Source organism: Passer montanus, unplaced genomic scaffold (genome assembly GCF_014805655.1).
Source record: "Passer montanus isolate IOZ18808 unplaced genomic scaffold, ASM1480565v1 scaffold78, whole genome shotgun sequence".
Classification (NCBI taxonomy): domain Eukaryota; kingdom Metazoa; phylum Chordata; class Aves; order Passeriformes; family Passeridae; genus Passer; species Passer montanus.
The window spans coordinates 3,294,905-3,366,993 of record NW_024373034.1 but is presented as its reverse complement, the minus strand read 5'-3'; positions in this window follow the sequence as shown (position 1 = coordinate 3,366,993).

Here is a 72,089-nt window from a genome sequence, read left to right as displayed (position 1 = left end):
CCTCTGAAGAGCCCTCCTACCCTCCAACACATTGACATTCCCACTCAACTTGGTGCAAACTGTGAACTTGCTGAACGTGCCCTTAGTCACCTCATCGGGATAAAGAAAGATATTCATCAGGACTTGACCTAATAATGAGCCCTGAGCCCCAGTAGTGATTGCTAGCTGGATTTAACTCCTTTCACCACCTCTCTTTGTCCCATCTATCAAGTAATTTGTTGAATCGACATCAATTTGAATCAAGACAGATTCTCCAGAAGCATGCTGTGGGAAAGTATGTCAAAGACTTTACTAAACTCCACTTAGATACATCCACAACCTTTGCCTCATCCACTTAAGCCGATCACCTTGTAAAAGGAAGAGATCTAGTTTGGTCAGGCAGGACCTGCCTTTCATGTACCCATTCTGGCTGATACCCTGATTGTCCTGTGTGTGCTGCAAGATCACACTGGGGATGATCTGCTCCATGATCTTCCCTGACACCAAGGCCTGTCTGACAGGCCTGGAGATCTCCAGAGCCTCCTTCCAGCCAAGGCACACTGTGACACACAAACCTGTGTGTTGTAGGGACACCTGTGGGACCAAGAATTAAGTACTTGAGACTATGTCTATGCCAGCAAATTGCACAGAGTCAGGAACTGTCCTTTGTCCCTGAACTCAGTTGCATACCTTGTTAGATTGTTGGCATTTTTCCTGGTGTTCTTTTAGCCAACAAACACTGTCCCAAATTGTTCCTTATCACAGCTCAATAATTAGCACAGGCAAGAAATCATTCCTAATAAGCAGTTTCTATGCAGCTACACTTTACAGGAGGGTAAGAGAGTGAGGTGGTTTAGATGTGTTAGAGTAGTCCTTTCCATGCCAAGGTGTCCCAGTGACAGAGAACCATCCTAAACAAGCATAATTTCTTAGTATAAATTAAGTTTATGCATCCTGATTCCTACATGTTTACCCAAAGCAAAATATAATCTCAATGTTTCGTTCCAAACTTTGCTGCTGCTATCCAAAAATATCTCAGGAAGACTAGATCTTAGATAAGAAGGAGTTAAGTGATGAGATGAACCTTGGTTTGAAAGCAGGAGCTTTGTCTGCAAAAACAGAGTGCAAACTCATGACTGGTAAGAACATGCTGATGACTTACTGACTGTTCTTTCATCAATGCAGCTTTATTTTCTTTTCTTTTAAATTACTGTTTTTTCCATTGTTTCAAAAGGAAGGTGCTGGTCATGTTAGAGCTCTGTCCTGGTATTAACAAGTGGCTACCATCAGTTCATTAAACTGCACCACTTCAAAATGTCAGTCAAGTATCAATGGATGGAGCCTCTGTAGCTGGGGTGATGTGATTCTGCCATGGAGCAGCTGTAAACTTTGTACCAGCAGTTGTGCCACCAGCCTGTGCTGGTGGTTTGTACTGGGCAGCCATGCCAAGGATTGTAATGTGGGAAAACCAGCAGAATAATGGAACCACAGATGTGTCATTCTTATGTGGTTGTTGTTCATTCTGCTCTGGTGCACTGGCTCAGAGCTCAAAATTAATCTCTCACTCTTGATGTGAGTTCATGGTATTAGTTTGCTGTGTAGATATGCAGCATGTATGGAAGAATGAGGAAAATTAACCGTTAATCTTATCTTGGTCTAGGTATCAATGGGATCCTTTGAAAACCCTTATACTTTGAGGGCATTTTTGCTAGATGATACCTCCAAGTGTGTTTCCAGTACAGAATTATTTTCTTCAGTTTTTCACAAACCCTGAAGCACTGAAAGACATCAAGTCTCTCTGATCCTTCCAAGTCTTCTCCAGAATTATGTATTTCCTCTGCAGAGCTTATGTGTTGTCCCAGCAGTTTTATTTCCTACTGAGTTTTTTTTAGATGTCTGATATCCATAGAAGTATTTGAAATCATTAAACTCAGAGACTGAATTACTTGTATGAGTGGAGTATTCAGAAACTGCAGATGTCCCTTCTGAATTAACTTAGCCGGGACAAATTTTACTGTTTCCTTTCTCCACCTGCTCTTTCTAAGTGCAGTAAGTCCACACTAACAGACTTGCTTGGAACATGTTCTGCTTGAATGTCACAGGCAATAATAAATCAAAATGAAAATTTTATATAAATAAGCCAGAATAAAGCTGGCTTTGCATGCTGCCATCCTACCTGAGGGAGGTCTGGTTGTCCCTAACAATAACATTAATTTTAACTTATAATAATTTAACAAGATTACATATTAAGAAGAGAGATATACAAGTATGCTAACATCAAAAGAGTTTAGAAAAAGCTTGAGGTTAGAAAAAGCTTGATGATAACTTTTTCTGTCAGAACACACTGTGACTTGAAATGCTTTGCAGATCGGGTTTTTCAGCTTCTTTCTCAGGAATTCTCTTCTAGAAGAAAACCCAGGAGAAAATTTCTGACATTTTGACTTTTTTTCAGAATCAAATATTTAAATTTTTCTATCAATGCATTATTTTGATGTGTATTCTCAGCAGAGTGGGAGCTGTGGTGTTAACCTTCATCATAGCATTAATCTCTTGTCATTGCATCTTCTGACCATAAAGTCTCATTGAAGGACAGTCTGAGAAACAAACTCGGTGCTTCTCCAGAGAGTGAAGAAGTGTTTCACAGAAGTGAAAGTAAGTTACAGGCCTCTGTGATGATTACCAAAGTTCAGTGTGCAGGATCATTCCTTTCATCAATGTAGAGATCTGGCAGCAGGTGGCTTATCCAGCCATAAAACCACAGCAAGGTCAGCTGAGTGCCTTGACAGTTCTCCACATTTCCTGCACCTGGTCAAAGACACAGCTCCATTACCTCTATTACTTCCCATTTTTGGTGGATCAATAGATGGTAGACATACCTTCATCTCTGATGATGGACTAAGGGCCCTTGATGTTCCCAGTGGAGCATTAAGGGGAACTCAAATAATGCCCCAGGAAGGTTAGGCTGGAAACCTGCTAGTTAGATGATTCATCTGACCTTACATTAGGTGTCTGCCACTTGCCTGGGTTTTTATTGTAGTCAGTGGTGGCCTGACCAGTATAGTCCATGGAGATTAGTGCATGATTCATCCTAACAAATGCAGCTATCTCACTGAGAGTAAGATGAATCATGCTGCAAACTATAGTAATTCTACTAATTCTTTGCTGGCTGCAAAGGCATCCCAGACTGGCTTGCTTAGAAATAAAAGCCCAACTCTATATTCTCATTTAGCTAAACAAATTCTACTTCATATATCTTAAGGGCTCTCAACACTTCTGAAATAACTTTGACACCTGCACTTGAACACCTGAATTAGAAACATCCATGCTTGAGTAACCATACTTGAGAATCCTGCTAAAACCATGGTGTCCCTGCTGATGCTAAATTACGTTGATAGGACAGTAAATCATAACTCTTCCTGATGCCCTGCACTGAGGTGTATTGTAATACTTTCCAAGGGATGCGAGAGGTTTTTGTCTTAAGAAAACATCAAAGGTATTATGGAAATTATTTAAATTATTTAGCTTGAATACACACATCAGATAAGCAAGTCTAGGTGATTCACTTCCCCTCTGGTGTGTTCTAAGCACCTGGAGTGACAAACTTACTTGGTTGAGATATTTTTCATGGAGGAGAACAAAGGAGTTCAGGCAACATCATCTTGTCTCCTGCTGCACTGTTCTGTGGGATTGACACTATCTTTCTGACAAACTCAGAGGTAGTTGACTTCAGTAAAGCCCAGATTTTATCCCAGAAGGCTAAAGCTGAAAAACTTACAGAGCTTTGAGCTGTAATTACAAAATCCATAATATTAGCACTTGGAGTTTTCAGTTGGGGTCTAACTTTTGGGATCAAAATTAAACTACATCAAATTAAACTACGTATAATACAGATTCTTCTAAAAACAAATGGAGAATAATCTGTCCAGATGAATAATAATACTTCCCATATATTTCCTTTTTTAAACTGCAGTAAGGAGAGTCAATACAGTTTCCCACAGAGTTAATCATGCCTTGGACATCATATTATCCAAGACTGTGGATTGAATAAATTTTACTAAAGTTATATACTTATTTAAAGCATAACAGTACCAGTAGAACTTATCGGGGCATTGTCAATAAAAGAATAACTAGAGTTTGAAAGCAAAATAAATTAAAATAAATTAAAATTCTTTATTGAAAAAGAAAGACTCTGGAAAATAATGGAATCAGAATGATTTGGGTTAGAAGGAACCTTCAAGATAATCTAGTTCTAAGCCTCTGCCATGGGCAGAGATACTTTCACTAGACTCAGAGCCCCATTCAATCTGGCCTTGACACCTCAAGGGCTGGAGAGTTTTTAATAATGCCTGAAATCATTAACAATGTCTCAGAGTAAGGAAAGACATATCCCTTGTTTGTGTTCTGGATGTGGCCTCTAGATATTACATAAAGCAGAACACTATGAAATTTTAAGAAGATCCTTATGTCAGGGCCTGAAAGAGTACCCTGGAGACACTATTGCGTCATAGTTCTCCTTTCTGATATGTCTAAAAGAAACATTTGCAATGCCCCATGGCATTGCAGATTTAATGCCGACACAGAACAATTTAATCATGTGCTGTAGCAGGTGTTTAGCAGACTACTCAGGACATTAGCAGAGAATAGGACCAGAGCTGTTGTCCGGGGGAATGAACAATGTGATGAGAGAGGCTGTTCCATTGTTCCCAGCAATGGTATCAATTCCTTGGAACCCTCCACACATGCACATAGTGCTGCAAGAGTATAATGAGGCATTCTGTGCTGGAAGGACACATCTGGGAGTCCCTGAAGAAATCTAAGTGTTTCTTTTGCCTTTGTAATGTCCTGTCCTCTCACAGTGACCTAGAAAAAGTCTTCTAGGACACGTGAGTCTCCACTATCATTGTTGCCTTATATTTCCTTATTTTCCTTTTTGGAAAGTAACCTATTACCTTGCACATAAAAATGTTACAGAAAGGTTTTATGAGAAATTAACCCTAATTATACTTTTCATTCTCTTTCAGGGAATAACCCAGAAGCTTGAAAGCCATTTCATTATATAGTTGTAAATGAGACACTCTAGGCTCTAAAGAGGTCATGCATATATTATATTTACATATCTATCTATCCATCTATCTATCTATCTATCTATCTATCTATCTATCTATCTATCTATCCATCTATCTTTCTATCTACCTAACTACCTATACTTGAATTGCTTTTGTTTATTAAATATTCCTAATGTAATGAAATGAAGTGTATAATTTATTTTTTTTATTCATAGTGTGCATTTTCTAGAGAAAGGAGAATGCTACCAGAATATGGTACAATATATATATACTAGAATACATCAATTTTAGAAATCAGTACTAGCAAAGAGTAATCCAAAAAGGAAGTAATTGCATGTTTATAACTGAAAGAGACTGAGCATTTTTTAACCCCTTCCTTTTATTAATTATCATCTATGAAAACAAGGATAGAGATTTTGTTTCCTGTATTTTACAGTCTATATTTCATCTAGATGAAGCCATTTATGGAGCTATTAACTGCACATGGAGACAGCCAAACTCTTTATTCCTGTTTAGACCTTCCCTAATGGATGCATTTTCTGCTACAGATGCCTGGATGAGTCAATGAGATAATTACAATTAGGTGAACTGAGCCTTATTCACAGTTCTTTGCTGGTGAACATCTAATTTCTACGCATAGGATGGGACATTTCTGTAACACATCAGAAATGAAGTTGCTCCACTGAGAGGAGCAAAGAAGTTTTTCTGATTAGCATAAAGTAATCTTATTAGAGATGGAAAGATGGGTTCAGATCATTGGTCTAAACTTGTCAGAGCATGATTTTGCATTTGGGCTTAGTTTAATAGACCTATTTTGTGGGGAAAAATATTTTCTGAAATAGAAATAAATCTGGATATCTCAGGAACGTTTCCTATTAAACCACCTCTCAAGAAAATCATGCAAGGAATGGAGGGCTGGCTTAAAATGTGAGCAAAACTGCTCTCTGAACATACACCCAACATAGAGGAATCTGAGAGGAATTTTCACATAATGCTTACTGTCCTAAAAGATAAGGGACTGTTGTGCATGTTGTGCAGCATTGGAATGTTTCATTTCAGGAAAGCTTTTCCCTATTCCTTTAGACCCCATTCCTTTAGTCCCTAATTCTTTAAGACTCATTATGATTTTATTGAACTTGGACCTTGCAAGATATGCTTTCTCCCTTAACAAATAGCAAAGCAATTTTTTTTTTTGTTCATCCAGAGGTTTTGAAGAAATCCTTCTCACATTCTCACAATGGAGAATACACATTTTAAATTAAAAGATTTGTGATTTCTCTCAGTTCTACCTCGGAATTGTTATTAAGGTGCATTGGCAATGCTGTGAAGGAGGAGCATAAGCAGCTCCTGCCCAGCCTTTGTTTGACAGGTAACTGCAGCTGCTCGGTGATTTATAGACTTAGTAAGGATGATCTTAGCAGGCTCAGAATTAGCATGAGACAGATTGCTGCATCTGAAAATATAATGTATGATGTTGCATTAAAGCTGTTACCAACAGAATCTTAAACTTGGTATAATTTCTATAGACATGTGTAGCTGCTTACTGAAGGCAAGTAAGTCATTAACATGCAAAAACATTTCTTTAGAGAATATTTGCTTCTGAACACAATATGGAACACAGAATCTTTGGATGAGCTCCAAGTTGTCAGCAGTAGAGTTGAGTGAATGTTTCAGATCAAGCGATGTGACTGATGAGTTTTTCTTTCTGCTTAAAAAGTGTCTTCAGACAGATCAGTATATCTTGAGACTGATTTGTCTCTAATCAACTTGTGGAAGAGGAAAAAAAAACCCATGGAACAAAAAAGAACCCTTAAGTCTATAGCTTGATCTAGAGAAATGTCTTTGAGAATACACAGAGACTCCACTCCCAGAAACCAGTGTAAAAGAAGAATTTTTTTACTTGAAGAAAACAAAAACTAGATGTTTAATCTAAACAGGAAGCTGCTCTGGGGAGAATTGGTGGTGTTTATAAGGGTGTATTGAAGAAAATACTCTGTTGAGTCTGTCTTTACTTGTTAAGAGATGTCAGGTTAACATCTGTATGGGAAGGTGATGTGAGCACTCCTGATGAAAAATTGCATTTCTAGATTTCTTTTGGAGGTATTTTTTTTCTGCCTGCAGTGATGGGGCAGTTAGCACTCTGAAGGAGATCTTTGAGACTGGTGAAACAGCAAGGTTCTGTGGACATGCACACCGAGGGACCTCTAAGTATTTGGATCCTTTGATCCTTGGTCATTGGCACTTTTTAGTGTGACCACGGCGATGCTGGGCTAACGGTTGAACCCTATGGCCTTAGAGATCTTTTCCAACCTAAACAATTCTATGGATCTAGCCATAAAATACCAGATCAGGAAGACAAAATGAAAGAGTTTTGCAAAGGATACTCTGAGATGTTTGAGTTTGGGTACAACTCATCTGGAAAACCACAGATATTCAGATGAATACCTCAAGTTTCTTATCATATTTCCTGATATGATCTACTTAGGTCTGGGAGGTTTCTCACCATTCCTTACTAGCTGTGGTGAGGACAGAACTAGTCCCCAAACTAGAGAGATAACCCCTCTGCACTCAGGACATTCCTGTAAAGGGATTGCTGGAAAAAGGCATAATAAATGACCTTGGTGATGAGTGGTAATGCAGTCAGTGAGATTTACCAGCATGCCCCCTGAAGATTTGCTGTCTCTTTATGTTTTTTCTGATCTACTTTTTCCTTTCTCCTCTCACTCCTTGTCAGTTCACAGTACAAAGGAAAAAGGCATAATAAATGACCTTGGTGATGAGTGGTAATGCAGTCAGTGGGATTTACCAGCAAGACCCCTGAAGATTTGCTGTTTCTTTATGCTTTTCTGATCTACTTTTCACTTTCTCCTCTTACTCCTTGTCCGTTCACAGTACAAACTGGCTGAAGGAGGGCTTAGCTCTGTGCATGCAAGATTCCTCCTGAAACAAATATTCTGGCTTCCAACAAGGCCTCCAAGTGTCTGCACCCCAGCAGTAATACAGGCAAAAAGTCAGCTGAGCTATCTCCATACTACTGTCCACGGATTTCTGCCAGAAGATTTGTGGCTCATTATTCAATGCCTTATATACTGGCTCAAAAATAGAAGGAATGTTTTGGGTTATAGGAATGATCTATAGCGGTTTGGGAAATCCCTTTTCCTTAAGAACCCAAGGAAAAAACAACTGTGGAAACACAAAATGAATTTTTTTTTTTAATGGTAGAAGCACTGCTGTCCGTATGCTGAAGGAAGAACTAATCTCTTACTAAGCTGTTTTTTTACCTTCATCAGTTCATGTTTAGTTAACAGTGTTTAAACTGCATCATTATAATCCTTTCCTCTAATAAATGTTTCAGCCTTTCAACTAAAGCAAGGTGGTTTATGTGTGTGTACACTGCAGAGCCAATCTGCAGTGCCTCGTGGCAGTGTTTGCTGAGGATGTAGTAGGAGTTTAGTGCCATCTCTGGGGAGTTGGACCGCTATTATTTACAGTCACATGAGTGCAAGTCCTTGCATATCATTTCTGAAATGTCATCCTGATGCAGTACATATCAAAGTGTGAAATTCTGTGCATGTTTGTGCCACCAGATTTTGGCATGAATGTGGAATTTGAAGAGCAGAAACTGGTCCCACTAAATAATATGAAACTTGTGGAATCATGCCAGCTGCTTCCTGCTAATGTGACCTTTTCTTCCATGTTTCTCTTTCCCTGTCTGGCTGATGGATAGGATGATTTTAAGAGACTTTAGTACATGATAGGGCTGCCACGTTTGGATCCACATCCAATTATTTCCAAAGGTCAGAGGCACTTGCACTGGGCATCCTTGTTTGCTTTCCTTCTCTAAATTTCTAGGAATACTGGTGACAAAAATAAGGCAGAGCATAATTCTACTGAATAGATGAACCCTTGGCTAGATATCACTGCTATCTTTCTTATTATAACATATATTTTAAAAGAAACCAATTTATTCCTTACCTGCCTGCTCATACGTCTTTTTGTACCTTCATATTCCAGCATTGAGCTTCCCTGGAGACAGAACTGAATAAGAGAGATTGCTGGATGGATTCAGTCTGGCAGCTCCTGTGTTAATATTGGTTTTAACTTCAGGAGTTGTCAAACAATAAATAAATGAATGAAAAACCAAAACATGCTGGGTTTTTTAGTTTTTGACATGGCAGAAGAACGAAAAACAGGACTGAGACATCTTAGGCCTCTTACTTTGTTCTATCTGTCCTGAGATAGAAAGAAACCCATTTAAACTTTTTGAGATCAATATCCATGAAAAACTTATGACAAAATAAATCAAAATGAGGAAACATTGACTAAAGTAATATTCTGGCTATCTAGACATTAAAATGTGAGTTTACATTTTGTCAGCCACTATTTTTTTGATCTCCATATACTTCAAATTTAAAGATTCTGTAGCTTCTCTGAATTATTTTTACATTTATCTTTCTGTGGATTGAGATCTTTGCTTTTTGTTAGAAGGAACAAATTCCTGAGGACTAAAATCTTTTCGATTCTGTGCAAGCTGTAAAGTTCCCCTGAAACCACTTTCATTAATTTTGCAGAAGTTGCAGCCTTAAGGCTTTAAAATGTGCTAAGCAATCAGCAGTCACTCATTTGGGAGCCTAATTATGGAGTTAGGAAACAAATATGTCTTGGTCTATCACTTGCCTTGCGTAAAATGTGTTCTGGGACTTAACCCCACACCTGCTCATACAGATGTGTAAATACTTGAGACTGCTGGGTACCAACACAAAGATCTCTTTCCAAGAATGCCACTGAGTGACATGGGAAAGCATCTGCATCTTCACCCCATCAAGAGGAGTCTCCTGGTGCCTGAAATTGGTATTTTATGATTTCAGATGTCATCTGATATATTTGAAGTGTCTCTGAGTTGAAGAATAATGACCTCTTTGATATGACTTGATATACATTCTCGCATATATTGTGCAGGAAAAGTGCAGACATTGTCCTTTCAGACGTGGAATAAACAGAATTAAGCAAAGATGTGCTATTTTCTGAACTGTTTCTTGTAGGAGCATTTCTAACCTCTATGTCAAATCAACTCATCTCAATTTTACCAATAATTCAATTTTTTTCCTCCCATGTGTTATTGACAATAGCAATAGACATTGTCTTTTGAAGGTAAAGCAGAATCACTTGGAATGGACTGGCACAGTTTGTCTGACAGAGGGTTTGGAAGAGGAGCTGAGCTCACTTAGGTGGACCAGGCAAGCCATGACCTTGGACTCATTTGATCCTCCTTCCATTTGTCATCCCTAAGCTGAATCCCTGCCCCCTTAAGTCTTCTTTTCCTTGTTTTCATAGCCTGAGGTGAGGCTTGCTGCATAGTTTGAGATTTTGAGACTTTTGGAGGAATGTAAATCAACCTTTTTCTTTTATGTATGAGATGACACTGGTGGGTAAGCACTGGCCAAGGGCCAAGCCTCCATCCAGCTGCTGTCTCCCTCCCCCTCCTCAAGAGATCAGGTGGAAGTAATAGGATGGAAAGTCTTTCAGTTTAAGACAAATACAGGAAAATCACTTTCCGGTTGCCACCATGGGCAAAACAGATTTCACTTGGGAAAGGTAGCTCAATCTATTATCAGTTCTAATAGATTCAGGTAATCAGAAAAAAAGACAAAAACTAAACACCTCCTTCCACACCCATTCCCCCTTCCTTCCCATTTCCTCTCCCCTGAGACTGCAGGGATGGGGCTGTGGTTGGTCCCTCACAGCCCCAGCGTGGGCTGGCCTGTGTCCCCTTCAGGGACAGCTGTTCCCAGTGGGGGTCTTCTCACTGTCTCCATATTCTGTGGCTCCAAGGGTTTGCTGCCTCCAGCCTCCTCCTTTCACACTGGAGTGTAACTGCTCCTCTCCAGGACATTCATCAAGGTACATGAAGGAGCTCTACTTCCATATTCCTTTTAGATACTGAGTTCCTCTTTGCATTCATGCCCCATAATTCCTTCCAGTGTGAAAAACCTCACAAATGCCTCCTGCCAGTCTCTCTTCCTATACATACCCATTCCAAACCCTTTCCTCTCCATGGGACTTAAGAGTCAGCTGTGAATGCTGAATTTCCCAAAAATGATGCAATGCTTTCTGAATGACTCAAGCAGAGGCTATGTCTGAGGTTGCTGGAAACTTGTGAATTGGAATTCTTGCTAAGATTTGTAAAGGACAAAGATTGAGGATTTGAGTTTAGGTAAACTCCTTTAGAGTTGTGGAGCAAGTGGAATTGGTCCCCAGTCTATATGGTCAGAAACTGGGAATAAAGGCACTGCAATAAAATCTCCAAGAGGGGTTAAAAGGTTAGGAATCATGAATGCCAGAGTGGACAGGCCAATAATAGAAGGAAGTTGATGGAACAGAGACATGGGAAGAGAAACAAATTATATGGAGGAAAATGTGAAATCTGATCTGGGTGTATTGAGGGAAAACACATTCCAAATATCCACATCATAACAGAAAGGAAAAGCATTAGAAAAATCTAAGCTGAACCTAAAAAATCTACAAAACACTCTACAAGTAAAGAGACTTTCCTGGTACTCCCAACCTTGCTAATGTGGAAATTTGAGGGGATGTGTTTGTCTGGAAGGTGATGAGGAAGAATGTGGTAATGGAGAATGCCTCTGACTCCAGCATCTGCAAGTGCTGTGTGCACACACTCATCTTCCACTCAGTGCAATTTCATTTAGATTGCTGTCCCACCTCCCCACGACACAGGAGTTGTGTTTCCCCCGGAGAGACTCTCCCAGGTGACTCCTTACTAAATTTTCTATATTGTAAGGGTCAAGCAGTAATTATAAAGACATATCAGGAGAAGCACTGACTTAGAGAAACAACAAGGAAAAGATGCGATTCTTCTGGCAATGATATTGTGAAAAAGAGCTCAAAGAGGAAGATGAAAAAATAGATACCAAAACAGGAAATGTAAGCTTTGAAAAAGAAGTCAGAATTGCTGTTTTTAGAAGAAAACAGTCTATAGAACAGATTGTTCTCTGAACACAACTGATATTTGCAATTCAAGTTGGTCAGAAGATAAGGCAGCTTAGCTTTTTGAAAAACAAAAGTCTTGCAAAGAATTGATCTGAAATGTTATTCAGGGTCAGATCCATCATTCTCCTTCCCTGCTGCTTTATATCTGGGACTTCCAGGCCTCCAGGCACCAAGGAAGACAGCTTCACCTCAGCCAGAATCACATCACATAGTTGGTTTTTCTCCTGATATCTGATATGAAATAACATCCTCACTAGAAATTGCCAGTTTAAATCATCAATTACTAATGATTAAATTAGCCTAGGCCTAGTTAGCTATCTAAACATCCAATCCCTTTTGGAATTATATTTATGATCTGTCTGATTAGGAAAGCATAGGAAAATGCCCTGCATCAATTTGTGATGATGAGAAAAACTAAATGTTTGTGAAAAATTAAAAGATTTTCACTTTGTAGAAATGAAACAAAAGTCCATGTCAATGACAGGTTGCTTTTATTTTTGTTTGAGAGAGCATGATGGAATAAAGCCCAAACAAATCAAAACATCAACAGGGCTAAAAAATTTGGTGGGGGGAAGTGGGGGGAATGAAAGGCTTTATTTTTACTGACAAGCAATGTGAATGAAATGTTCATACTGTTCAAACTCTTCAAAACCAGTTCTATTTATAACTGGGGGAGGCAAAGAAGATGCACTTAAATGTGGATGCAGGAAGTGTTCTCATTTCTGCAGTTTGTGAAGGCTCTGCCTGATTTCTCCAAAATGAAACATTAGGCAAGCAGGTAGAGTCTAATTCTTTACTACCATAACCATTTTAAGAACACTGAAGTTACTGTACCTATGACAATTTATGCCAGTGGAGATTTGCTTCACGATACTCCAACACTCCTAACCTTTGGTGAGGAAGGAAGTTCAGCCTTTAGCAAGTTCATTGCAAACAGCCCAGCTGCTGTGTTGGGCAGTCCTTTTGTAATATCCATTTGTTAGCACTCTTGGGTGTATGTAAGTCAATTATTACATCCCCTCTCCTTACTTGCAGCTCAGTTCCATTCATCCTTCATCCAGAAATGCAGTTTATTTTATTCTTTGCTCTCAGGATATACAGTCATTTTAATGTCAAAGAAAATTATAGACACCTATTTGTGTGTTTGGCTGGATTAAGTATTTTTCTGGCATTAAATACAAGATGGTAAGTTACAGGATTTGAGCCTGCTGTGGTTTATACTGTTTTTCCTTGAGAGTAACTTCACATCTCCATATATGTAACAGGGAGTAGATGCAGACAAACAGTATTTGACTACAGAAAAATGTGAAATTGAGCTTTCAACTGAATTGTTATTTTAAATTAGATTAGTGACACCTTCTACAGAATACTGCAGGTACTTCACATTGTTTTGGATTTCAAACTTCAAAATTCAATCCATTCCCTAACAGATGATACTGTACCCACAGTGTGCAAGACGGTATCAAAATTGTGTTAAGACATCCCACCAAAGATACAGTAGCACAGTTCGTGTGGCTTTATTTTGTGGTGTGACATCATCTGATAATTCTGATCTCCTCTGTTAACAAGAGCTATGACAGGTGCTAAGGTCCTGTATTTCATTTCTAATCAATCATTCATTCCACAGAACAGCTTTTATTGACAAATAATTAATTTCTTTATCAGATTAGTCACTAATCTGTCTGACAACATTTGGACCAGAATCATATCTTGAAGTAACTAAGCACAGCTAAAACTGCTTCCAACTTGTTTTTGACTTAACCTTTCCCCTAGTCTAGTCTGCCTTCTCCAGCTATATGATTTTTGAAACACCCACAGCTGCAACTGAAGTGAGTAGATGAAATTCTGGCTTCCAGCTGCCAAGCTCTTACTGACCTCAGTCACAAAAGACCTACTGGCAGTCGTTCAGCACCTTTGAAAATCAGTGATTTAACAACTGGGCAAAGGTCAGACCAGAAATCAATGCCAAAAAAAGAACTAGACCTCTGTAGGGTCTAACTCCCAGTGTGGCCCTGGAAGCACAAGGTGCTTTCTTGCCATGTACCATGTCACAGATTTTTCTGTCATTTCTAAGCCTTTTTCTTCTAGTGCATGTTGGACTGGGGAAGAAACCTGACAATATCCTGATTAAGTTGCAAACATGCATCGGCTCCTTTACCCTGCAGTACAAGGGAATTTAAACATTCTGAGAAGAAAAATGTCTCCAGGCATGAGGCAGAAAAAAAAAGGAGTAAGTTTTCAGAAAATCCAGCTGTAAAAGAAAAGTGAAAAACACAAGCTTTTCAGAGTATGAAAGGTTCAAGAGGGTAGGAGAACCAATGCCTTGAGATTTAAAGAAGGGCTGTGTTGGCTTAATAGAAACTTACCCCAGCTTTTTTCCTACTTTGAAAGTGGGGAGCATTACCTACAAAAGGAAAGAAAGGAGAAGTCTGGCTGCTTTGAAGGCTGTTAAGTGTGCTTCCCTACTGGGGAAAGAGGGAAAATGGAGAGCCAGTTCTTGAGAGCTGGCAGTGCATCGAAAAGTGAACTGCTGTTGGCTCTGGGAGGCCAGCAGGATTTTCTTGATCTAGTTTAACAAGTAATTTTGCTTATTCAAAGGTTATATCTGTGGTGGTTTTTTGACAAATATGAGGCTGCAGAGACTGTTCCTTTGGCTTTATGGGGAAGGTTGTTGATGTGACAGCATAGAGAACAGATCTTGGTTTAGAAGGATGAAAAAGATGGAAAGCTGTAGAGAAAGCACACCTGATACAGATCTTATTCCTATCAGCATAAACACTGATTTAGATCAGAATAACAAGAATAACACTGGCATGAACAGCTTCACTCAATATTTTTCACTACCTTCTGCCCACCAAGTGCTTGTGTTCTCTCTTTCCTTGCTGACTACCCAAACAAAAGTGCAGTTCATACCTGCATTTGTGCATTCAATGTCCAAAGCCATCTTGGAGCAATGTCGTGTCTTATAGGACATTTTCCATCTAAGGAACTCTTGAATGAGATTCCCCACTACTTTCCATGAATAATATATTTGGTAAGAGTATAGCAGGTCAGTATCTAAGGAGCTATAACTACTGGAAGGATTGCAGGAAGTTTTAATTTACTCTGTCATGCATCCTTCATCACTTCAAGCTCTATAGTAGTGAAATATGATGAAAAGTGTGATCCTGTGACCACAAGTCCTTTCAGATAAACATCATGTTCTGCAGCCCCCACTTGTGCTGTGGGGTTTCTCCTGTGGACATCTGAAGTACATGTGGAATCAGAAAAATGTGGCTGTGGTTAGGACTTGCACTACCAGCACTGTACAGGGATGAACTCACCCATCAGAGAGCTGTCAAGATGCTTTCACCATTTCCATGACCCTGAAGACAGGTGGTACCTTAGCAAAAATAGAAAATAATGAATTCTGTAAGGTCTACTTATAAATTTGTAACTACTGAAACAGAAACCAGGTCTTGCTCACTCCTGACAAGCTGGATATGTGCAAGTTACCTGTGCTTTGAATCTATATTTAGTCATGATTTAATTCGCACATGGTGAGAAGGAATTTTTGGCATTTGCTCTGCGGGTTGGCAGACTGTCAAGTAACTCTAGAATTCATTGAGACTAAGAGAGGCTCTGGGCTGACCTGTCACAAGTAAATGATTTTGTTTTTCTTAATCAGTCCACCAGAGCTGGTACCTTGAGTATCCTTCATCTAATTTTCTTGCATGCTGGAATCTGACAAATATAATAATGGTTTTTTTCACTCATTTTCAATAGTATTTTTCTTTCAATGGTATTAAAATGCTCCTCAAACGTCAAACTTCTTTGTGAAAATATTCAAGTATTAGTTTTAGTAATATAACTAAATATTTAGTTATAGCTGTCTATTTCCCAGGGGTTTTGTGAAGCTTGTTTAATTGAGGTTTGAACTGTCATTATTCGTGAGATGAGATTATCTATCATTCATGAGCTTTCAACTGAATACCAGTTTGCTTGGAAGGGAGAATGCTGGCAAATCCTGAAAGTTTTGTGACTTCCAGCACATATAATTATTCCTCCAAATATTCACTCTGTATAGTTAGTTATTTATTACTAGCTGTTCATTATCCACAGTTTGTCATTTTTTATATTTCTGTCTAAAAACACAGTCACCCAGTCAGGTACCAGAAATAACAGTATGTGACTTCTATGACCATTCACATATATAGGAACTTGCACAATCAAAGCAAACAGAGCATGAATAATGTGCAGACAAAATTTGTTTACATGAGTTATTCCATGAGTATTTATGAACTAGAAACACATTTGTAGAAATTAGGATCAGAGTGCAAGGAGAAAAGCTGAGACAAAATTGCTGGAATTCAATTTCTACCCCTAGTTTATGCTGGTGTTACAGATAGGTAAATTCTAAGTTCAGGTGAGTCACATGGAATTGTGCAGCAAATTGGTGGGACCAGAAAGGAAATGGCAACCTGGGGTCAACCCTGCATGGCAATGCTTTCCCTGCCTCCCATCAGGCTGCTGTGCTGTGACCCCTGCTAGGCTGAATTGCAGATCTGCAGCTGTCTCCAACCTGACATTAGATTCACCTACATTCCACACTAGCAGTTTTCTCTGCTTTTCTCATTACATTTCTCTCAAGGAGCATGGGAGGTGCTCCTTGTACAGGCAGGATGACGGGGAGGAATCCACGCTATGGACTGCAGGAACTTCAAATCTGTCTCAGGATCAAGAAAGCCTCGTGGCTCAAACACTGTTTCCAGCTAGCAGAGGTCCAGGCTGTTGTGAAATACCCACTAATGTCTGTCATAATTTTCCAGACCACCCAAATGGATGGATGTGAAAGTGAGCTTTCCTCATTGCCTTTGTTCTTAGCTTGTTGTCAGATTTAATCCCAGATGGCAACTAAGTACTGCTAAGCAGCTTCCTCACTCCCCTCCACCTGCAGTGGGACTATTCCACACTAGCAGTTTTCTCTGCTTTTCTCATTACAGCATGGGAGGTGCTCCTTGTACAGCCAGGATGACGGGGAGGAATCCATTCATTACATTTCTCTCAAGGAGCATGGGAGGTGCTCCTTGTACAGGCAGGATGACGGGGAGGAATCCACGCTATGGACTGCAGGAACTTCAAATCTGTCTCAGGATCAAGAAAGCCTCGTGGCTCAAACACTGTTTCCAGCTAGCAGAGGTCCAGGGTGTTGTGAAATACCCACTAATGTCTGTCATAATTTTCCAGAGCACCCAAATGGATGGATTTGAAAGTGAGCTTTCCTCATTGCCTTTTTTCTTAGCATGTTGTCAGGTTTAATCCCAGATGGCAACTAAGTACTGTTAAGCAGCTTCCTCAATCCCCTCCACCTGCAGTGGGACTGAGAGGAAAATTGAAAAAAAAAAGAAAAGAAAAAAAGAAAAAAACCTCATGCGTTGAGATAAGAACAGTTTAATAATTGAAATAAAGGAACGATGAGGAGAAAAGGAGAAGGAAGTAATAGTAATTGTAATGAAGGACAAGAACAAGAACAAGAACAAGAACAAGAACAAGAACAAGAACAAGAGAGAGTGGAATAAAACCCAAGACAAAAAAGTGATGCACAATAAAAATTGTTCACCACTCACTGTCCACTGCCCAGCCTGTCCACCAGAAGCAATTGTCCTCTCACAACCAGTTTATATACTGGGCATGACATTCTGTGCTGTGGAATATTCCTTTGTCCTGTTCAGGTCACCTCCCCTTGCCTTGCTCTCCCAGGGATTCTTGTACACCTGGTCCCTGTCAGAGCAGGAGACACTGCAAAGTCCTTTAGAGATTTAGAGAAAGAACTACTGAGCAACAACCAAAACATCAGTTTGTTATCAATGTTATTCTAATATTAAGTGCAAAACAGAGCTCTGTACCAGACACTAACAGTAATAGTAACTCAAGCCCAGTGAAATGAGAAAGTTGACTTTACTTTTTTGAAACATATATGAAAGTACCGATTTGGAACTTACGGATTTCCTATGCATTTTTAAAAATCCAGAGGATCACAGGGGGATAAGACTGCTCTGTATTATTTCCTTGTAGAAAAGGCATCTTCTTACCCACAAAGTCGAGCAGGGACTCAGATTAAAGGCAGACAAGAGCCTGAGAGCATAAGCAATGAAGTAAAATCCCCTTTTGTCTTTCATCTGGCAATAAAATCCTGCCTCATGTTTAAAAACGCAAATGTTGCATATTTAAAAGCAAAGATTGTATGTGTTACACCGACCAGCTGCATAAATCCTAGTGGCCTTGGAAAATTAATGTTTTGTTTTAAGCAAAGCTGAAGTTACTTATGTTATTTCACTCTATCAATAGCAAGTACATTAACATTATCTAGTGTCTGCAAGCACACTATTAATTTACCTTGTACTGTCCCAATAGAGGGAAAAGAATTGTTTGAGGCAATGAGGCGTATCCACTTCCACTCCTTGGGACTCCTTACCTCCAAATAATCAATATTAATGTGGTGAAGGGAGGGCAGAGAGGAAAAGGATTCTCTGACTGATTTATTAGCAAAAGCCACATCACGGTGGAATGAGAGTCTGAAGATTCTTTACTGGACTGAACAGACACTAAATGGTTTATCAAGGGTGGAGTCACTGTCACAGTGCCCATCTAAAGTCAGGATTAATATGACATTTCCTATCCAGGAGCCTGACATATATAACTTTTCATTTCAAAAATGATACATTCTTGATTGTAGAAGAAAATCCAATATGTTCTTGAAAACACTTGCTCGCTCCAGTATCACCTTTTTTTTTCCCATTAAGGAAAATGTTTTCTTAGAGAAAAGGAGGCTGTTTTCTCTGATGAGAACTTCTTTTTGCCTACAGGTCAGATGAACAGCACAACACACAGTTTTTTAACAATATATTTGCAACTCCCTGGCAAAGTACAATTTTCAGGAAGTAAAAAAAAAAATTAAGTACTGATGGGGGTGGGGGGGAGTATCACCTTTTTTTTTCCCATTAAGGAAAATGTTTTCTTAGAGAAAAGGAGGCTGTTTTCTCTGATGAGAACTTCTTTTTGCCTACAGGTCAGATGAACAGCACAACACACAGTTTTTTAACAATATATTTGCAACTCCCTGGCAAAGTACAATTTTCAGGACTGCTGAGGGTGGGGGGATCGGGGGGCAATTTTTAAGTAACGTGACCTGAATATTTCTTTTTAAATGATGGAAAAGTAATTGCCATAGAATGACCTTTTGTCCTTTTGACCTTCAGCAAGCAAAAAGTTACTTTTAAAATTGCATTATGGCAGCAAATGCTGTAATCTATACATAGGCTGAAGTCAGAGAGGAATGGCAAGCACACTGAGGCATTACTGAAACATTTGGTTCTGGCTGTCCACAATAACACATGCTTACACTTGAAGATATAGATAACAGTCACAAAAAAAAACTCAGCTAGGGGGAAAAAAGATGACTCAAACAGTGTCAGAAAAAACAGTTTATTTTCTCCATGTTGATAACAAGAGTAGAATACAGGTCTGAGCACTAACTCCCTACTGTAAGATATAAAACATGGGTGCTTAAGTTCCCTTCTTTATTAATTATTATATCAAATTAAGATTAAAAAATACCTAAACTCATGCCTATACACATATATTTAATATATGGGAAAGCACCACTGGGTGCTCATCAAAGCTGCATTTGGGGCTTTATAAAGAAGGAGACCAAAGGCAGATCAGGCAAGATGTTCATATTGTCCCTTAAGTACTGTGGCCCAGGGGATACTTGGAGTTCAGAGGAAAAGTAACTGGGTGTGCACTTTCAGGCTGAAATTAGAACACAAAGCAACTTGTAGAATGATGACACAATTATGGAAATTGGGTGAGAATCCAGACTATGCAGTGGCGACAATGGGGAGGTATGAGGTGCTGTTGACCTTTTCTCTGTGCTCTGCTTTTCTCAGTGCTGGAGAGAATTCAACCTTTGAGACAGCTGACATTTTTGGGGATAGTTTGTCACAGTGACCTACAGTGAAATATGTATCACAGATTCATAGAAATGTTTAGGTTGCAAGGAACCTTAAACATCATCTTGTTCCAACATCCCTGCAGTGACACCTTTCACTATTCCAGGTTGCTCCCAGGCCCATCCAGCCTCACCTTGAGCACTCCCAGGGATGGGGCATCCACAGCTTCTCTGGGCAAATTGTGCCAGTGTCTCATCACCCTCATAGTAAGGAATTTCATCCTAATATCCAACCTAAACCTGGTTTCTTTCAGTTAAACTGGAATTTCTTCCTTGTCCTATATCACCTTGGTTTAAGTATCTGCAGCATGGACTTTCACATAACTTATCAACTTTCTTCAGATGTGTCTTTTGGGACCAGAGGAACTGCACCCAAGGCTCAGTTCATTAAACCACCTGTGGCCAAACACAATCTGTTAAGGTTTATTCTTTGCTTCTTTTCACAACCTGAAGTGAGGACGCTGCCCCTGCAAAGTGTGTGCTGTGCTTTCTGTGTGTTGGTTAACACAACATGAATCTGCCTCTAAATGTATGGCAGGTTTATGCAGCCAAAATGTGAGGTTTTAAAAGAAGTGAATCAAGGGGCCGTAACTAAGAGTAATGGGATGATATTAAGTGAGACAAGTGGTACAGTGAGTGTCAAGAAATGCTCCTGGGCAGTGCAGGCACTTGGACTGTGGAGGAGGCTCTTGGGGGATGGACACTACATAATGTGCACTTAACGATATCTAAAAGGCACAACACTGCACTCACTGGTGCCCAGACTAAATGATATTGCAAGGGTTTGCTGCCCTTTATTCCAGGCACTAGGCTCTAAATCATTGTTTAAAACCTATATAACCTAATTCTTCTCTGGGGTAACTTATCTGAAGTTCTCAAGGGTGAAAATGAGCCCTCACAAGTAGGAGAGAGTACTGCAGCACCTGGAGGCAACGCTAAGAAACAACTGAGATTTTTGTAACGGATAAATTCAGTTTAGTTTGAGACAGGAAATAATTCCATTTCTCCCTAGTTTCATGGAAATTACACCCTAGAAAACTCCCCTGAAGGATATCCAGTTGCAAATACTCTGTAAACAGAAAAAAAATATCATGCTTATATCAAACTTTCCCTCCTGAGCTTAAGGATAAAGAAAACAAGAAAGGCAGAAATCTCAATGAATATATCTAAACTAAACACCTATTAAAAATATTTGATTTTAATATTTTTTTGAGAATAATATCTGTTTACAACAGCTGCTGGAAGCAACTTTTTATTTCTTTATATATTACTATCACTTCTAATTGTTTCAGTCCTTAGAAAGACTGATTGTATTTTCAAATCCTCCTTTCCTGATATGCCTTGCACTTATATGGAGGCGAACTCATCCTTAATTGCTAGAGATTGCCTGAGACTGATGGGTGCACCCACTCTGTTTTAGGACCCACATCTTCAGTACTTACCAAGAGAATGACCCTGAGATTTGCTCAGTTGGACAGAGCACAATGCTCATAACACCAAGGTTTGTAGATTTAATCCTCACATGGGCCATTCACTTTAGAGCTGGGCTTGATGATCCTTATGGGTCCCTTCCTCCTCAGAATCACTCCTGTGATCTGGAGTGGAGGAGAAGGGTCAGCGTTGCTTGGAAACAAACAAACAAAAGCATATGAGTTAGTTAAATAGAGGTGACTCACTAAAGAGTTAGAATATTTTCTCCCACGATACCAATATTCTGGTTTTTAATCCTGCTTTCTGGGGAGTTCTGAAGAAGACATCAGCCAATTTTGTTTTCATATTCCTGATTAGAAATACAAAACCAAGACAAGAATAGCAACCTACTCATTACCTTTCCATCCTGAGAAGAGGTTCTGAAATCCTTAGTGGAAATCACATGAGATTTCCAGGGACATTTTGTATCTTTGGAACACTCATGAATTCCAGAGATGCTCCTAAAAGATGTGTGATACTTGATGAAGTGCACTGAGTTGACGTGTGAAGATAACTACAGACACTGGTTCCTCAGCTCTGCAAAGGTCAATAGCAACAGGATCAAGTTCTATCTGACTAGCAACAATTTCTCATCAGTACAGTATTGTGAATCTTAGTTGGCCAGTATTGATAATGATCTTATTTTACCTTTGCATGAACACTAATTTGAGATCTACTAGGATGTGCTTAGCACAAACATAGGAGACAGGGGAAAAAAAAGAGATGGTTTGGTTGCCCTGCTTGAAGGAAACATGCAAGCATTGCCTTCTGGTTAAGATGATGTGCATGGTCTGGCCCTAAGAACCACCTTCCACTCCTCTCCTGAACATGAACTGCAGCACCTCCCTATAGAGCTGGTGCTGTGTCTGCATCTCCAGCTCTACAATTTGACTTTGCTCTTCTATCTTCTGCTCTTGGAGATTTTAGCATTGCTTTTTCTCTAAAAGAGCTTTACTAAATGAATATATTGACCTTAGTGAAGCAGAGAAAAGGAGAGATTTCTTCAGCAGGAGATCAAGAAAGGAAGATCCCATAATCTTCCCACTTCCTTCCTGCATTTTCAAGGCCAAAAGAGAAGTTGCAGAAAGTAACCCCCTGGCCTTAGTGCAGCAGCCACTGTCTCATTAGCCCAAGCATGTGCTGTCCCTCTTCTTTAAGTACAGATCTGCACTCTCATCCTCCTTGCTGTTTCTTACCTCCTATTCACATTTATTATTGATATCACCTATCAATAATGCTTTCTGCTGCTTCAAGAGTTTGGCCTGCCTGCCAGATCCCACCTTTCAAGTGCTCTTTGCTTCACCTCATTATATTTTTAATGACCTATGCAGTTTCTCTTTCTTTTCCATCCTGTGCCTGTCTCCTTCCTTGCAAAGTGTGAGACAGAAAGGTGTTGGCTGAGTAAGGGCAGAGGGAACAATGTTGGTGCTTTAAACAATTGCTCCCACACTGCCCCTCAGCTTACCAACTAGTTTAGCAGCCTCTGCAAAGGTAGAAAATGCACTTGTGTGAAACCCTATTCAAGCATGGATGCTTGCTCAGAACCACCACACAGGAGAGAGTAAAACCTACTTGTTTCTTGCAATTTTGCTGCAAATAGCTGTACTTGATCTTTGAAAAGACAGTTCATCAGGTTTCCCAGCTTTATGAATTGCAATCTTCAGCCTATTTTATATTTTTTTTTGTTTTCAAAATCACCTCATTTTATAATGGCTAAGGTAACTTCCTGTTACTCAGAAGACACAGCAACATTAGAGCAGTTATACCTGAGAACAGGATTACAACATTTAGCCAGACAGACTCAGTGCCAAACAGAGACAGGATTAGTAAATTAGTCTAATATTTAATTTGTCAGCCTTGTATAACTGAGGAACCTGATCACAAAGGATTTGCCAATAATATCAGAATAACACCAGCATACACATTTTGAGTCCACAGAGGAAGTTTCTTTGCCCTTTAACTTTTAACAGCTCTGTCCTGCCTCCAGTCTAATACAGCATTCTGCCTCTTGTTGCCATTTCCGCTGTCTGCTGGCTCTGTGAGTCTGGTCAGCTCAAAAGACACATGTGTTATGTTTCCAGAAACCAAATCAACCAATTATGTCATTTCCCATTATTATAGTTATTTAATTGAAAAAGGATAACAGCATAAGAAATGCAACAGGCAGGCAAGACCCAACTTTCTTGCTGGCTGGAGTGAGCCTGCCATGCGGCTTCTGCCTGACTCAGCCTGCTCGGAGTCGTGGTGTGATGGTCAAACCTTCCAAGCTCTGACAGAGGTGGGGCCCATGGAACGTAAAAGTATTGCAATCACACATAATCACTGGTCCTCCAACTCTACAGACCACACTGTGACTTCACCCACAAATGTGATTTTCAGGGTATTTATAGAAGAGTCAAAATGTGATTTTGAGTGGGTGCAAGAATTAATGACTTGGGGCAGAAGTCAGAAGGATCAGGAGGGTGTTGTGAAGACACTGTAAGTATCTGAACAGAGGACACAGAGTCAAGTGCTCTTATGCTGCCTGAAAATCATGCACACATAATACAATTAAGCAGACATGCCCCTGCTCAGAAAGAGTTCACTTAGCTGACAGGGTATCAGCAATGTGTGCATCTTTCCACTGCACATCAAGGAGCAGTTCCAGTCACAGTCAGAGATGTGCAGGATGCTCAGGAACAGCTGAGCTCTCTGTGAGATCCATCCTCTTGGTAGTCCCTTCAGCACAGTCTGTACCTGGGTCTGGAAAGGAAACTGGTGGGTGCTGCAGGGCACACATTCATTGGTTGGTGTGCTGCTAAAGGATGGCTCTGCATGCTGCCTCCACCCTGGCCTACCACCAGAAGCATTTTTAGGATTCAGGAAGGTCAAGGTGTCTCTTTTGCCATGGTGGAGCTGCAACAGAGCTGCCCCCTTGTTAACCTCCAATAAAGGGGCAGATAATTTACAGCCTGCTCTTGGTATCACGATTCTATGGCTTCAGGACACAGAATTATCCTGATCTCTTACTTGAACGGGTAAGGCACAGCATGAGCATGACTAGAATTGGTGCCTCTGGGTGTATTATAGAATTTATAGATATGGGAACACAACATACAAGGATTTTTGTCTTATCAGATTGATGTCCTCTATGCTCATACCTTTGGAAGAGCTGTGATAATTGAGATAATCCTCATCCCTTAAAGCAGCTTTTTAAGCTGTGATTATTTTGGCAGCACAGCTCAAGTTTTATCACTCCCAGAATGCAGAGGAAGAAAAGGAATAAAAACACATCTTCTTTTTTGTTCAGTTTTAACCCAAATAAGCCCAGACCACTGAAAAGAAGAAGAAACATCTCCCTGTACTCATGTCTCCTCTGATTACTGTCTAGGCATTCACACTTGCTAGAAAATAGTTCTCTAATTATTTTATCACTATTACATACTCTGAATATTCTTACAAAAAAAAATTCTGAAATGCACAATCTTTTGCTCTGCATAAGCAATGGTCTGTAATTGTGAACATCTAAGTCCAGAGCAAGAACAGAACACGGGAACTTCAAAAACAAATCCAGGACTTCAGTAAGTTTTCATAACAAGAAATTTTTCCTTAGCCTTCTTTTAGATATATCATAACAACTGAGCTTCATCATCCTGTATTGAGTCACCTTGCTAACAAAAATGTATGTGGCAACTAACACTTGCTACTTTCTTTGAATTTCCTATTTGCTATTTTAAAATCTTTTCTGTCTGTATTTACTGCTTTTGAGATGTACTCTCTGCCTGACAATGTGTGGGAATTCTGAGGGTGTGACTCAAGGCTGCAAATTTACTGAGGCACACTTATGTCAGATCTTCCTGACTCCAGCCTCAAACTTCTCCCATTATCATTAAAATAATTGTTTGTGTCACCTTCAGTTCTGCTACTCTGTGAGTACCATTGAAGCACACAGTGGATTTCCCAGTATTAATGTGGGACACAAATCCTTAAGTTAAGGACTAAAGTGACAAATTTAGGCACTATAATAACCAGATATTTTAGAGGACTCACAGCCTTAATGTCACTGCCAGTGCACATTGAATTCAAGATCCAAAACCAGGATTCACAAAAAACAATGATCCAGGTGAGGGTGTGTTATAAATTACACCTTTTTCCTTGTAGCTCCTGAGCTGTGGAGAACAGAATTCCTTGAGAAACTGTAAGTCAAACTGCAAGTTTTCATGCAGCTTGTCCCTTCTTGGTATTCCACTTTATATGAAATTCTTAGTGGATAGAAATCCTACCCATGGAAGTGGGACTGATACTTCTTTAAGATTCTTTCCAATTCAAACATTTCTACTATTCTTATCTCTGCTGTGGTGAAGTGTGAAATCTTCTTGCTGGTGCACATGGATCAGAGCTGGATCACAGAGGTTGCTTCTTCAGGTATTTTGCAGGGCTTCTTGATAAAAAAGTATAACACATAAAAGCAATTTCCAGGCACATGAGGGACAAGATAATTGGGAACAGAGTCTGCATAAATCATGTGTAATAAATCAGGGTAAATTGTCCCTGATCAAACTGATTTTTTTTCCAGGTTGAAATAATAGTGTCTGTGAGCATGGTAGAGTAGGATTTAAATAATTTACATCAGCTTTAAGAAAACTTGCAACACAGTTTCTTTAGTATCCTTGCATTCATATTGAGAATATATGCACTTGATGTATGCACTGTTTGGTGAGCATGAAATTTACCAGATTGTCAAGCTCAAAGGTGTAGCTGTGATTCTGGATTCCATTATCAAAGAATGGCTTAAGAAATGAGGTTTCTTTAGCCTCAAAGAGGAGGCTAGGAAGAGACCTATTTGCTGTGTTCAACTACCTGAAGGGTAGCTATAAGAAAAACAAAGTTAGGCCTTTCTCAAAGATGCAGAGCAAGAAAAAAAAGATAAATAGTCACAGTTGCCACAGGACAGATTTCAGCTAAATGCAGGGAATGATTACTCACACAGACCCATTCTTCACAGGTTGACCACAGTGACTGTGATCTCTCCATCCCTGAAGACTGCCACAGCTCAGCTGGAAGAGGACCTGATCCAACAGACAGCTGGAGGTAACTTTAAAGGTAGTCTTGCTATGACAGGGGTGGTGTCTAGACGACCTGCAGAAATCCCTCCACTCTACGTTCATCTGTGGTTGTAAATATTTTGTAAGCAAGAATGTAGCCCAAAGAGTCCTCCAGCCCCAAAATGAAAGGTCCCAAAGCTTCTGGTCAGCTAAAAGAGGGAGGCAGAAAGCTGAGACCTGTGGGACCTGCTGAGGTGCATCCCAGAGTCCTGAGGGAACTGGCTGATATTGTTGTCCTTAGGAATTTTCTAATATTATTGCCAAGCCATTTTTCATGATGTTTGAAAAGTCTTGACACTCAGGTGAAGACCCTGATGGCTGAAAAAAGTGCACTTATTTTTAAAAGGTGTAGGAAGGAGATCCCTGTCAGACTCCTCTCCATGCTGGGGAAAATAAGGGAACAGACTCTCCTAGAAACCATACCAAGGTATACAGAGAACAGGGAGGTGATTTGGGACAGCCAGCATGGCTTCACCAAGGGAAGGTCCTGCCTGACCAACTAAGGGGTCTTCTAGGTGGAGTGACCACATCAGTGGACAAGGGAAGGGCTACAGATGTCATTTACCTGGACTTCTGTAAAAGCTTTAACATAGTCCCCCAAAACATCCTTCCTTCTAAGTGAGAGAGAGATGGATTTGATGGGTGGACTGTGGTGAATGAGGAACAGGTTGGGTGGTTGCATCCAGAGGGTGGTGGTCAGTGTTAAAGTGTCTGGATGGACACAAATGATGTCACTCAAAGGACTGTACTAGGACCAGGGATAATTAATTTCTTCCTCAATATCATGGACAGAAGAGTCAAGTGCACCTTTAGAAAACTTGCAAATGACACCAAGCTGAGTGGGGAGGTTGTCACACCTGGAGGACAGGATACCATTCAGAGGGCTCTGGACAAGCTTGAGAAGTGAGTCCGTGGGAATCTTGTGTGATTTAACAAGGCTGGGTGCAAGATCCTTGCATAAATACAAGCTGGGGGATGAATAGATCGAGAAGAGCCCTGAGAAGAAGAACCTGGGGCTACTGGTAGATGAAAAGCTGGACATGACTTGGCAAAGCACCGTCACAGCCCATGACGCCAACAAATCCTGAGCTGCATCCAAAGGAGTGTGGACAGCCGGTGGGGGCTGGAATTCTGCCCCTCACTTCACCCTGGTGAGACCCAACCTGCAGGATCCATCCAGCTCTGCACTCCTCAAAGCAGACAAGATGTGGGACCTGTTGGAGTGTGTCCAGAGCAGGGACACAAAATGATCCTCTGATCTGGAGCACCTCTGCTGTGAAGGCAGACTGAGAGAGCTGGGGCTGTTCAGAGGAGAGAAAGATCCAGGGAGCCTTTACTGCAGTCTTTCAATACTTCAGTTAGGCTTCTAAGAAAGATTGGGACAGACTTATTAGAAGAGACTGTTGTCACAGTGGTAGTATAGGGATAAAATGTTTCTAAAGATAAAATGTTTTATAGTCATGGGACATTCAGGGGAGTTGAAAAGAAAAGTTGGGCCTAGTAGGCCCGGGGAAAATGTTAGGCTTTACTGGATCATGTGAAACTGCACCTGTATAATCATTTAATGACTGATAAATTATATGATTGTTATATGATAAATGATATGATTGTTAAATTCCATGATTGTTTGGTAATTGGATATAATTATTGTTTAATCATAACAAGAATCATGAGAAACTATGTTTGAGGGGTTTGAGAGAAATTACAAAACCCATGCTTGGATGAAATCAATGTATACAGTAGAACAATATAAGTTTACTAATTAATATGTAGTTATATATGATAAGGGTATAAAAACATGTTCATCCCCAACCTGTGTCAGAGTCAGATTTGGGTCTGTATCACTGACACCCAGAGCTCTTCAATAAAAGCACCTGCATAAAGTCATTCAGTGATTATGTGTTTCTGAATGCTAACAACAGGAAAAGGGGTATTGTTTTTAAACTAAGAGATGGTAGATTCAGACTAGATATAAGGAATAAATCCTTTACAATGAGGGTGGTAAAACACTGGATCAAGTTGCCCAGAAATGTGGTAGTTTCCCCATCCATGGGAACGGTCAAAGTCAGGTTGTACTGATCTAGTTGAAGAGATCCCTGCTTATTGCAGGGGATTTGACTTGATGACCTATAAGGTCCCCTCCTACCCAAATTCTTCTATGATTCTATGAGAGACCTCTAATGAAATGGAGACTCAGCAGGTCACACAATGTGGTTACCCTGGAATTGACACTGCAGGGAGTTACTACTTGTCTCAGAGAAACATGAAAGAAGGCACACAAGGGCCAGAAATATTACTTCTTTGAAGTGGATCCTCATCTCTGTTTTCTCCTCATCTCTGCCCTTATCTTAAAGCGCTAGTCGGCTGAGTGAGAAAGACTATTGATATATAAACCTGAGGAGCAGGAAAAGGAGTTTATTGTACCCTGGTCATTCTCACTGACTGTTCCCACCTGCTGTTAGTGGCTTCCCTCCCATTAATTTGCTCTTCTTACATGTGCTGTTTTGACACTATGACCTGTAGCTCTGCCCAAGTGCCAGAAAGTGTCACTTGGAAGAAACTGAATTTTATGAGGATTTTAGTTTCAGGAATACACTAAGTATTCCTGATATTTCTTCAGGATTGTAAGCTTAGAAAAGGCATAATTTCTGAATCCCAGAAAGGCATAACATTAATTAGGTGCCAGCTCACTCAGCTCTTGCAAGATATTTTATGTGAGACTTCAAAATCTTTTTTAGGCCTGGACCACCTTGTCCATTCTCTTCCTCACATAGTACTAATATATTCCTTTATCCAGGGGGCTTTGTTTCGCCATATTGAGCTGCAGTGAAGGTAAACACTGTGTGGCTGGTTGGTGAGATACAAGGTGAGGTTCTGCACTGAGTCACTCTGGCTTGAGACAACCAGCAAGCAAATAAGAGAAATCAGAATCACTGTCATATTGTGACACTTAATCTGTGTGTACACTTATAAGAAAAGTCTAAATCAGTATAACTGGTATTTTCACCTCTCCTATTGTCCTTTTCTTTTATATGAGATTTTTCTTCCCTTGTTTCTGTCTATTGGTCAGGTTTATTGTTGGTTTGTTTTATTTTTTCCCCATCACTGTATCTTATCATTCCACTATTCAGCTCAGCACATGAATTATTAATACTGGTTTTATGCTAAACATCTCTGCTTTGCACATAGTTTGACCTTACTTACTGAAGATGTATCTGTGCAAACCCTTCACAACACATTACCCTCACAGTGTCTATGAAAAATGTTTCTTCCTTGTGTTTGACTTATTAAACCAAGATTCCAAACACTCTGAGCAACCATGTGACCATTTTTATTAGCCCTTTTTTCATTGCAGAGTAAGAAACAAAAAAATAAACTACTAACCTTTCTGAAAGCTAATTACCTTTTTGGTTGTTAGTAATTGTCCCTGTATTTTCATACTGGCATCTATCCTTGAACACAGAGGGAAAGTGAAAAAATTAAAACTTGCCTTCCAGTACACTTAAAAAATGACTTGATCATCAAGAAATATTCAGTGCAGCTTTCAAATGTAGTTTAGGAAGGAGCTGTAGCTTGTATTGACCTCAGGATAATTGGAAAAGGTCTCAGTTTATCATATTGGTTCTCTATTCGGCAAAATGTTTTCTTATACCTTTCCCAACAGAAAAATTTTAATCCTGTACTGACTTCAGCAGGAGCAATTTTAAACACCTGCTGTCTCAGTCATAATGTCCACCATCTTTCCCTTAGGGAGTGTAGTTTCATTTCCATGTGGAACTTGAAAGGTAATTCCAAAGTCTTTATTGAAAAGGTGTATGTTTACCAATGGTCTGGTTTACTTCCAGGGAAAATAACAGGAGATGTCAGACATTTTGAAAGGCAAATGTTTGCTAACAATAATCCATTACAGAATAAATAGTTATCAAGCAGCATAAAATATTAATCAAGTTAACAATTAGCATTGTGGTTATTCTGATGGCCATTGAAATGTCATCTTGCTTTCTCAGCCCTGATGTACCCTTGCTTCCATAGTATTCTGTGGAAATGGTTTTCATAGCCAAATCAGAAATTCATGCCCTTTTTGAGTACCATTATTTCCTCCAGTTTCGGTTATCCTACTGGTTTTCCAAATATTTTTTGTTTCCTTTTTCTCCTTGCCAAAAGAAGGAAGTCTGGTCTTTTACAGTTTTCACACTTGTCAAATTCCTTTTTATTGCACTCATTTCCATGCATACCTGGATCCCCTCAGTCTGTTTGTGTGGAGCAGTGGGCAGCATTGCAATTGGATGAGTTCATAGCCTGTAGTTTTTCAACTTTCAACAGTTTTTGATTTCAGAATATGCTCATTGCCCACTTCCAACAGCCTCCATTCACTGTGGTTTCAGAGGAGGAGGAACAGAGTAGTAACCAGACAACACCTCAGTCCTTTCTGTCTGAGTGTAAATTTGGAGATCCTCCTTGAAATCTGCTCTGACATGGAGAGGAAACCATGTCAATCTGAGTTGTCATCAGATTTTTTTTTTCTTGAGGAACCTCAGCATGTAAATTCATATTGTTTTATTCAATCCTGATGAAACAGAGCCCCAGCCGTTTGCAACCCAGAAAATATTGACCTCTTCATGCTTTTTTGTAAGTTGCATGACCATGTAAAGAAACAACTCATCCTATCTTCTATATGACTTACCTTTTGCTAGTAATATAATTTAGTTTATTTGTATATTAAAATGTACTTACATTCTCATGCTCACAACATGATAGGAAAAAAAGTCTTAACTGTGAAACTGCAGCAACAAGAATATTTATACATACTAGATTACCCAAATTGTAAATATTTGGCAATTATCACTGGGACTAATTGTAAAATTCACTGTCACTTATAACTAGTCAGAATGTCACTTATGAGATACTATTTTGAAGACATTAACTTTCCCTTTATTATTATTATCATAAATTTGAAAAGAAATTGCTCATAAGAATTTAATTGTACCCTTACCGAAGTGTAGGCTTTCATTGGTAATCAAAGTTTGTTTAGATTGTGCTATCTGTCTCTGACACTTTGCTTTGCTTTCAGGAGTGCTGCATTCTGCTGTCTTATCAGAATACATTCACTGCAAAAATGTAATAGACTGTTTCTTAATAGACACCTTCAGTGCTTAAATTGTTTCTGAATGCCTTAAAAGTCAGCAAATTAAATTGCCCATTACTGCCTTTTCACCAGCAAAATCAGAAAGAAAGAGATAATACAAGGCAAATAATTATCATCACAATTTTTACAGTAGAAACTTAAAAATAAAGTCAATTAATTTAAATGTCAACATATTGTCAGGTTATTTTCTTTTTTTTTTCTTTTTTTTCCCCTTCAAATGTCAGCCTTGAATAAAAATTGTTGTACAATATTAAACTATGTACCCAAATCTTCACTACAAGATAAACTTTTAGAAAGGAGTGGGTTGACTCTGCTTTACAAAATAAACAGGTATTTTAGTATCTCCTTCCTCTGATATTGGCATTTGATGAGTACAGGTAAGCACTGTAAATCTGTCCAGGCTGGAAACCATTTGGGCATAAATATTTGCATGGCTGGATTGTCAATATGTGTTGGAGATAAGCCAAACTTCCTAAACTTCTCTTTCATTTTTATTTATGTAAAAAGGAGAAAGTACTAGGATACAGAACAGGCTAAAACTCTACACTGCTCTTCTAGTCACCTTAATATCTATTAGTTTTCATAAGGAAAAATGTGTCCTTTCCAGAATATTGAATTGAAATGGGAAAATCCGTCCATAACTCATTGACACAGGCAGAGCAGCATCCTCTGACACCAGGGCTGGATTTTAAATGTGAGAGCTACATGTCACTCATATCCAGAGTAGTAGCAGTAGTATTATGACTCCTGATATATCCCATTTATATCAAATATCACTGATATGTGCCAGTTCCCTAGAGATTTGGAGTTTCTTCATTATATGTGATTAATGCAGGAGACAGAGAAGGTCCAGTCTATAATGTTCCTCTTGCTCTGTTTACGTTCATTAGGAGATATTTTTTTGGCTCACTTTTTTCCAAGTTACTAAACTGCTGTTGTTCCTATACATTCATGTCACAATTGATAAACCTTGGTGTTACCATTCCTACATTTAATGCAGTTTTCACAGCTAATTAATACACTTCTGTGTTACTAAGACTATTCAAATTCAATTCCAAATTCTGCTGTGAACTTTAATGAGTTTATCAGGCAGGATCCTGCAGGGAAAGTTGGCAGGGCACCACATGGAGTTTTGTGTTTGACTCTGGCAAGTCACTTCTCCATCTCTCACCCAACATCTGCCCATCTTGCATAGTCAGCGAGCAAATCCTTCACCTGCCATGCCCTGTGCCAGCAGTGCTCTGCTGGAGCTGGCAGTTATTGGAAAGCTGAATCAGGGCTTCAAATTGTGCTAAGACTTCGCCATAAAACCAGGCAGTTTAGCAATGATAAAGGAATAGGTCGGGAAAGGACTCACTGCTAGATATTCTCCTTCTTAACAGAGTGTCCCATGTCCCTCCCATGGATAGATCAATGGTCAATATCACAGGATGTTTAAAGATGAAGTTTCCTTTTCAGGAAATTCACATGAATTTTCAGGAAATTTCAGGAAATTTCACATGATTTGGACTGACATCACTGCCTTAACCTTGGACGGAACATCCTCTCACAACAACATATGGTATCCAGTCAGTCTCTGTGAGCCATCTTCACCATTTTTGCACCACTGAAGTGCTCAATGTTTTGTCTTTAAAAATGGTTTCAGTGTATGTGTCTGTATTCCAGACAGAGAGGGAGACTGAGAAAGAGGCAGGAAATTTTACTCTGTGAACATAAATGCACTGAACAGTTCAAGAATACATTATTTAATCTGTGATTTGATAGTGATCACTGTCAGTTACCCAAATCCAATACAAACTCATTTTCTGTTCTTTTCTTCCTTTTTTTTTTGTCTGCAGTTTTTAGCACCCCTGGCACAAAAGACTAGAAGGAAAATATTAACAGAAATCTTGTGCCAGAAAAGCTCAACTCAAGAGTGTACTGGGTAATCCAGTTTTAATTTCCCAAGTTTCTCATGTGTCATATGATACTTGGTCAATCAGTAACACTCAAACCAGTAGTGTGCTTTGCATTAACAAAGAATATTTAAACTGCTTCTTTAAAGCTAAAGGAGGAAATAATTTGCCTGAATTAACTGGTAAGTGGCAAGTTTGTCAGTGTGCAGTGATAAAGAGAACAATGAATTGTAAATCCCCTGTGAAACATGCTTTTCACACAAGCTCTAGGGAGGTTGTTGATGTGGTCAAAAGCTCCTGATTTTGAGCTCATTACACTTTCTAGTTAAGTCGTATTTTAGTTATGCCCATCTTTATTGTAATTTTATCATTCAAACTTGATTATTGTGCTGTATCTCAATATGCTTAGACAACACAATAACAAATTGGCTCCTGGCAGTAGTGGTGTAGGATTGAAATCTAAACTTTTGTTAAAAGTTCTGTTCTACTCAGCTATGATGGTCTGAAAAAGACCTGGAGACAACTTTGAATCTACAATATTAACAATGCTCTGTAGCTCATAAAGGCTATGGAAAATGAAAAGTGCATGTATCAAATGTATGTCAGTAACTAGAAATTACTGATTCCCAGGTGAGACAATTTAAACACAACACCCAGATTTGGTGATACTGCATCAGTGAGATGTTTGGCCCTGAAGACTGGACATTCAAGCTAGGACGGACGTCTGCTATGTCATTTTTGAAAATCCCTTTTTTTCTCTCCCATCTTCCTAAGTGAAACACTCAAGTCTTTTCTTTTGCTTTGCTGTATGCCAAGTCTGTTCTTCAAAGTAGAGTTGTCTATATAATGTGTCCTAGAAGTGACAGGAACCTTCAGGATTAATGAGAACAATGATATGGGAAAGAATTGCAGTGGAATATTTGACTTACTGCAGTATTGCATAGGGGTGACCCAGAAGACAATCTGCATGTCCTGGAGCAATGGTGTAAATGGGTTTGGCTGGGATGAAGTTCCACAGGTGAATTCCTTTGTCACAGCCTGTGTGGGGATTTGCCTTTGAGATTAAAAAAAAGTGTGGATAACGGTTTTGGCTCTTGCTGGGCACCTCTTGGACAGAATCAAGGTTTTCTCACTCTCTTCGCTCACCCTCCCAAGTAAGAAGGTTGGAATTGAGCAACAGGCCGGGAGGAAACATATCCAGCAGAGCTGTCCCAAACTGACCAAAGAATTATTCCATGCCACATGACATCATATTCAGCAATAAAACTTAGATAAGGAGAAGGAGGCAGAAATTTCAGAGTTATGGTATTTGTCTTTCCAAACACCTGTTATGCAAGCTGAGGCTTTTCTTACCAGGAGACAGCTGGACATCTGCCCACCAACAGGAAATAGTGAATTTATTCACATTTTTGCTTTACTTGCACACACGGCTTTTGTTTTTCTTATTAAATTATTATTATCTTGATTCACAAGATCTTTTGCCTTCCTTCAACTTCCTTCAGCTCCCATACCTTCCAAGAGGGGAGTGAGGGAAAGACAGGGTCAGCATTTGGATGCTGTCTGGGGTCAGCCCATCACAACTGGCCTTATAGAATAGGAAAGTGATGGCTGTTATCAGAGACAGAACATATTGGGCAAGAGCAGAAGACCTTGCACATTCTCTTTTACATAACACACCCTAATTGATGTTTCCAAATTTTTTTTTTTTCTCCGAGTACAGTGTTGGGGGGGGGTGTTGGGACCCAATTTAAGACTACTGCATCAGGGGTCTGCTTTTTAATGTACACTGGATTCTTACTATGGGCCCTGCTTAATGACCCAAACACCTGAGAGGCAGTGGGGTACCTTGCCTAGGCTCTGACTGATGGTCCAGAGCAGCCCTGGATATGTTGTGGGTCCAGTGTGATATCTGCCAGCCCCACGTGCCTCTGCTGTCTTAAACACCTCCATACCTATCTGAGAGTGTCTGAATATTACCACTACCCAATGCAAGCAGAGAAGGAGATGCCATTAGCTCCTAAAGTGGATGGAGCGGCTGAATTTCTCTCTGGGCTCTGTTGGCTGAGCTGGCCAGATGAGCCAGGCAAGGGGATACCTATAGATGGGAGTCTGATGGCACCTGGGACACTCAAAGGTACCCAGGACCACCCAAGAACCTATGACACAGAACTTCTAAGAGTACATGTCTCCTGAGAGTCGCACCTGGAGGAAAAGCAAGGTGCACTGAATGTCTTGTTCCACTGGAGATGACATTCAAGCAACTGAAGTGCATCTCTAAAATCTCAATCAACCACAGAGAAGCCTTAGACACTAAAAGCAGAGGTGAACATCTATTTGTAAACTTGCAATTAGGAGTATTAAAATGAATCCCACCTGGTAAAGGCAGGGTAATTGTGCCCAGGATGGGGGTGTGGCTGGTGCCATTTCATGGAGCTCTGCTCCACTTCCAGCTGCTGCTCCAGGCAAGCACAGGTTCTGTGCAGCAGCTTCCAGCCCTGGGAAGATGTCTCAGCTATCTGTGGGCGTTGCAAATAACGCTTGACACCTCTGAATAGGCAACTGACTCAAGCCTCAAGATTCATTCAAGCGGTCTATCAAACAAAAATGAAATTCCAACACTGATGTGTTATGAAATGCTATGCTTAGGATCTGCATAACTGCAAATAATAGGGCTAAAATGCCTTTTGACTATATTTGCTGCAATGAACTAAAATGGAGTCATCATATAATCATCAATAGCTGAAGGAAAACACCTGTTGTGCAAAATCTGAGACCTGTAAGTGATGCTAAAGAAACCAAGAAAAATTCCACCAAGAAGAAAAAAAAACCTAATGAAACCTACTGTAAACTTCATAAAAAAACCTGGAAGCAAACTGTCTGATTCCATGAAGCAGATGAACTATCCATGTGATGGAGGAATATCAAATTGATTATATGGGAAAACAGATTGACAGTTCCCTGGCTGAATCTCTGAACTCTTATGTTTTGGTTTCTATAGGTTGCCTAATTTTCATTAGTACATGTATTTTCAGCAGTATTAGTTAGGCTCCATTGAAAATATTTTTTAAACTAATACTGCCAAAATTACACCATTGGAAAATTTGCTATATCTTCACATTTGCATTTACATGACATTTAGTTCGTGTAATTTTTATGTATGATGTTCACTGTGCAAACACAGCTATTATACCTTTCCTAAACACATAATCACCAATTTTTTTCTTCTCCCTGGAACATCTGCAATAGTTTCTGAAGTTGATGACCCTTCAATGCTTATCAAATCCTCGCACCTAACATAGAAATGGTTGCTTGAACTCTCCAAATTAAAGTGCAAACTGAACCAGACTCATAGAAATCAACAGTGATTGCTCCAGTCTGCAAAGAGGAGAATTGATTTGTTTTACTTTGCTTTTGAGAAGAGTAGGAACCCCACATATTCAGCTTCTATGTCTTGGTGGGCACAGTAATGAAGAGGTGAACAGTGCTAGCAAACTGCTGTTGTAGAAGTCTGAGAGTATGTGACTACATCTTATGTTCTGTGATAAAATTCATACATTTCCTGGAAAAAACTTGATTCTTTATCTGATTGCACATGACAACTGGAAAACATGAAAGTCACAGACTCTGGAAATCTATAAAATCACAAAATGTTAATTAAAAGCAGACATGTAGATCTTCAGAGAATTTGTAAATTTTGTCAGTATAGAGTCATAGAATTGTAGAATTCTTTGGTTTGAAAACACGTCTAAAGACCATCAAGTCCAACTCTTAATCCAGCATGGCCAAGTCCACCATGAAACCATGTCCCTACATACCACGTGTCTTTTAAATATCTGCAGTGATGGTGACCCAACCAAAAGTCTGGGCAACCTGTTGCAGTGCTTCACAACCTTTTAGGTGAAGAAATGTTTTCCTAATATCTGATCTAAACCTCTCCTGGTGTAACTTAAGGCCATTTTCTCAATATCTGCAGTGATGGTGACCCAACCAAAAGTCTGGGCAACCTGTTGCAGTACTTGACAACCTTTTAGGTGAAGAAATTTTTCCTAATATCTGATCTAAACCTCCCCTGGTGTAATTTGAGGCCATTTCCTCTTTTGTCCTTCACTTTTCACCTCGGAGAGGAGACTGCCCCCCAGCAGGATACAACATCCAGGTAGCTGTAGGGAGCAATAAGGTCATCCCTGACCCTCCTTTTCTTCAGGCTACACATCTCTCTCAGCTGCTCCTCATCAGATTTGTGCTCCAGACCCTTCCCCAGCTCTGTCACCCTTCCCTGAACCTGCTCCAGCACCCCAATGTACATTTTGAATTGCAGGTCCCAGAACTGGCCACAGGATTCAAGGTGTGGCCTCCCCAGTGCCCAGCACAGAGGGACAATCACCACCCTGGTCCTGCTGGCCACACCATTGGTGACAGAAGCCCAGGAAGCCACTGGCCTTCCTGGCCACCTGGGCACACTCTGGCCCATGATTTCCACTGGGCAGCTTTCCAGCCACTCTGCCTCCAGACTGAAGCATTGCAAGGGCTTGTTGGGATGTGAGAGCAGGAGGAATATATCCATGGAGTTACACTCATTTATATCAGTTAATGATCTCCTTGATGGAATCTAGTAACCTTTCACCAGGGGCAGACAAAAATGGTGCTAAATGTAACAAAAAAATACAAATTGGCTGCCTTATATTTAAAGAGAATTTGAAAAGACTGTTGCAATTGCAACTGCCATCATTGCCTTCTGCTCTCCTTTGCAAATCCGTCTGCTGTTTCCTACCTTATAACCCTTATAACCTTTATAACCCTTATAACTCAACTGGAAATCTTGCCTTGCAGGGCTCCTATTTTTACCTACAAGCATATTTTCAGCTATATTTCAAAACAAAGATGATGCAGTGATCCATCATTGTAAATCCTAGCTAATATTAGCACTACTATTGCAGATTGTTCCTAATTAAGAGGGAAAGCTAATCATTGAATAAGTCATGGAAGACAAAAAGAGGAAGAGATAGAGAAAAAATTCTAGTTAAACTTAGAAACTACTTGTACTTTCTAAAGAAAACAAGAAATTAGGCCAATTGTGATTAAAAGTGAGGACTCTCCTTTCTATCTTGCAACTGATACCAGGTCTCAGTGCAAGGTGCTTTAAAAATAACTGTGATGATACATGACTAAAACCTCTGTCTGTAAAAAAAACCTCACAGAGACATAAGGAGCTTGTATCAATACATAGCAGATTCTCAGAAAGCTGATATTTTTTTAGAAATATTGGGATAGCTCCATGTTTAAAAAGTAATTAAAGGACAAAGGTGTGTTTGTACAAAGGAGTTTGGCCTGAGAAAGGCGCAGCTAATTGAGCTGAAGTTGTGAATAAAGCAGGAGAAGAAAGGTGTTCCTCACAGAGCTCACTGAGATGGAGGCTGATGGAGGCTGATAGCAAACAACAATCACACTTGTCATTTGCTCTCTTAACCTTGGAAACTCAGTAAAGAACAGAAGCCATGCTGTATTAGACCCCCTGTTTACCACTGTCTCACTTAAAAAGACAACAGAAGATAATTACTTATTTCAAATATTTTCTACATTTCTTTTGAGGCAGAAACCTCATTATCATGACTCCGAATGTGTTTATTTATTCAGATACCATTTATAATGCATCAAAATTAACTTTTCCACATTGTGACCATATGAACACTCAAACAATGAACCCTACAATGACTGAGGCCCTATAACCTGCTTTATGTCTGACTTAGTGACTGACACTCTTCAGCTGTCTGAGAAATTATTTTTTCACTTGAGAAAAGATAATGAATATATTTTAAATAATAATAATCAGATTTTCCTATGGCAGATTTTGACCTTTTGATGAAAACTTGAAAACACTTTGACCCTGAAATGCCACACTGCTGTACTCCTGGTTGATCCAGGAATCACAATTTATAAAGAAGAATAAGGGTATGAGACACAGAATTCATGAGTCAAAGACACAGCCAAGCAGCCAAGTGTCAGCTGAAGTTGGAAACACAAAATAATTTGAGTCTGAGCTTCCCCAGGAGACACTTTCTTGAACATTTCATTGAATGATTATTTTTTCCTTTGAAGCTGCCTCAGGAGATTTATTTAATTAATTAATTTTTTAAAATTAATTGGGTGAATTGTTGGTGGAGAGGCTATAGATATAAACACTCATCCACTGTAGACCAGCTTGATTTTTCTCGGTGCATCTGGTCATTTAGACATGAAGTATATTTCCTTCCACTAACCCTGTAAACAATTAAATTAATTTTTTAAAAAGCAGAATTTATTTGTGCTTTCTTTTGCTGCATAGTATTTTATTGATCTAAAACATCACTATTTTTTCTTACCTTTTCCATTTTTGATAGATCCAAATACAAAGGGGATACCAGCTCAGTTCTACAAATAGTTTTTTATTAAGGTGCCTTTTCGTTGACTTTTTTTGGCTGGAAATTACCTTAAGATATTTTTATTCCCTGATGTTTTTCCTCCCAAGAGGCCTCTTCACGTGCATTGAGAAAAAAAGATGCTGGTGTTTCTGTGCAGTAAAGTTTCTTTCTCTGAAGTCACAGTCTCTCTGTCTCAGAGCCTGAGGGTCCTGTGTTATGGGTCTACTTTTTTGACAGAAGTGTTTATTCTGACATGGGGTGCCAGGGCACATTTGATGGTGATTTTTGGAAAGCAAGAGAATAATGAAAAGTAGGCATTTTAGTGCTGTGGAGTAAAGAAATGAGATTAGAGAGTTAGAGGGAGAAACCACGTTGTAGGCAAGACATAGCTCTGAAAAATAAGGGCAAAAACAATCTGTAGTTTTTAAAAGAGTCTCTTGTGAGGTTTAAGTCTTTAGGAATTGGTGCTATCTCCTATATTGTATTCTTAGTTTGTAGTGAGCATTCACGTTTGATTAGAGCAGTGTTTCAGAAGAATAAAAAACAAATTAATGCACCAGCTCTCACATTTTAAATGCATCCAGATGCAGAGCTTTGGAGGGAGAATGTTGGATTTCTTACATGGTGCCAAACAGGGAAACAGCAGCTGAATTCCTGCATGGATGTACCAACCCACTGGATATCACACCTCAGCACCCAGCTGGTGTGCAGGTTTGGCACATGGAACCATTTCTCTACCATCAAGATACAAAATGCAAAAAGCAATTTGCTTTGAAAGGAATCAGCTTCCCTTACTTGGAGATGTGATCCTTCCCCTGAGAGTGAAGGTGGTTGTTTTAGGGTGGGCACATCTCGTGTGTGTGGCTACAGTCAAGTGAAATGGATTTTACTTATTGAGATCATGCAACTTAGAATCCATAAAACACCACAGCAGAACATCTCAGCCATTTTTTGCAGAGGCACACAGAATGATACTATTTCTTAATTTTTCTTCCTTCTGTATGGTTTTGTGCCAGACTATCTTTCTAATCTATCAGTATTTATGAAGTGCTCAGCTCTGAGTCCCAAGTAACTTAATTTCCTACAGAATATATAAATTGGAGATTGCTCTTTCTGTATAAATAACACATGCAGGTATTATTATGTTATCAGAAAGAGCTCAAAGAAATTTACAGGACAGAGTTTTGAAAGCAAGGTAGAGAACATTAGTATATAGCTCACAAACACTTAGGGGCTGAAAAGAATCTCTGCCTTAATTGCTTGAAAATAAATTTCCAATTAATTAAGGAAAAAAAAGAAGGGAAGATGAGCTAAATAAGGATTCTCAATTAATAATCCTGAAAACTGAAATTAAATCTCAGTCATTAAACTCATGTAATGTCTCTGAACCTAATTATGATTTCCCCAGAATTCCTCTTAAATTTATATTTCACATTATCTGAACTTAATGGCCCTATTATAATTGTAGAAGATGTAAACTTAACCTCAGCCCATGCATTGGACCAATCCTCAGTGAGGAAACTACAAGTGCATGAGCAGTGTGAGTAATAAAGTAACACTGAGCTGAACAGAGTGGGGAGAATTGCAACACCTGGAAGACCACTAAAGGTGTAGTTGTGTTAAATACAGGTGGGTATGTACAGGACATCCTCTGTAGCTTCCTTTTCAAATACTGTCACTCAAGATCCTAAGGGAAAGGAAAAAGAAAAAAGAAAGATAAAAAGAAAGGGAAAGAGAAAAGGAAAGAGAAAGAGAAAAAGAGAAAGAGAAAGAGAAAGAGAAAGAGAAAGAGAAAGGAATAAAAAAGAAAGCAAAAGGAAAAAAGAAAAAAGAAAAAGAAAAAGAAAAAGAAAAAGAAAAAGAAAAAGAAAAAGAAAAAGAAAAAGAAAAAGAAAAAGAAAAAGAAAAAGAAAGAGAAGAAAAAGAAAAAGGAAAAATGAAAAGGAAAAAGAAAAATAATTTTCTAATACATTTTTTTCTGAACTCATTTTTAAAGAGTTAATATTATTAAAAGAATAGCAGTCTTATTAATTTTCTCTAACTTTCCCTGACAATTTAATGAGGTAAGCATATTATTAATGAAAATAGACCTAGAATGAGCCCGTATACATGTATGCAGCATGCTGGGGACTGAAGTTCTGACCTGTATAAAGCTCATGTGCACAACTGTGAAAGCTTTATCACCTGCCCAGCAGAGCTTTTGCATAACTCAAATTCCTGTTGTTTAAGGGGCACCAAATCAGGAGCTAAAGCTGGAACACAGGAATGATTTAGTCTCTCTTCTGCAAAATTAACTTGGAACTCTGTTCCTTCCTCAGCTCCTCAATGTGTACCTGGTAGGCATTTCCTGCATGTCAGACCCACTAATACTAAATTTCTTTCTCAAACTGATCCTTAAAAATTTATGTTGAACATCCTTCTGGATATATCCATTTAACAATAGAGATTCCTTGGCAAACTTGGGAAACTTGTCATCAGGCTGTATTAGTCTATTAAAAATTAAAATTACCCTGTAGATTAGGTAAATTCAGGGCCATGTTAATGCCTTGTGTGTCAGTTTAGGGTTTGATGAAAAGCAGGGAGGTCAAGGGACAGAAAGAAAACCCTGCAATATCTAAAGACAGCTAAACAAAGTGCACATGTGAAATCACAAAGGATTTTGTTCACTGTTGATATGTCCTAACAGGATTTGTGGTCCCAGCAAGACAACTGGCTGTAGGATAAAGGATCCTAGAGAGACAGCTGTTTTGGGTGAGAAGAAGGGAAAATGGCATCAAGATAACCACAGTGCAAAAATACACAGCACAGCAAAGTAGAGCCCCAGCTAAGATTTTTAAATGAGCAAAGTAAAGCAAAAGTTTGTTTCCTTTTTGGCTCTGTTGGTGGTTTATTGCCCCTGTGGTGGGACATGAATATACTTAAAAGATATTAATAAATATCCTTAAAAGATATTCTTAAAAGAGATGCGTAGTAAGAGATAAAAAATTGTTAAGATCTCCACAAGAGACAGTGAAAATACAAAGTATACCTATAGGAACAAGCACAGGAAGAGCTTGGTCAAGATGAAAGAGCAGAAATCAGTGTCTGCAGGGCACTCTGATGTCCCATCACTGCTGGTGGAGGTTCCAGGCTTCAAATCCAAGGGCTATTTCCCTTCAGGTTACCTGCTTGGAACATGAATGGGTCATCTAATCTGTGCCAGATGGATCCCAGCCCACATTTCATAAACATTCTTTTCCAGCCCAGGGAGTATTAAATATGCCCATGAATGTCTGACATGAAGCTAGAGAAAAAAAAAAAAAAAAACAAACAAAAAAACAGACAAAAAACCAAAACCAACCAACCAAGAAACCTAGAAAAAAGAAAACAAAGAAAGCACTCCACTACTTTCTTTTCTTCCTGATGCAATTGCCCATCATGTAAAATTTTGTTAATGGTGGTAAATTCATACGGAATGATCAACGAGAACACTTTGTCCTTTCCATATTTCTGAGTCTAAAGTTATTGCTACTTGTCCATTTCAGCTGGCTGCTGTTTAGAGCTAAAGCAAGAACTGGTACTGGTGGAGAACTGCAAGTAAGCTGCATAGAAATGGAAAAGCAGTTTCTGTCTCATCAGAGTGGGAAGATGTCAAGCCATTTTAATACATTATTCTGGATTCTGAATATGTTTCTTAAGTGTGGAGCAGTATTTTATGCTTGACAATAACAGAGGTTGCAAAAGGACTTGGAAGGCCTCTAATAAAATCTTTAATCAGCTGACAGAAGAATTTCCTTAGCCAGTATTATTAATATGGTTTATACAACTCCATGCCTTTGCCTGCATCCAGACAAAGCTATGTCTGTATTACTGCTTCTGCTTTTATTACTTAGAAAGGCTTAAAGTTGGCCTTTCCATGAGTTACCTGTGGGTATTCTCATAAGTAGTGGACTTAACACAGTACTTGACACTGTACTACAGCCAATAAATCCAGCACAAGTTACTTCAGTGTTCAGTGGATTGTAATAGTTTTGATTGAAGATGGGAAATTATATCCCTCAGGCTGAGGCATGGGTCTGGAATGACATTAGTGGCTCATCATTTTCTTACACAAATCAGGAAGGATGTAGGTGAGACTCACAAATCCGAGATGGAGAACTTTGTAAGATGCCAAGAGCTTCCCAGTAAATCAGTGGGTGGAGCTTGATGAAGCGTGGTGATGGATGGATGGATGGATGGATGGATGGATGGATGGATGGATGGATGCCTGAAAAACCTTTGTAGATGTGTGATCTTTTCTGCAGAACAGGATCCTTCCACAGAGCTCAATTCCATAAACTGAAGATGCAGTTTGGGTTAATTACAGACTTGAAAGGTTCAGTTGCAGCTCTAAGCCTTTCTTTGCAGATATCAGAGTCTTTCCATGGCTTTTTAATGGCCAGGGAAGAGAATAGGATGAGAGGATATATCAAAGGCAAATGGAACTGTACAGTGTTAAATACTCACCATAATCTTCATTCCAGAACTAAACTAGAGACTCCTGATTAAAGACTTTGTCCTTGTTAAAGCAAATGTTGCAATTTGTTTATGTTTTTGCACTTTCAGACAGAGGCATCTTTTATGGTTTAGGAGCAGAAGAGTTTTGTCAGATGCCTGTTCTGATTCTACAACTTTCTGTAGATCTTCAAGGGAGTGTAGAGGGACTACACTCCTTGTGAAGGTGGTGCAGTTAAACTCTCAACACAAGACAGGATGAATTAGGGTCACAGTGAATTTGGTAGATCTCACAGCAAGGCTTTCTTTTGACTCTCAGATGCCTGGCAGAAAGGCTTGCTGATGAAAGCAGAGGTCAGAACTTCACAGATGGATATCAGTGAAGATCAATTCTTATTCTTTCAAACACTTATCTTTAAACACAAATAGAATTTTTGAGTGTCATAAGATCAGTTTAACCACAGTCCATATAACCACAGGTACAGTGCACTCTGTTTCTCACCCTTTTTTCTCATTTCTTTAAATTTCTGCAGTGTAACACAATATTTATCCTAAAGCAGTTGTAAGATGTTTACTTCTAGATGTGGATTTCTGCAGTTTCTGGCTGTGTTTTAATTTGGAAACCATTTCTAATTGCATGCTTGCAGAGAAAATTCTTGATGAGTAATTTCTTTCTGTTTTACTCAATATAATGCAGTATATTTACATATTGTGAAGCAGAAGTTAGCTGTCTGTGGTTTTCTCTAACTACATTCAGGAAAAAAGATTCTCAGCAAAATGGGTATAATTTCCTGCCTTTTAAAAATATTTTTGTTTGTTTGTGGATTTTTTTGACCGTTTTTGTTTTGTCTTGTCTTGTGTGGTGGTGGAGCACAGTGGGGAGCCTGGAACATTGATCCTGTGGTACCTGGACAGTAGATTTGAAAGATTGTATAGGACATGTGAAATATGCCAAAACTCATTTTCTGTTGCATAGTGCAAATTTCTCAACTGGCTTCACCCACTGGTTGCACTACTGAAGTTATCCATTGGCACAAATTAGTGTTTTGTACACAGAGATCGACTTGCTGTGGTGAAGAAAGCATTCTGAAATCCATAGAAACACTAGAACCATAACAGAGCACAGAGCTTTGTCTTTTTAAAACTCTTGTGCTTTCCAGACTGACTACATATCAGCATCTACTGTAAAAATAAAACCTGCTTTCTCTTTAATTGACCTCTTCCCATCCAACAAAGGACGCCATCTTTTCAGCTAGAGACAGAGGAAAACTACATTCCTTTTCCCTTTCCAATATTCTCATATAAACATAGTATTCTGTGGACTGGAAGGGACCTTAAAGATCATCTGGTTCAAAATCCCCTGCCATGGGCAGGGACACCTTCCCCTAGACCAGGTTGCTCAGGATCCCATCCAACTTGGCCTTGAACACTTACAGGGATGGAGCAGCCCTAGCTTCTCTGGGCAATGTGTGCCAGGGACTCACAGTGAAGAATTCCTTCCTAATATCAAATCTAAAACTATTCTCTTTCAGTTTGAAGCCATTCTCCTTTGTTCTGTCAGCCCTAGACCAGGTTGCTCAGGATCCCATCCAACTTGGCCTTGAGCATTTACAGGGATGGAGCAGCCCTAGCTTCTCTGGGCAATGTGTGCCAGGGACTCTCAGTGAAGAATTCCTTCCAATATCTAATATAAAACTATTCTCTTTCAGTTTGAAGCTGTTCTCCTTTGTTCTGTCACTACATTCTCTTGTAAATAGTCTCTCTCCAATCTCAAGGGAGTGATTGCTGTTCCAGAAGTCTGACTGCAGCAAAGAGTTGAATCCCTAAATCTGTATCAGTATGTGTGTTAGATGTAGGGGAAGAGGAGGCTTTATTTTTTTTTTTAAATTTTTTTTGAAATTTTTTTTTTGCAGTGGCAGCATGTTTGTGACTCATGAATTTTGTTTGGTAGAATTGCTTTAATAATTTAACCTTGCCAAAAGTGGCTGCGCCTCTCAGTAGTTTTTCATTATGAAAGATCCTCTGTGTTGCTCCTAGATAGTCTCAAGCCAATAAAAAGAAACTGATTATTACATATTTTTTTGTCAAATGTAAGAAAAAATACCCAATGTGCTATAATAATAATGGCAATAATAAAAGATACTGACAATACTTAGAGATCAGCTGAATAAGCCCATTGACTGCACTATTTTTGGGAGTGTATTTTCATGTCCCTTCTTGAAGACACTGCTGGAGTGTAATGTATTCTGCCTTCCAGATGACACACGACTTTTAACTTTCATGTACAATATAAGCTAATAACATCTCATGGCTTTTCAATTGGAAGTTGTTCTTCCATAAACTGACAGTGATATGAGCACTCCTGCAAGATATTATTTTTGGAACAAAGGAGAGAGAATTGGAGATTCTACGATTAGTGACAAATTTTCAGGGGCAATCATTGTATATTGCCAACACCAAAATCAATAGGAGAATTCTAGAAATAATGTTCTACACTGTGTGTGAAAAGAATGTGACCTACCATTAACACCTTCAGGCAAATAAGTGATGATTTAGGGCACTTAACAAAAGCTTATTTGTCTCTTAGGCTTTTGAAAATGAGGACAGGAACTGTAATAGCAACAGTGGGGAAAATTTTGAGCACATGAGAGATTTGAGATTGAAATTTCCTGTTGGAATATTTTTTTACTGTACTGTTGCACTTAAATTGTACTTTGAAGTTACATCAAGGACATCCAGAGTGTGCAGATAACCAGCCAGTCTCTGTCAAGTCCTAATACTAAAAAATGAATCACAGAAATATGTTGTTACTTAGAACAGATGTTTTTATATTACCATTATAAACTTGTAGGATTAGAACCACTCAAATTAATAAATGTCAATAAAAATGCCATTGAGATCATGAACCTCAGCATAAAAATGAAATATACAGATAAACACAGTTGTATTCTATCCATTACAGTTGTATTCTAGCCATTACACTGACTATTAATGAGAATGTGGGCCAGTCAACATCCTTTCCTTCTGCTAAAAATTAGTCTAGTGTCCAAAAAGGAGGAATGACGCCATTACTCATACTATTAATGAGAATGTGGGCCAGTCAACATCCTTCCCTTCTGCTAAAAATTAGTCCAGTGTCCAAAAAGGAGGAATGACAGATCCAAACATTTAGCCTATCTCTTCCTTCGAAGTGGTCAATAAAGTTAATTTAGGACATTTTGGTGTCATAGACATCCAATACTTTACATCTTCTAACAAAAGGCAAGGTTCCATGCCAATATTTTGACCAGATAAATCTATCCATGTTCCTTCCACCAGTCTCTAAAGAGGGAATGTCCTTGTCAACCAGGTGTCTCCATCTGTTTGGGATGTGTTCCAACAGCACTTTATTTCATGCATGCTTTTAAATTCTGCTGTGTGGATCTTCAGCACTACAGATATCCTGTCAGTACTTCTGAATGAGTTTCTCTGTTTCAAATCCTCCATTTCGTACCCATAAATTGTATCTCACATTATCCTGTTTTTCTCTTACAAAGGCTGGATAGAAGGTGTATCGAGCCATTAGGTAATTTCCAAGGTACATTAATCATCTTACCAGAGTGTAAGAACAAGCTCACAAGTGCCAATTTCAAAGCTAAGTGTTGTGCTTGGAGGTGTCCCACTGCTCTTGGGGAAGGTCGAATAACACACAATAATGTAAATGACAATGCTTTCACTAAACAATTATTCTCCATAATGTTCCATAAAAGGAACACAGAAATAGATACCTTGGGTCCAAAGATGATTTTTGAATCAGAGTGTCAGAAAAAGACACACCAATCTCTTCAGCAAATACAAGTGATGTCCCTTTAGAGTTACCCTTCAAACACTAGCTTTTATAATAAATGGATTTGAAAGCAGACTCAAGTCAGAGCTAAGGCTCTCTTCAGAGTTAAGAAAAGAAAGCTTCATCAGTTTGCACCAAATTCACAATATGAAGCTTCTGGTGATCTCAGTGGTGGGACATTTAAAATTCTTAGGTACAAAAACTGGAGCACATTTCCCCTCTGTCATCTGGCTGCCCCAGCCTAACACCAGCAGCCTGCAGAGGAATCCTTTCACTCTTGAGGTGCAAACCCCAGTGTTAATCAGGCCAGCACGGTGCAAAACATCACCTGCTCAGATACTGCTCAGCAGTGGGAGAATTCCCTTCCTAAGGAAGCTTCTTTGGACTGGGATGCAGGTAGGATCCCAAACCCATCTCTCCTGATTCCCTCCCTGGGTTGGAAAATGCTTCAGATATCTCTGAAGTTCTCTTCTGGCCAGAATTTTCTCTCATCTAGGGCCCAGTGCAAATTCTGCACAAAGACACAGACGTTCTTATTTTTTTCGCCTTCAGGCATATTTCAGCTTTTTTTCTTTTATTTTAAGGGCTCATCCATCAAAACACAGACAATCGTAGACGTGACTATCTTGGCAAGTCTGTGTGATCATTACAAAAGGGGAGTGGGAGATGATGATGACAGCTGTGTTTTTTGGAGAGGGAGACAGAAATTTTAGGTTTAATTTGATTCTTCACTTTTACTGGCTTTTGCAAATGGCAGGAAGATTGCAACATCTTCATTCCCAGAACAATATCAAATCTGTAAAGCCTCAAATTTCACAGAATTGCTTTTAAATTCAGATATCATTCCCAGTCACTACACAAAGGATATTAATGCTGGGATTAAAGTACAGAATGACATCAACCAAATTAATTTTCTCCCCTTGTATCCCCATGTTCACCATGTCCTGTATCTTGTCTGAAGCATGAATGAAAATTAATTTCCTATGGAGGGAAATGGCTGCGAGAAATATTGAAGCAATTAATTACTGTAGATTTTCTTCTTCTTGACCAAGACATTTATATTTTCTTAACACTTAATTGATGCTGAGTTTTTAAGTAATGGCATAAGGAGAAGCAGAAGTGATACTATGTAGAATTGGATTACACTCCCCTTCTTCCTCCACATTGCCTGGGATGCTTGCTGACATTAAAAAGGAGTTTCACAAGGTTAAAACTTATGGAGTATAATATATAGATCCATGAGAAATAAGTTCTGGTTTTACTTAAATATCAATAAAAGATAGAGCATGCTGAAAACACCAAATGCATCTTAAAAATGTAATAAATAATGGTTGAAAATTATGATTAACATTTAAATTATAACAAAAAATATTAGATCTTCAAAGGGTCATCATAAACTTTCTTTGTTACCAATTACATATTGAAATTAGCATGTAAGGTTTCAATATATTTTTCCCAACCCTGTCTGAACATCAAAATAAACTCACCTTCTGCAATTTTCTTTCACAGCTGATTTTCCCTTTTATCACATGACCATCAGATGTGCAGTGTGCATACTCATTTGTATGAGTATGTACTTGGATTTGTACATGTCTGGATTTTTCATGCTGTGAAGAGCAGCAACACTTCTGTTCTTATTCAAGCATTACAAACCACTGTCATCAAGCAGCCCTCCACAGCCAGTGGTGTTAGCCCTCGGTTTAATAGCAGACTGACCCTTCATGTTTGGTGAAGCAGAAATCTCTAGTCAAACTCATCCAAACGTGGGTATCAGCAGCAACTCTCAGTGTCTCACTTCACAGGACACCATGGAATTTCTATAAAGGAGCTGAATCTTCTGCAGAGAGGATAAGCAAACCATTGTCAGCTCTTTTCTCCCAGTGAGAAAGACTCCCAATTTAGAGCAGCAAATTAATAGTTAACTGTAATCTCTAGAGCTGTGTATTTTGAGGATAATAAACCCTAAGCCTGGATAAATCTCTGTGGGAAGCATAACAAGACCAGGCCTCACCTGTATCTTGCCACACAGGTATGAAACCCAGATCTCAGACTATTCACAATTCGTGGTCCCTTGTTAACCAGTTCTGAATGCACAGAACTGCTCCAGCACTGGTAAGGTGAATCTGGCTGTGGCAACTGCTCAAGGCAGTGAAAAACCAAGTTTCAGAAAATCATACCTTTTGAGACACTTTCCAAGTTTCTGATCCCTGATTTTGCTACCAGAAATTTCTTGGTGTTTCTGTTGGCACATACAGGTCGTAGCAAGATGCAGAGTATTACAGAGCTTCCTTTGCAATTACATCAGTATTACTAACCATGGTCCACAGGCAGAAAGCTCAATATCAGCTGAGCAAAGCTACATTTTCAAAAAAGGTCCTACATTTCTGAACACCCTGAGCAATATGCTGAAGTCCCCAAACCATGTTTAGAGCTAACATCACTCAGGGATGATTGACTGATTGATTGATGTGAAAAACTGGCACACAATGACAGGCACCAAAAATCAAGTTAGTTGCAAAATATCTACCCACTAAGACCAGCTTTAAAGTCAGGTAAAAAGAGCTTGGAAGAGTTAAAGTGCAAGGTTAATATGAGTGCTTATTGCCATGCTTAATGCACAGAGTGCTATTTCCAGTGGTGGTCTTTCCCTTCCCCAAAAGAATTATTGAAAACGACATTCCAATCTGACAGATGTTTAATTACATATGAAACTCTGCTGAAGTCAAAGACAGATTGAGTATTTCTGCAGATAAACAGAAATATACAGATTTAATTCTAACAGGAGCAGCAACATATTCCAGTATTGGAAGGGTGCAAAGAGAATACCTAATAAAAAGTTAAGGATTTAGAAGAAACTTCACTGATAGTTTTATACACTATGATTTTTCCTTATCTGAATAATTTATAGAAATTGATGCTGCTCTTATAGATATCTGAAATTTTGTCTACATTTAGTGCAGGTCTTGCATTCAGTTTCTGTCTATGTATTTTCAAGCCCAAGGTTCCCCTTTGAATTCTAGTGATAAAGTTCAAAGTAATTCCAATCTAACTTTCAAGGTGTCAGTTAAACTTAAAATGAAGTCATAATTTTTGTTTTGATGAGTTTAAAAATAAATTTTGTGACCAGCCTCACACACTGTCTTCTCATGTCTCTATTTCCACTGCTGCTAAAATGTCTCCTGTCTTGGTGTTGTCATACTTAGTCTTGATCTCATTGTCTGGAGGTGAGATCTGCTGCTGTGGTTTCCAAAACTGCACGTGAGGCTGACAGGTATCACACAGGACCTCTGGCAGACCTGGTTGCTTTTACAACAGGAGCTGGAAGTTTTTTCTAATGATGCCTGATTACCCTGTTCAGACAATCAAATTTCACTCTTCTTTGTGAAATGGGGCAGAATAAATAAACTCTCCCACACACGTAAGATTCACATCTGAGTTCTTCATTTTGGTTAAACCATGAGGGGTTTCTGCCTAGGCACTGCTGGTGAGACATTAATGAAAGCAAATTACCATAACCATCACTCAGAATTGATGTTCTGATCCAATAAAAATGAGAAAATTTTGCTGTTGAAGGCTCCTTTTCTCTGGACCCATACTATGATTTACCAGGTATGATATATAGAAGCTGAACCATTTATACCAGAATACAGAAATGATGTTACTGCTGCAAATATCTCATTAAACCATGCACGTACTCTGATGAAAAATAGCTTTTGCAAAATCACATACACAGGCCACTCTGTCAGGATCATGGATAATCCTTGGAACACTCAATAATCACTGGCAGGACTTTGCTTTATAATTTACAAATATCCCCTTGGGAATTTTACCTCTACCATGCAATGGCTCTACTTCAGGAAGGGTCACAAGGCATTTGTGACATTGCTCACAATCCTTCTTGCTTCTTTGAATTTAAAAATGAAAGAGCTGAAAAAATAAACCAAGTTCAAAGCTGTAACTATCACATGGGAACTTTCCTGAAATCTCCCCTCCTCTGGCCAAACCAGAGCTTGCCTAATGTCATTTTTGATATTTAAATGAAGAAGCAACAGTATATTAAATATACAGATATTGATAATTTTGTGTTTTCCAAGGAAACACCTGGAAGCAGATGTTATGTGCAGCCCCAAAAAGGTGTTTCTAACATTTCAGTGAAAGCGTTTTCCAAGGAAACACCTGGAAGCAGATGTTATGTTTCTAACATTTCAGTGAAAGTAAAGGAGGAGTAGCAGCTCTCCAGGCAATGCCACCAACAGGGCCCAGTTGTTTATTTGATGTTGGTGTTATAAACATGCAGTCACCTTTTTTTTTTATAGGCAATTACTTTTTAGTTTCAAGAGGAGCTTTGGTTTAATTTCCTTATTTGGTACATATGGAAGAGCTGCCTAAAGCACTAGGCAGGAACTTTTGACATTTCTATAAAAACCCAAGTGCAATCAATAGCTAGATATTGAGGTCAGAAAAGTAGCTACTGAAAAAGTTCAGTTAGTTACTGTAGTTTGCACAAAGAAACCACTTTTCATTTAAACCCACAGACTTAGGATAGAAGCTAGTGAAGGGCTATAGGGATGACATGATGTCAAAATAAAAATAAATTGTCAGTATAAATCCAGGGAGACACTGTCACAATATCAGCTTGAAACAAAATGACACCAATGCAAATTTTATAAGAAACAACTTTAAGATGTCAAGACACTGGTAAATTGATGTCAGTTCAGGTCTGCAGGGAGACTGTTAGGATTAAAAAAGAAAAACCTAAACAAACTAAAAAGCATTCCCAGAGTAATGGCTATAATAGGCATTTCTAATTTTGTCAGTTGAAGTTAGATGTAGCAACACAAACATGCAGATACCATGATTAAAATGTCAGCAAAGAAAACCCCCAGAACGATACACAAAAGCAAAAGAAAATATTGATAAAAACATAATACACACTTGTTGCATTGTTTGTACAGTTAGGTACAGATATTTCCAGTTTAGATTGCTTCTATATTTAAATCCATTATCTCTGATGCTATTTCAGTTGTCTAATAAGAAATCTGGAAGCTTCTTCATGCAATACAAACCTCCTGTAGCTTTTTACCCATGCAGTGTGCAACAGAATTTATGGTGAGTCGAACAGATCAAATAGACAGCAGGAGCAGAGCTTGGCTCTTCCAGTCTCTCATTATCAGGCTTTGCTGGATCTCCTTGTCATCGTTTCACATGTCCTGTAATTCAGTATATCCTGGTAAATCTGAGCCCAGCCCCACCAGCAACCAAGAAGGCTCAGAAACACAAACAGATTTATTTTGAAAGTCTTACAGGGTTTTCTAGGAGTGTTTTGAAGCACCGTTTTTGAGCAGTGGGATGTTGGGGGCAGTTGTGAGAACACTTAATGCCTGGCATCTTTTGAAGTCATTTACATTCAGGCAAAAGTGGGTGGAAATTCTGCCATGTGAAAGCGACATTTGCGAATGTGTAAATGACTGCACAGTGCTTTTGGAGCAGTCACAACCAGGGCCCTGCTCAGCACTGTGGTTCTGCCATGTGCAGCATTAACCTTTACCATGTTCTGCTTTCCCTGCACACAACAACAGCAGATCCTTGTCAGGGGGTGGTTACACAAGATGGTGCATATGCTTCCAGGCTCCCAGTCCCAGATCAAAAATACACAGCATGTAGCACAGAACTATCTATACTCATTCCCCATTCTAAATTGATTTGAAATACTTTAGGGTGTACATCTGCCTCTGAAGACTTTTTGGCATAAATCCTACATTTTAAGCCCTGGCTACTTTAAAATAGAAACTATTACACCACTAGGACCAAAGTGGATCAGGTTCCAACTGCCTGAAGTTCTGATCGACCACAGGTGATCTATTTATCATCCACGTGAGCCCTGTTGAAATTAAATACATTCTGCAGCCCCATTTTGGTGTATGTTCAGTCATACAAACCTAAATAATAACAAAACCCACAGGCAATAATAATAATGACACCTTTGAAATAATTAATTCCTGAGTTTGTGTTTAGAAGCTGACTGAAAATATCACAGGGCCAGATTTCAACACCTTCCATGCTGGAGCCTATCTGAAGTGAAACCACTGACGTCAGTGGAACGATTCCAGATTTACAGCTGCCAAGTTATGCACATCACTGTGTGTGTCACTTTATGTTAGTTATTTAATGCATTGATTTGCATACCATAAGAAATTTGCATAGAACTGAAATTTACATAGGACAGCATGGAGCCACACCAACATGCCTGAAGAGGTGAGGGGAGTAAAGCATCTGGAAACTGGGGTGAAGGTGTCAGGGGCTGTGTGCAGTGAGAGATGAGGGTCTGTGGCTGATTTGGGGGCTGATGCTGAGATAACATCAATGAATCTGTGAGATACTGTGCCTTTCACCTGCCATCCTTGTGCACAGAGGTTGTGCCTAAAGGTGCCACTGAATTTCCTACCCAGGGCACAGCTGCTGGGAGTGGGGACTGGAGGCTGATGCAGCAGGAGGAGAGGAGTCAGGAAGTAGGAGGGATGCTGGCCATGTTTTCTGGTAAAAACATCACTTGCTGGCTAACACTTGCACTGCCAAGTTAAATTTGCAGCCAAATGAGAGCAGGCTCATGTGAAATACACATGTGAAAAATATAATGAAAAATGCATGGACTTGCTAAGTCCACAGATGTACTCTAGGGTAAATGGAATGAGAAGTTAGCTAAAATTGACATGAATCACTGACATAAAGGAAACTGTCATCAGGAAACCAGGATTATCAACAAAATCTTAGCTACCCCCTGCTCAAAGCACACATCTCGGGTACTGATCCTTTGAGCACTTTCTAAAAATTGCAAATCTAGTCTGGAGGAACTACAAGAATTTTACTTTGAAGGGTTACCTAGAAACTCAGTTTACATCATTAATATCCTTACTTTTGCAGGATGAAAGTAATGTTTTCCTCCTCAGAAATCTCTCTGAGATTAATTGCCAACTGGCATTTTCCATGCATACACATCACTCAGAACCATCTGGGGTCCTTGAAGGGCAAACTGGGGAAAAGTGCAACCCTGCCAGGTTCTCTGGTTCCCTGGGTGCTCAATGCCTGCTAAGCCTATATTTTCAGCAAGAAATTACTGATTCTGTGCAAATCTAAATTGGTGGCTCTTAGCAGCTTGGATTCTACAGAATTTCATCAGACCCATCCTTCTCTCTGAAAGTCCTCAGCGGCTTTGAGGATGCTGTTGGAGATGCAGCCCTGCAGCCACATTCATTTCAAGCCCCAGTTAAGGTAGTTGATCATTGTGAGAAGCAGAAGAGCAGCCCTGGAATCATGCTTCAGCCTTGAGAGCTTCAATCCCTGCTGCTTTCCCATACACTTCTGGTGTTGCTTTCTCTGCTGGCACCCAGAGGAGTTTTGGTTTTTTATTTTTTTCCCCAGACATTCTAATGTCAGGACTTAATCAGAATGCAGAGATGCTGCCTGTTTCAAAGGCTAAGTAACCAGAACATTTCTGTTAGGAGACCTGGGGTGTCTGCAGTACAATCTCTCCAAAAAATAAAACCTCACCCAAGGAAGTTAGCTTAGTGGTACTGTGGGATCCCAGCTGACTTTTCCACTAAATATATAAAGTTTGTATAATGAAAAGATGCTATGTCCTTAGACTCTGTCTTCCTTGGGAACACTTCACTCATTTTAACTAGCAGAAATTAGTTCACTTGCAGCAAAATCCAGGAAGGCAACAGTTTAATTTTCAGTTTTAACAAAGGCTAAGTGTTCATTCATGAAGCAGCCCAACTGGCAGAGCTGCAGTCACACCATCTCTGCTGCAGGTCCCCTGCTCAGGTCAGACCTGTCTGCCATTGATTTAGTGGGCTGAACTAAATTCAGTAGGCTCCAGATTTTAACTAGACTTTCTAGTCTTTGCTAGAAACATTTATTACCTTCATTTCTCTTTTGGCCTACTTTAAGACAATCTGCAGTTCTTTGGGGGGACAAAAAAAGACACTTTTTTCTAGCTGAAGGCAGAGCCTTTCAGTGCAACACCCTTCCAGCAATGGTTAAAGGGGAAAATACAGTTTTTGCAAACTGCTCCTGCAACAATATGTTACTCAGTATTATTATTATTCTTCATTATGAATAAACTGAGGTTATTCAGGTTTATTTAAAAAAGTGGAGCTCAGCTGTGGCTTTCAGTAGTCATGAGTGAATTACTATGATGATGGACAGATTTCAAATGGCCAGTTCTGTTTCTCCCACTGAGATCTAGATCAGTTAGTCAGTCAGATCAGTTAGTGATAATCATCCTTAAGCAAACAAACAAACAAAAAAACCTCAAACAAAGCTCATGCACAATTTTTGCATCAGAACCTATATTTAACTTTAAATGGGCGGCTGTCTGCAGTTTCTGCTCTTTATTATTCTGCTTCTCTGTGTTTGTCTCCATCTATCGTGTGTTGTTTCATTTATTAAAGTTCTTTTCTTATGAATATGTTTCTAATCACAAAATAAGTCCCAGTGCAGCAAGTTAAATTAAAGCCACTCACAATACTTCAGGTATTAAGTGGTACTGGTTCTCATAAACCCTCTCTTTTTGGTTTGGTCACAGTTCTGCTCCAGGGCACCTGAAATACCATTTCAATACTTCTAAAGATGAATAGAGTTCTGTCAATAAACTGAAAATTGCTGACCTTGTCTTGTTCATCAATTCAGGCATCGAAAAAATTCTGCCTCCTGGGACTGGCAGTGCTTTTCCATCTGAACTGAAGAATGCTAAGCCTGCCATATTTAATGACAGGCCCGGGAGGGTTAATGAAAGAGCAGAAGTGGCATTTCACCTTGACTTGCAGCTGCCCTATAACATTGCCTAAGGGTCCAGCTAAGTGTTAGCTCCATCTGAGCAGTGCAGGGCAGGAGCAAGGACCTACAGAGAATTCTAACAGGATATCCTCAATTGCCCTGCTTCTTGCCCTGCTTGCCTTTGTGTGTGTGTGTTTGTGCGTGTGAAACCTGTAACCAATGAAGCCTCAGGGATTTCCATCTTCGTTGGTAACAAAAGCCCTGGAAATGCTGAAAAAACTGAGCAAGAAAGAAATGCTGCAATGAATGACTAAATCATCTTCTAGCTTATGCCTGGACGCTACCAGCATTTCAGAATTTGCTTTTGTTATTGATAGATTCATTTTTATTAGCTAAACATTGATGATTAGTCTAGACTGGTAATTAGAAGTGATCCTTTTACACAGAGGCTTGGATTAAGAGCTTTTGTGATTTTGTGGACTCTAGTTTGTGTGAATGTCAATTTGATCCTTTTAGCATGTTTATGCTAAGTATCAATAGGCTCCTGGGAATCCTGGAAGTGTAGTGCTGAACCTCTCAGACGCTGAGCAACAGCTGGGGTGCCGCTTCCTTTTGAAAAGCTTTCTTCTCTTCTCACTAATGGAGGATCAAAAGTCATCCCTTCAATTAAAAACTGAAGAAAGACTCTCATTCTTCCGCATTTTATGTCTAATTAAGGATTTTAGTGGGAAATGTGCAGCAGTGCTCACTGATTAATTTATCAAACATAAAAATCCCCCTCTCCTCTACCAGTCCAATTAGCCAGGCATTTTATATGGCTGAGAGATTGAAACACTGTTACTACATGGAAACCAGAGGCTTTTTGCATTTGAAATTGTGTGGTAAAGAGACTGGAAAATTTCTTGTCTAATACCGTGCATACTTAGGGCCTGATCCTGTGAATTATTGAAAATCCCTGCTAAAAAATGCATGGTCTTCTGAAGGTCCATTCCAGTATGATATTCAATATCCTGAACACACAGGAGCATCAGGGAAAAGCAGAGGATGCTGAATGCTTTGGAAAATAGAGCATTTACTGTATAAAATGCCCAAAGGGAAGCATAGCTGCTGCTCAGACAATCTCCAGCACTGTGGAGCATAATTCACATGTTAGCTGCTGCCTTCTTACCTTGTGCTGAGATCTCTGTGCATTTCAGAACCAGGGATTGATCTCTCCTTCCACAAGCCACCTGTCAGAAACAATGTGGAAATATATTATCAATCATTTGTCACTCACCTCTAACACAAGGATCATGAATCACACTGTTTGTCAGCTCATGTCCCTTGCCTATACATCAGAGAGGGGTTATTATCATCTCACTTTTCCTCTGCTGAGAGCAGGCGTGTGAGCCACAGCATCCAGACCACTCTCCCTGTGGCATGAGTGTCTCCCAGGAATACACTGGGAAGCATATTACCTTTCATGAGTTCTTTGTTTTCTTATCCTCCCTCTCAGGGCAGTGTTTGGTGAATGGCTTTGTGTTGTGGTATATCACTCTCCCTGTGGCATGAGTGTCTCCCAGGAATACACTGGAAAGCATATTACCTACACTGGGAAGCATATAACCTTTCATGAGTTCTTTGTTTGCTTATCCTCCCTCTCAGGGTAGTGTTTGGTGAATGGCTTTGTGTTGTCGTATATTTTTGGTTTTTTCTCTTTTTTTTCCATTTTATTCTGATATTTGATGATTTTGTTGTTGTTGCTACTGTCTTGTTTAATTTATTTTGAAGAACTATGTTGCATCTTTGTTAGGGAAGGTAAGATTAAGGGAACATGCTTGGTTTTCCAAATGGATTTGAACAGCTCTGGGGCATGGGGATGCTCCATAAACCTAGCCTTGAGTAAGGAATTAGTGCCAAACTGCACAGCTCTGGCCAGAGCAGCTGGGAGGTGCTGTGGCTGCACTTGGGTGGATGGATGAGGTCATATCCAAACATCTTGGAGTGCAGACCTTAGCAGATTTGCATCTAGAGTGTGTCATTGAAGAAAATCTCCTCATTCTTTCCACTTAGTGCCCTTTGATTTGCATTGGGCAGAGCTCTGAGGCCATGGCTTGGGTTCCTTCCAAGAGATATTAAATTGGAAGAAGTGTGTCCTGGTTCTGAGGGCGCTCCCAGGACATGCTGGCCCTGGCCTGCCTCACCTGGTGCCTCTCACATCCCTTCCTGTGGGTGCCAAACCCCATTGTGGTCCAGACTGAAGAGAACAGTCTGCTCCCCAGGGTTCTTCCCAGCCATCCCAGCCTCTGTCTGACATGATTTCCTCTCACTAGGTCTCATCCTGACTCTTGTGGTTGTTAACCCTGGCTAAGGGCTGAGGATTCCCTCACTGCCCTTCTCCTTTGGAACAGGAGAGGAAGCAGGATGAGAAATCTCATGCTTCAAGACACAGGCAAAGATGGGATGGGCAAAGATGGGATGGAGGCTGTCGGGATGGGGGCTGTGCTCAGTCCCTCTCAGCCCCTCTGGGCTGCTCCTCCCTGTGCCCCCAGCTTGGCTGAAGGGCTCAGCTGTGCCTTGCCTCAGTCCCACCCTGCTCTTCCTCTGGCACAGCCCAGTGCCAAGGAATCTCTGTCCCAGCATGGCCTTGCCTTTCTCTGCTCCTGTCACAGTAACACTTGTGTCACTCAGAGAAAGGGTTTTGTGGCAGCTCCTCAGGCTGGCAGGCAGGTGAGTTACAGCAAGTGTGATAAAGGTCTGTAAAACCATGAGTGGCAGGAGAAGATGAATGGTGTTCACTGTGCCTTCCATTGAGTGCTGTAAGAAACATCAAAGGGAACTCACAGATTAAAGACAGAAACCAAAGTAATCTGAATATTTCTGTAGTATGGGAGCTCCTCATTGAAGTGTTGATCATAAAAGTTAAAAATTTAATTAAACCACTGGAAAAATTAACAGGAGTGGAAAAAAGACCAACAGAAATCAAGGATTATGAAATGCAAGTAAGCTGTCTCAGGCAGTCTGAGACTTACAAAGGACTAGAGATTGTAAAATTCTCCTTGGGCAACATCATGTTATACTGTTCTGCATGTCCCTGTCTTTCTTGAACACTGTTGGATAGAGAATTTTGGACCAGACACACCTGTAGTCTGACCCATTATAGCCGTTCCTGCACTTTTATTTCATTCTCATTCTTAAAACCATGAAAGGGGAAGATCAAACGCTGATCTCTTGTGTTCAAAGCTCGTGTCCTGCCCTTTGCAGAGAAACCTCCACGGCCTCATCTCTCACTGGTGGAAGATCAGTCCTTCTCATTGCACAGTCTGAGCTTTGGATGGAGTGCAGGGTAGCCAGAGAGACCTCATTTGTTCTTTTCCTAATGCCGTCACCTTTCTCAGGAGAAAAGTAAGCCAAGATTAAATAGGAGGGATTGGGTAATTTTCAAGATATACTGTGATTAATGAGGAAATAATAAAAATATATTGGAAATTTTCTCCCCAGAGGAAGATGTTACAAAGAGCTATAGTGATTTGGATACTGTGAAGTATTTGTTGACAGGGAACACAAGAATTAGATGGGAGAGACTATCAAGGAAGACAAAATTGTGTTTCTGGAGGATGAGATCATTGAAGAGGAAGAAGATTAAGGCTTTATAAGGAGAGGAAAACTGGTTCACATTTATATTGGCAATTTTATGAAGTTCATTACTTGCCCAGCCAGTTATGGTGGACACCTACAGCCCGAATTAAAAGCTCCAGATAACCATGCTGGAGTAAAACTGGAAGCCATGTCAACACCATTATTCCCCCTCTTCACATTACATTCTACTAACTTGCACTAAGGACATGGTTTTGAAGCCTGTATGACCCTTTCTTTCATAGATGAGTCCTCTGATTTTCCTCTGTTTTTGTTCTTTGGTACCCTTTATAAGTGGTTGGCACTGCATATCTGAATTACCAAGAAAAAGCAGAATTACACAGTCAGGCAGAATCTGTCTAAACACATGCAAACACAAGATAAGGTAAGGAACACTTTGATGCCTTGGAGTGGCTACCTAGAACAAGGCTAGACAAGATTAAGATAATGAAGTGAATATTGATTAAAGGCCTTCAATAGATACACCTTTGGCAGTCAAAAGCCTTCAAGAGGGGCTGCACCCAGGGTGGATGGAGGCCATGAGTTTTTCAGACAGATATAAGTTTGGTCTATTAGCATGTCAGTTAATCCTCCAATTACAGCTTCAGGTAATGAAGTCTTTTCCCCCCAGTTTTTTTCCCCTCAATTCACTTTTGTTTATGCTTTTCAGGGCCTGAGGCAGAGGGTGTCCTTGGATCTCAGGCCTGGAGGGATTGTTTTGTCTGACCAAGATGTGAAGAGAATTAACTATATATAGAGTTTGGAGTTATGCATTAATGGATCACTACAGGATGTAGAAAGCATGAGCTTCTACATACAGCTCTGGTACTAGGAAAACAAATTTGTAACTAGTATGTAGATAAATTCAGGCTAGACTTTGCTCTTATTTAGCTGTATTTAATTTTGTCCTCTGGAATTCTAAACTTTAAAGTTCTGGCAACATGGAAGGGAGAAGTGCAAGGATAACTCATCTTTCAGAAGCATTTGGAAAGCTAAGAGTACCTGTAGCCTGCTCCCAAGCAACAGGAAAGAATTTTTGATGAAAAACTATTCTGCCTGGTCAGGTAGCAGATGAAAAAAGTGGATCTGTTATCCTTAACCTGGCAAATCTCTCAGTTTTCTGTTCTGGTCTACAGCGTTTTTGTACACCTTTATGTACAGGTGAGCTGCTTTGGATGATGCCTTTGGTGCAGAAACATCTTTGCCCTGCAGTAACCACTGAAGGGTACTTTTTCTTGCCTCTGTACATATGCCAAACGTGCCTCATTTTCAATGGATGTCCAACTGGAACATGGGAGAAAGTCTTCCTGTTAATAGTTCTCACAGGTTAATCTCTTTGTATGGCAGGAAAGTGATTTTGACGGGTAGAAATAAGTATAGATATATAAAAGGAGAAATTTTACATCCTTTGACAGCTAAAGAGCAAGACTGGCTCATCTGGTTTTTTTTATACAGTCCACACTCTTCGAAACTGTCCACAGTTTTGGAGATTTCTGTTTGCAGTGAGAGCGCCTGAAGCTTCAACTGAGTATTTTCAGGAAACTCGCAGTGTTGCAGAGCACGTACGTGCTCCCTATTTTCAAAGGCTAAACAAGCATGACTGCAAACACTATCACAGCACTAGCAAAAAGGTGCTGAAGCACACTATAAGAGACAGTAATTCATGATGGAGAATACTTTGTTATCCATGAGGGAGATTGGTCTTTGTGCAGTGTGAGGAAAAGATAAGCATATTGACATGGCTTCTTTTGAAGTGTCCATCCACTCTGCCACAGCCTCCCCCTTTCTGCTCGCCTCCTATTGATTATGTCTGCACTAAAGTTCAGCTGACCATTTATATTTCAAGTGAGAAGGAGGGAGAACTGGAGATTTAAAACCATTTAAACACCTCTTGCTAGAGTTAATGCTTGCGTGTCACCAGCAGTTGTCAGGACTCAGGCAATGAAATTCCTGAGGGTGGTTCATAATGATTCAATTTGTCAGCATTTCAAGCATTTCAAGCAGAAACATGCAGGTCTGATATTCCAGTCCAGGGGGTATAAGAACAGCCAGAAGAGTGTGTCTCTGTTACTCACCAGTAAGCAGATGATAACACAGAGCTGCTGGTACAACTTTAACTGCATTGCAGGATAAATTGGGGGTGCAGGCACAGAGGCCACTGAAATACCTGTCTGTGTGAACTTTCTCTATCTTCTGTGTTAGTTCCTCTGGTAAATACACACAAAGGTACAGCAGTGTGTGCACATGAATAAGAGTGCACCTGTTATTTCTACCTCTGAAAATCCTGTGTAAAGATGTACGTGGTCTTTTACATTCATATTTATGTACCTGACCCATGCTTGTTGTATGTGTATTTCAGGCTTTGACAGGTCTTCATTAAAATCTGTAGTCAACTTCTGCAGGTTTTCATAATCCTATTTTCTTATGCTTTAGCAATGTTTGGAGACCTGCACAGACAAGAGGGGAAATCAAGCAGACAGAAGATACAGCCTATTCATTATTCTGTTTGCCATTTCTTCTGTTGCCTGCTTTGTCTTTCCAGACCACATACCTGGTGTAATTTGTGCTGTACCTGTGCTAAATATGGGGCACAATTTATTTTTTTTTTCTTTTTTTGTTCAGCACAGTAGGTGATAGACTGGCGACCTGATATGCCCCCACAGTGCAAACACATGGTGAAGTGTTGTTAAAAGTGCAAAGCAAACAGGATAACAGGAAGGATATCTTGCTTGTCTCCTTGTATAAGGTCAGATTTAAGGGGAATTCAGGAAAGGAGAGCAGGCTAAAAAAAAAACCAAAAAAACCCCCCCAAAAAACAAAACAAAAAAACCCCTAAATAATACTAAAAAAAGCCATTACTAACCTTTCCTCATAGGTGCTAATGGCTTGGTTTCAACCAATTAAAAATTACTCTCTAGGTTAGATGAGCCTTTTCATTAAACTACGTCTGCACACAGGGTTAAACCTGTGATGTGAGAAACCTGGTGTTTTGATGGACTACTCCTAAATAGCTGTCATGAAAGGTGACTGAGAGAAGTCAACACGTGGTTTACGAGTTCAAAGTCCTTCTTAAGGATCTGTGTTTTCTCCAGTGGGAAGCATGGCTGTTTTCCTGACATGGAAAAAGTCTAAATAATTACCATCTAGGAAAATTGAAAGAGTAAGCTGGAAACTAACCATACAGACTGTGTCCAGCCCAAGCTTACTCTCCTGTTTGCAGAGCTTGTATACTGACAATAAATTATAATATAACTGACAATAAGTTATACATATGTGAAAAGTAGTATTTGATCTCCATTGGATTTTAATATTTATTTATCTATGAGAATCTTATATGCCAGTTAATGTAATGTGCTTGTCTGTGGTACCTTTTTAGTAAAGATTCAATATGCTGCTTCTGATATAGGTTATTCAAATAACTGGTTAATAAAGCTGCACAAAAAAGTAGGAGCTGATTTTCTTTTACTATGGTAGGATGACTCTCCTAGTGTAGAACCTTAATGCAGCTTCCATTTCCCATACACTGCTCTCTTTTTAATGATTTATTTAAAATGCTCACATTAAAAATAAATTTAATGCAAAACACTCATAAAGCTTGAATCCTCCTATGACTGTGGAGCTTATTCTAGAGTAATTTCATAGGGCAGTTTCATTAAGGGGCAATTTTGTCAGCTGCTTCAGGCTGGTTTTTGAGGTCGGGAATGAATAGTCCATGAAGAAGGACAAAGTGAAGCAGCATTGTTACATCTTTATACGACTGAGGGGAAGGTTAATTGCAATGCAAGAATCTGAAAGATAAAAGATGTGATTAGAAACACTGAGCTTGAAATACTGGAAGGAAAAAAAATTACATCAGACAGAAGGAAAAAAATCAGCAATATTCAAAGAATAAAGAATTAATATAAAATAATATTATAAAATAAGTAAAAGTATCTGCCATTGTCTTTAAACAAAGGAGGGAACAATAAAATGGGGCAGAATTTAGGCTCTGAAATAAGTAAAAGTAGATATTTATTGTCTATGGATATACAGTGGAGTAAAAAGAAGATTTTATAAAAACAGGTTCAAGCCATAAGGAAAAGATTGAAGAATTTTAGTGTCTGATTCTAACAAATACTAAAACACTGTGTCTTTGATTGAATTCTTCAAAAGCAAATGCTTAAATAAGGCTTTACCTCTCTGTTTATTTTTCTTTGGAATTCACTGTTAAAAATTCCAGAACTGGATGTTGCCAAGAACCTCTATCACAGAGGTCAATCATCTTAGAAAATAGATATTCCCATCTATTAAACCTAGTAAATTTTACTTGCTGTCATGGGTAGATAATGTAATCTCTTTGTGCTGCAACAATTAAGGTGGATATGACATTTCCATTAGAAAGATTATATAACTCAGTGGGGAAAAACTAAATGATCCAACTGGGCTGAAGCTGTGCTTTGGAGATATCTGCCCTGAAGAGAATGTTTCCATCAGATTCAGATTTTAAATTGAGATGTGTCTAAATAAAATCATGGAAATATTTTTTAGGCACCAGAGTATCTGTGAAATGCTATGTAGGTAAAAGCATTCTGAGGTTGTACAGCCCTTTGCATGGGATTTGTTCTGGAAAGGCCATACTTCTCAGGTTTGGATAGAAATTCTTTTCCTGAGCTGGATGAACAATTCCACAGCGAAGTTTTTGGGAATAAAGCATTTTAATTGAGGTGGTGACCGTTCTCAGTAGTTTTGGACCTTAAATGGATTAAAAAACTTGATATTAGAAAAGGTTTCTTCTCCAGATAGGCCCTGATGTTCCCAAATTTCCCTCTCCCTGCCTCCCTGCAGATTCAAGCCAGGCCGTGGCTTCCTCAGGAAGAGTACAGCAATCTTCTCCTCTGGTAATGCTTAACCCATTTCCCTGTCTTCCTGACCATTCCTCTCCCAGTATCCCTCTGCTAGCAGTCTGATGAGGGGGACATAGGAAGGGACTGTTTTTAAGGAGTAGCAAGACTCAGTAGTTCTAGAGCAGAAGGCAGAGAAATTCTTCAGCCCTCCTGGACCCTCACAGCTCCAGCATCCAGCACACATCTGGAGCAGAGGGAGTCTGAGCCCAAACACCCAGGTTTCCTTTTGCAGTCGTCTCCTAATGGGGTTATTTAGGAGCAGGAAAGCAAAATGCCATCAGAATCGATCCAGACACATTCACAGGGGAGAAGAAATGTTACAGTACTTGGGATAATAAGGCCAGGTTTGCAGTGATCCCATCACACCTTTCCTTAAGGAGGATGTAATTTGACTCTTACTCTGTCCTAAGGATCAGCCTGGGGAGAGCCATGAGCGTTTGTGATTTGTGACATAAGGACTAAGACTAAACTGAGTGTGTGTCCTTTGGTATCAGGCTGGGACATTGACTCATCATCTTGCTGACTGTTCTCACAACAGCACAAGGTCTTCCATTATCCCAGACCTTCAACTTTTAGCAGACAACTTGTTATACACTATTTACTTGAAGAGCAAAGCAGCCAGAAAGTTTCTTTAATGAGTACAATAGATTCTGATCTCTGCTCAGTTCTCATTTATCTCAAATCCATGTTCCAAAGTCAGTGTCGAGTGCAAGTGAAGGAAGAAAATGAGGCATAAGGGTTAGCTAAGAGAGGCCAAACTGCAAAGATAAGAGGCCAATAACACATACGACAACTATAGATATAGGAAAAAAAAGATTAGAACTTATGTGAGAGGATCTAATGTAGTCAAATTAAAGCAATCCAGAGCAATAGTTAGTGCTTTGACTCATATCCTGTCTTCATTTGGGTGCAAGCTGGATGGAATATCAGGCAAGGAAGTGTGGCTATTCACCAAGCTCTCCACAGTGGACACTGGAACAGCTTTAGTGTAGCCTGGCCCTAGTCCTGATGGCAGGTACAAATATGTGGTGACCAGTGCCAAACCACAAGGGAATGGAATAAAGCTCTATCGGGGAAAATTTAGTTTGGGTGTTGGGAAAGGGTTCATCTTTCAGAGGGTGATTGGGCACTGAACTTCCCTAAGGAAGTCAACACAGCTCCAAGCTTGACAGAGCTCAAGAAGTGCTGGACAATGCTTTCAGGCACATGATGGTATTCTTGGGGTGTCCTGGGCCAGGAGCTGAATTCTATAGTTCTTGTGGATCCATTTTAACTTAGGATATTCTGTAACTGTGCAGATCTAAAATACTTTATAAATGCAAGCCTTGTCTGGGCTTTGTATGCTTTTTGTCCTGTTAAATGTTCTAATATCTAAATAGAAATAACCATTTCACATCATGACTTTTAGTTTAATTTAGCATTATCAGTGCAACCATAGGAAAACTTTTCTTTGTGATACAGAAACTCAGCTGTTGCTTTGTGGCTGTCTCATAACAGTCTAAAATTTTCCTTCCCAGCTCAGCATAAAATTTGCCCTAATGGGTATCTACTTTAGAACACAGTTCTTTCTTTGGCTTTTTTTTTTTCTTTTTTTTCTTTTCACATATTTCTTTGTACTTTCTCCCTCCAATATTTCTCCCTGAATCATTATCCAATCACAGTATACTGTCAAGCTTCTCAGATAAAAGTGCAGAAGTGGAGATTAAATGTCACTTGTTCAGTTTGCACACTTCTCTGTTTTCCTCAGAGCCCATCATGATAGGACCTAAGTGGTTTCTGTCTGAAATGCAGGAATGCTCACTGAATGAGAACACTGGGAGAGACTGGCAGGAGGGTGTTTGGGGCAGGTCAAGGCACCTCTGCCACAGCAGAGACCCCTGGAACATGGCCCTGTGCAGCACCATGTGGAAGGAGGGATGTTCTACTTGGACTGCTACCATCTGTGCTAGGTTTGAATGGGATAAAGTTAATTTTATTCATAGTATTCAGTATTAGGCTGTGTTGTGGCTGAATACCTGCCTGCCCGTGGCAAGCAGTGAATGAATTTTTTTGTTTTGTTTTTCTTCTATGCATGATTTTTGCTTTGGCTATTAAACTGTCTGTATCCCAGCCCATAGATTTGCTGATTTTTACCTTTCTGATTCTCTTCCTTATCCCACCCAGTGGGGAGTGGGTGAGCTGTTTTGCGGGGCTTAGTTCCCAGCTGGATTTAAACCACACCATCAGATGCAGAAACTTCTCCTGCTTTTTTCTGTCACATTTGAACAGTAAGAAAATCCCTTTGCTGTTGCAGAGTTAACACAATGACCAATCTAGGGAAATGTAGATCCCCTCCTAAAATGTGATATGGGTCTTCTCGTGCACCTCAGAAGTTATCAGGACCTTTAGGCATCTTTGGCTGGAATGAGGCCCAGGAACTCAGTATTTCAAACCAGTTGCTGTGAAATAATAAAAGTGTTGGCAGCCCGGGGAAGAGAAACGTGCGCTTCTGCCTCCCTCGCCTGTACTAATGTTTGTTATATCTACACTCATCCCAGCTTTTAGCTCCAGCTAGAGCTCTCATCAATCACCACCTGGGAACACCATCTCAGAGCAGGCGTATGTGAGCTTTGGTGAGGAAAAGCAGAGGGAAGGAGGCTGTGAGTGGAGGTGTGATTGATGCTTTAGGGGTGCAGAGTGAGAGACTGAAGTGAGGAAGAAGTAGAGCAAGGAGGGAAGAAGAAAGGACATGGCAAGAGCTGTTTGGGGAGATAAAATGAGAAAACACAGAGGAGGAAAAAAAGACAACCCTATTTCAAACAAACTGGGCAAAGGGGAGAAGAGTGCATTACTAACAATATCCCATTTAGACTGCTCTTTGCCACAATTGCTGACAAATTCTAAGAGAAAAAAAAATCTAATTAGGTCAAGACCATTTGCCTATAGCAAAGATGAGGCCAGGAGGGACCCTCCCCCAGTTTCTGGTATAGTTCTTCCCTCCCTGTGAAGACTTTCATCTAGATCTCATTAGGAACAATTTTCTTTTTGGTCATAATTTGTGCTAAGAATGGCACAGAAAGTACCCCAGGGCAGGCAGCTCTCCCATTTCCTGCAAGGTTTTACTCTGATCTCTGGTAATTGGTGGACTGTTAATAAGGTTATTATTATTTATTATGTTTATTACAGTCATGCCTAACAGCCAATAAATGATATGGTTTCCTTATGTTAAGCACTCTACAAACATACAGTGATAGGAGATCTTTGCCCCAAAGAACTTGAAGTTCAAGCAGAGACACGGGTGAGGCCAAGAGCTTTATGCAGGGGAGTGAGGATAGTGCTGGCAGCATAGGCAGCACTGCAGCACGTGGCAATAGCTCCATGCTTTTATTTCATTGACATGATGAGAAGAGTAACTACAGAAAAGAAAACTTGGAGTATGGAGAGAAGAAAATCAAGACACATGCTGTGCTGTCAAGGAGTTCTAAGAGTACAAAACTGGCCCATTGAGAGCTACAGATATGCCTGAAATTCAATAATGCCCTGGTTTGGACTGTTCTGTAACCCATTGCTTCGTGTCTTTTAAATGATGCTTCATTTTGAATGATGCTTCTCCACAGGTTATTTCCTTTTTCTTTTCTTCTTCTTTTCTGTTTCTTTTCTTGGGGAAAACAGTTGCTCACAATACAGAAGACATAGTCCAGCACCATGTTAGACACAAGATGTTCAACCTATGTGCTGCAGATGAAAAACAATGGTCTTACAAAGCCATTTTTCACTGCTCTGTCATTTTGTCACTGTTTTCCAAAGAACATATAGCAATGCCACTGGAACAATACATAAGGAATGGAAAAGTCTCTAGTTTTTTACTGATTTACAGATAAGAAATAATTTTTTTGAAAATGTAAGAAACTTTTGTTTTCTCTAAATTAAAAACTCTGGGCACAAACTTTCCTTAAGTCAGAGATATTGTCTGAGACATTCACGGACTGTGATATGGCCCTGCACAACAACTTTCACTCCATGTTGGGACAGAGATTTGGTGGGTGGGCTGTTTGGTGGATGATGAACTGGTTGGGGGTCACATCCAGAGGGTAGTGGTCGGTGGCTCACTGCCCAGATGGAGGTTGGTGACAAGTGGTGTCCCTCAAAGGTCCCCACTGGGACCAGTGCTAATTAAGGTCTTCATCAACGACTGACAAGGGGATTGAGTGCACCCTAAGCAAATTTGCAGACATCATCAGGCTGAGTGGTGCTGTTGACACACCTGAAGGACAGGATGTCATCCAGAAGCATCTGGACAAGCTTGAGAGGTGTTCCACAAGAATCTCAAGAGGTTTAACAAGACCAAGGGCAAGGTGCTGCACCTGGGTTGGAGAAACCCATTATCAGTCCAGGCTGGGGAATGAAGGGATTTGGAACAGCACTTCCCAGAAGGACCTGGTGGATGAGAGACTGGACACAACCCAGCAATGTGCTCTCACAGCCCAGAAACCCATCCTGTCCTGGGCAACAGGTGAGTGAGGAGATTCTGCCCCTCTGCTCTGGTGACACCTCACCTGCAGTGCTGCATCCAGCTCCGGAGTCCCCAGCACAAGGGAGACTTGAATCTCTTGGAGCAAGTCCAGATGAGGGAAACAAAAATGATCAGATTGCAACTGTCCTATGGAGAAAAGCTGAGCTAGTTGGGGTTGTTCAGCCTGGAGAAGAGGAGGCTCTGGGGACACCTCACTGCAGTCCTTCAGTACTAAAGGAGGCCTACAAGAAAGACAGGGCAAAGGTTTTTGGCAGGGTGTGTTGCTGTAGGACAAGAGGCAGATTGTTTCAAACTAAAAGAGAGTGTATTTAAACTAAATACAAGGAACAAATTTGTCTGGTGACGGTGGGGAAAAAATGAAAGAGGTGGTCCAGAGAGGTGGTGGATGCTCTGTCCCTGGAAACACATGGATATCATTTAGCTGTGATACAGAACAATGTGTGCAATTCCTCTCTTTATGGACAGAAAGGCAACACATCTGAAAAGAAGGGGTTGGTTTTGGGTTGAGTCTTCAGATAGCATGGCACAGATCATACCTGTCTGATAAAGCCATTCTCTTTCTCCTCTCAAATAGGATGACTGTACTGAGTAACAAGAAGAGACCATGACTGATGCTAATACCAAGCTTAACAACTAAATCCTGCCAGCTGGCACAAAAATACTACAACATTAAAACGTGTGGATAAGCATGGACCAGCTTTGTTTCCATGTCTCTGCCATGGGTAGTCTATAGTATAGACAAAACTGAAAGAACCAACACTGTAAACCTCTCATAATGAAGCCAGACAATTTCTTTTCAGTGCAGTGCTTTTATTTCAGACTCTCTTTGGTGACTGTGCCATGACAGAATAGATTTATTTTTTTTTTCAAAGGTGATGAATTTGTAACTTATTTTAGAGTTTCATTTTTGGGACCTTTGCCTGAACCAAGGCATGCAAGATGAATGGCCTTTGCTGAGAATAGTAGCTCCACAATCTGGTGCTGGAACACTTTGATCCTAGATCCTTCTCCTTTTCTTCTATTTTGATCCAAATGACAAAATCAGTCTAAATCATTTCTGTGCCTGGAGCTGCTCAGATGCTGGCTGGATCAGTATGCAAGCCATATTCTTTGACAACAGGGAATGTCAGACGAGTGTGACATGTTGTGTTTCCTTTTAGGTAAAGCTGGCAGTATCTTGGGTTTGGTGATTGTGGCAGTTCCTGTCTGATTCTTTCAGCAGATGGCTTCGATGTGCTGGAGCTCAGTCCTTTGCTTTGAAAGACAAAATCCTTGGCTAATTTTATGATGCAGAGCAACACTGTGGGACACAAAAATTATACACCTTTTATAACAAGTGGCATTACACATTTGATGATATGATGCCAATTATGCATTTCAGGATGTCTTAAAAAATCAGTATGTGACAAAGTTTTAATTTGAAGGGAAAACTTAGAGATAAATTATTACCTTCTCACTTTCAGATGTTTCTATGTTGAATGTTCCATACCAATAGAGTAATGAGATTTGTGCATATATATCATCATTTTCTTTTGAGCTGCACTGTCTAATTTCATTGCTCATTAAGATTTCTTATACATAGCAGTGCTTTTTTTTATAATTGGGGATCATCTTGAGTTAGCCTTAGGGCCATCCTAATCAGTGTGATATCTTAAGGTAGCATATTTTCTTATGCTTTTAACTATTCTAATATCTACATCATCTGCAGCTAATTCTACTTTTCACCATCTATATTCAGGAATCAAATGTTGCCATTCAGTTATTTTTTGGGGTGGAAGAACAGGCACAAATTCTGCAAAATAGATTTATTTTTCTGTACATAGTCTTTAATGCACACTTTTCAGCATCTTTAATACTGTGTTAAAATGTCAAAGAAAGTTTTACAGCAAAGAGAAATTGCTGGTTTATGCTGCTGAATAATTCTTCTTAAAGCAAAGTTGTAGATATGGAAATGAAAGAGAGAAG